Source organism: Cryptomeria japonica, chromosome 6 (genome assembly GCF_030272615.1).
Source record: "Cryptomeria japonica chromosome 6, Sugi_1.0, whole genome shotgun sequence".
Lineage (NCBI taxonomy): Eukaryota > Viridiplantae > Streptophyta > Pinopsida > Cupressales > Cupressaceae > Cryptomeria > Cryptomeria japonica.
In genome coordinates this window covers 417,089,873-417,161,961 of record NC_081410.1, presented here as the reverse complement: position 1 = coordinate 417,161,961, position 72,089 = coordinate 417,089,873, and the positions used below count along the sequence as shown (strand labels likewise).

The window sequence follows — 72,089 nt, the reverse complement described above, 5'->3', positions numbered from 1 at the left end:
TTAAACCCTTTTCCAAGATTCAAGCTCTGATACCAATTGTTAGGCCCAATATGGAAAGCTAATGTACTGAGAGGGGAGGGGTGAATTAGTACTTCAAATCCTTTTATCAACAATATCTTTACTATTATGCATAAACCAAAAACTGTTGTAACATAACATAAAGCTAAAATAAATGAGTAACAATCATACATGATTCACTCCATAACACATATTTTGGTTACGCAAAAACTCTTGGTTAGAGAGGAAAACTGCGGTGGGGATGGCACCCACAACTTCACTACTACAATAATAAAGAGTTCTCGGTTAGAGCTACATATTTAGCTATTTCTGATAGCTTACCCTGTTAGGAGTAACAAGATCTGTAAGATCTACCTTGCTAAAGGATTTTACAACACTATATAAATGCTGCACTTGGTTAGAGGCTTTACAATTTATAGACTTAATTATAGTCTTTTACCCTGTTAAAGGTTTCTCTTACAACTTCAAAATATTACAATAAGATTTTACAAATATCTGCAACTTTACATCTGAAATATTGTAGCAGATTCTATGTGCTCAAAATAAGATTACCTTGCCTATAGCATACCTCAGTAACTCATAAAGTAACTCGGTAAACCCTTCTGTTTACTCTGTTCTTTGACTATTCTCTGATAACCTTCTCGGTGACCTCTGTGTCTCTGTAACAGTCATAATACTCTGTGATTTCTCATGTATCACATAAGTCTTGCTTCATACACATATGCACACACATTTCTCTCATTCACATATGTATCTAACCCTAAATTCATGTCGTATAAATAGATTTCTTATGTGGGTGATCTGATTCATTGCTTCAATCTTACAAACATGATTTCTCGAATAAATAACCATGCAAAATATTTCATTGGTTAGATGACCTCAAAATTATACAAAATCTATATGTGCAATTTCCAATGTGATAACGGCTCTATGTGCCTCGATCTTGTAACACGTTTTCATATGTGTGTCCAGGTTCAATGAATCTGGTAACACGTTTCACTCAGTGTATATCAACTCGGTGTATTATCTTTACTGCTCGGTAGACATGAAATAACACTCGATAGACAGCGCGGTGAATACTGGGCTTTGTGACTATTTTCCTTCTGTAACCGACTAGACTGTTCATACCGACTAAATATTTCGATAGTGGTAACCGACTAGAGTATATAGAATGACTTTGTATATAAAACTAATGGCAATTTGATAAGTAGTAACAGGAGAACCATTGGCAAGGAATTGGGGTTCTATCGATCAAAGAGTTTTCCTCTATTAACTTTGTAAACTTGTGTAACACTTACCATGAATTTGGAAAAAGATTTCTTCTCGATGGGTACAATTCATTGCACTTTGTAGGTTAATTTACGTGTGTTCTTGTTTTCATTTTCAATCTCATTACGTTCTTTGCCTCTTCCATGTTTGTATTGCCTCTCTTTTTGTGTTGCAACCTTCATGTGTAAACTTGTCCACGTGTTACGCAGACTAATCATGAACATTCTTCTCACTGTAAGATACCAATTTTCAAAAAACTTTTATTCTAATCAACTTGGTTTAATTCAATACACTACTCCTATAATTTAGGCTTGCTTAATTGTCTATTTTTATCCTTGCAGATAAGGATCAGTATCAATCACAAGATGATACTACTAATAGCTTTCACTGATAGCTTCCAATCAATACTTGCTCATTCCAATATAAATAAAAACAAACCAGACTATTTCAGGTTAAAAATATTATCTTCTACCATCTTTATATTCTAAGCTTTTGTTACGAGAAATTCCTTTATATACTTGTACTTCTTAACTATTTTCTATTTCCCTTCTTCTTGTGCAAAACTAACAATTGCAATATTTTTATTTTGGTATGCTAGGTTCCAACGTCATTGCAACTATTTCACATACATGCTCATTGGCCGCAAGAAGCAACACAAACAATTTATTTTGCATGTTATCATTGCCTACTATGGTCAATATGGAATGCTTATTATTTTATAGTTATTATAACTTTCAGATATATCATTGTGATATGTAAAAAAATAATACTTATTGTCTTTTAGTATCACTATGATACGTAAAAAAGGAATGCTTATTATTTTAAACTAATTGTAACTTAAAAATATATCATTATGATATGCAAATTTGTACTTCACCCTTTATCTATTTACTCTCTCCAAATAACAATACTATGCTACATTCATATTCAATTGTTCACTTTCATTACGTACTTTAAATATGTCAAAACTTTCAACTTGCTGACATTTTTTTTGTCATTCTCTCTACTAGCCAGTTTTAAAAGGAATTTACAAAGTTTACATATAATGTTCATTCTCCTTCATACTTATAATCCTTCGTGCTTTTATAGCTTCTTTTCACTTATGTTTTTAAACTTTTCACAAAAAAAATTATAACCAATCTTTCAAAACAATATTTAAATTCCTCCTATTACAATTTTATTAAAAAAACCTTGTTAATTAACAAACTTAAAAGTTTAGGTTTTCAAATTAATTATACTTGACCATGATACATATCAATTGAACATAGTTCCCTAAATAAAACTCGCAACTTAATCTCCGCATGCAAGTCAATTAAGCAAAAAACTTTCCTTGGTCTTCTAGAACTCCGTTTCCAATTATATGCATACACAAACCCCTACACTTATCTATAACTATATAAGGAAGGGGTGGGAGTGCAAGCAAACTAATGGGCTTTGGGTTGAAAGATACGTTTCAAGGCACAACTATATTTTACTCGGCACTGTTCGATGAGAACTATAGTTGTTGTTCATGTTCAAACCAAAACAACCCGCTAATGCATGCATTAGATGAAGAGAAAAGCATTCCTACATTCAACCTTCCAAAAAAAAAAAGGTTATTTAAATATAAAAATTAAACCAAAATATATTATATTTCCACTTGTACCAATAAAACAAACAACATCTATCACAAAAAATAATTTAAAAAACAAACAACAAACAATAGCCTTTTGCATTCACCTACATTTTCTAGCATTCCTTTGCAAAAAAATGTAACCTTTCATTACTAAACATAAGCATAGAATATTAATACCACAATTTTTTTTTTTTACTTTCTCTTGAATAACATTACACATCGATTTATGCCATTACCTTTACTTAATACAACAAACCCAATATCAAGTCCATGTTTAAAACAAATATACAAAAAAAAAACCCGCAAATATTAGAATAATCAAATCCACAATACCATCCCCACAAATACCCTACATATAAAAAAAACAAAATACTTCACTCTATGGCTTCTGTTAGTATTTTAATAAATTTTATAATAATTATACAAGGGTAAATGAGAATGGAATTTGTAGGTGAAAAAGAAGAAAGTTTCTTGTAAAAATTTGTCCTAAAAAAATGCATGATAAATAGGCTATACTTACATGTTATACAAGAGTGGAAAATGATGTCAGCACTAAGAACTTTTTTTAATGTCATTTGTGATTTATTTTTTTTGGAAAATTTGAATTTTTCACCGGCACAAACCAATAAGAATACAAATAAATGATATTTTTATAATCATATAAAATAAAAATTGAATTTAAACTATAAAGATTTGATGAGATTTGTTAATTCTTTACATTCATTAGTTAACTAATTGAATTTTTTTTTCATTTTTTCAATAAATGCAATAGTATCATGCCTTGGTGAAACTAATAAATGAAGTCAATATATTTAAATATTTGTATAAATATCACTTAATGAATTTGTTGATGCCCACACCATTGCAGATCTCAAATATAAGGGCATGTCCCCATGTGGCTGCTTTGCTTATTTTGGCTAGCAGCTGCTCAATATTTTAAGGAGCAATTTGTGGAGCCAGTGGTTCAACTTAAATTCTTCTGCCACATAAATAATAAATTGTTTAAATAGTATTAATATGATTATATGTGATATATTTTAGAAAGAAAAATTGTTAAAAATGAAGGCAAACAAATTTGTGCTACCATGTGGCATTTTGTTTAATATATTTCCAGCCCCCCTCTTTTTTCCACATCTTAGGCAAGTCCCCATGCAGCTGCTAAGCTTATTTTTGCTAGCAATGCTCAATATTTTTAGGAGCAATTTATATAGCTGGTGGCCCCATGGATATTTAATTTAATTGCTTATCTTTGAAGCAATTACCTTAAATTTTAGTTTTAGATGAAAAAATGCATGTAATAATTCTGGAGTAAATTTAGGAGAAAATATCGGAGGCAAATAAAAAAGAGGGAAAGAAATTTGTGGAGCCACATATGATTTTTCTCAATAAGCAGCTGCTGCTTATTTTCGCCCCCCTTTTTTTCAAAGCTTATTTTTAATTTCTAAGCAGTAGCTACTCCACTAAAATAGGGAGAGATTCCAATTTATCCAATTCCCTTAAATAAAAATTTGCATGGGGACACATCAACTTAAGCAGATAATACACTTAAGCAGCTACATGGAGACAGGGGGTTATTTTCATTTTTTAAACCATGTTTGCTCCACAAAAATAGGAAAAGATTCCAAATTATACTACTTTTTATTATTATTATTACTTATCTTAGACAATAGTACTATTGTAATGATTTTTTTTTATTAAAAAAATAGAATTTAACCAATTACAATAAAAAAATTCTTGCACCTTCCTATTTGTGTACTCTTGACAGCGGATCATACGGATAATCTTTTCCACCTGACATTTTCCCATTCACAAGCAACCTGATTTTGGATTTCGAGAATAAATAAATAAATAAAGTGGGTGGCGAACACTTTCTTTCTCTTCCAATGACTCTCTATAGTTGAGAAAAACACACAAAAACATGAATAGTGATCAAATAAAATTATTGTGCTACAATCTATATTAATTGCCCACCATACATGATTTTCGCACAATCCATGTAATTATCTCATTAATACTAAGAAACTACGTAACTATCTCATTAAGACTAAGAAACTATCTTGTATAGGAAATAAGGAATAAAATCAAGTACGTATCAGACTGTAGTGAAATTTATTAAATTTTTAATGCAAAATGTCAAAGTCATTAGGGGAAAGGACCCAGTAGTTGTGCACCCTAACTTCGCAGCTTACTTGGCAAGTCCCCTTCTTATAACTAAGGTTTTAGGGCCATGTCATCAAATATGATGCCACATCAGCATGCTTTTTGCCAAGGTGTCCAAAACAGCCCAAAAAAAGTGAGACCAATAGGTGTGCAAAAGGGCCCCAATACTTGTGCAGCTGATGTGGCATCACATAATTGGTTACTTTTCACAACAAATGGTATATTTCATACAACTATTGGTGCAATGTTATACAAAGTTTGGATATTAAATCAGCAAGTATTGGGGTATTAAATCAACAACTTCTATCACAAGAACTCAACTACCGGGTCCTTTCCTCTATGTTAGAAAATGTAAAATGTCAAAGTCACTCTCTCACGTAGGGCTTAGAATTGTGAAAAGTAAAATACCAATCCATCAAATTAGTGATCATTTTTTTATGTTTTTACGGCAATGTCTATCCAGCATCCAAAATTTACCATTGACTATATGCAACCAAGGATGCAACTCATTATAAGATACAATTCAATGTAATTTCACAATCTTTTAAATTTAATATTTTATTTAGGACATTTGAAGTATTTGACTTCTTTAAAAATGTAAAATCTTGAGTTTTTATTTTCATTTGGTAGCTTCTAGGGTTTCCTATGTCATACATTTGTTCAAAATGTCAAAAATTTGTCTATTGCAAATTATTACTACAAGATTTTGGGTATATGAGAGTGTTATTTAAGTAAATGTTGACAAAGTTATCAAAGTAAACCTATTTTAAGTCATTTTTATCAAATGTAAGAATATGTATATGCAATTTTGATCCCAAACAACATAAGCAACTAGAGAAACAAACCTATTTTTGTCATGCAAACATGAAAGACATTGTTAAACATAATGGTGATTTTCTTAAGAGCCCTAAGGCAACACAAAGACAAATTAAAAATAAAATAAAATAATATAGAATTTTATTATAATATTTTTATGGTAAAGACTCTAGAGCTTCCAATTAAGTTATCTTCCATCACGACAAAAATGAACAAATTACAAATAAATGAAAAAGTAATAGTAATTTGTTAAAATTAAGCATGTTTACATATATGTTAAGGGTAAAAATTTGGTGGGAACCTATAGTTATTTGATCATATGTATGAATGAAAGAAGAATGAGATGACATCTCATGGAATACAATTATTGCAATGCATATTGCTACATACTGGCAATGAGAAAGCAGGGTGACAAAGACTAAATGCTTATTACAAGTCATCAAGTAAAATTATTTGTTCTAGATCAGAGCCCAACTAATACAACTATATATTTTTAAATCTACATTTAATCATTTGAGCCCAACATTAAAATTATGCAAGTTTTTTTACTCAAGTCATGCATCCTTAACATACCTAAGATAATTTAATTTTATTAACATAATTGTATTTTATAGAATGAATATAAGATTTGAGAATTGATAAATTCTTCTCCCACACTAATGGACAACACATGACACCTCTTCCAAAGAATAACTCAAATATGCTTTAATGAACATTGCTTGCTTAAGATTTTATTTGGTATCATTAATTTCTAATCAATACAAATCACACATATCATAAATAGATCAAATTAATCCTAACAGTTGGAAGGTCTTCAATGATTGAATAACATATCAATGCTACCGCAATCCACTAGTACACTACATAGAACACAAAATATATGAAAGACATGAGAAGGTCATATGTCATGAAGCACACCAAAAAAGGTAGGGTAGGTTTCATAGTAAATCATGTTTGACAATTTGTAACATACACATCAAATATATAGTAGCACATATCCCAAATGTAATTATCACCCTATGAGTTTGATATCTTGTAGCATACTATTTGCACATGTGACATGGCTATACACATTTGACACATGTTGAAGCATAATAGTGGCTCTCAAACATTGGTTAAACATTATTTAAATTATAACATCTAAAAAGGAGAAAGCTGAGAATAAATTATGCCTCCAAAAGGTTCCTTTTAGAAGGATTCCTATGTTTAATGATCAAAATAATATAGATTGGGTTTATATGTTTGAACAAAGTAATTCATTTTTTCTTCCTACTAAAGGTTTTTAAACACATATTTTACCTTGACTCTACACTATTTTGCATCCAATTTTTTGATTTTCAATAATGAGTATATAAGTATATTCTGCATTTCAATGTAAACCCTGCATGGATCATTTTTTCCCCTATGTTAGTTATCTCTTTCCATAACAGTCACAACCTTGATAATGCATAAACTAAAACTCCACATACCATATTATAGTGTTAAAATATAGTCAATTGCGAGTGGGATTCGCTCCATTTGTTGACATCATCACTCGCTAGGGAAATTAAATCATCAAAACATCAACAATTTAAGAATGTTCTATTTATAATAAATAGGGGTGTTAAATGGTCAATGAAAAATACATTCTTTATCAAGTATACATGATTTTGGTGTCAAAGAATTTAGCCTTTTCTTATAGTGTTTTAAAATAAATTTAATTATTTATTCAATACGTTATTACTTATATTTTAAAGAACAAGGAAAAACATATTGAGAAGAACAAATATTATCATATTTTGACCTTTAAATCAACATGATAGTTTGTAGGAAAGAAGGATTAATCATCTAATTATATTATTTTGTATTGTTAATGATGGGTATTTTTTTAATTAATTAATTTATATGATTATTTTAAATAAATTTATTATATCTAAGGTATTTATGATCTACTCAATTGATAAGCATTTTTATTCATGCAAGACAGTTAAAGCTATCTTAACCCTCTATGTCTAAAAAGTGCATTTAGTTGTAATTGGCCAATGTGTTTGTGTGATAGTAATAATAATGTTCCATGAGACACTCTTACCCACCAAGATTAAAAAATAATTGCATCTTCCTACAACCAACAATCTAATGCAAACTATTGTCACCTAGATATATTTCTCCTTCATCATAAGAATGGTAAGAAGATAGTTGCTCCATTTGAAGAGTCATATGATATGAGAAACATGAGATAATTAAATAATCTCTCTCTCTCTCTCTCTCTCTCTCTCTCTCTCTCTCTCTCTCTCTCTCTCTCTCTCTCTCTCTCTCTCTCTCTCTCTCTCTCTCTCTCTCTCTCTCTCTCTCTCTCTCTCTCTCTCTCTCTCTCTCTCTCTCTCTCTCCTCTTACCTCTCCTTGCATCTCTCTCCATCGCTCCATATTTCTATATGTCTCTAACTATCCTCTACACTCTCTCTATTTTTGTCCTTCTCTAGATGTCTATATTCTATATAAATCCCTCTCTAGCTCTATCTCAATATGTCTCACTCACACACTCTCTATTTCTTCCTCCCTATCTATATCTCTTTATCTCCCCCTACTCCATCTATCCTCTTTATATCCCTCTCTCCACTCTCTATAAACAACTTAAACTATATATATATATATATCAATTTACTCCTTTCTCATTATCTCTCTCTTTATATCTCTATTTCTTCCTCTCCTTCATCTCTTGTTCTATCTCTCTCACCCACTCTATCTTTCCAAATTTATATCAATCTCTCTATCTTTCTATCTATCTTTTCTATTTTTGTGTCTCTCTATCTCTCTATTAATCCTTTCTATATTTCTCTACTTCTTTCTCCTCTCTCCTCTTTATTTATCTCCCTCCCCACTCTCTCTATATATCCCTCTCCATCTTTCTCTCCATCTCCCTCTTAGTAATACGTACACACACTCCCTATTTCTCTCTGTCCATCTCTACATCTATATCTTTTTCTTTCTCCCTCTTTCTTTATAACTTATTAATGCATTTCTTCTCTCTCTCTCTCTCTCTCTCTCTCTCTCTCTCTCTCTCTCTCTCTCTCTCTCTCTCTCTCTCTCTCTCTCTCTCTCTCTCTCTCTCTCTCTCTCTCTAGCTCTATCTCAATATGTCTCACTCACACACTCTCTATTTCTATCTATATCTCTTTATCTCCCCCTACTCCATCTATCCTCTTTATATCCCTCTCTCCACTCTCTATAAACAACTTAAACTATATATATATATATATATATATCTCAATTTACCCCTTTCTCATTATCTCTCTCTTTATATCTCTATTTCTTCCTCTCCTTCATCTCTTGTTCTATCTCTCTCGCCCACTCTATCTTTCCAAATTTATATCAATCTCTCTATCTTTCTATCTATCTTTTCTATTTTTGTGTCTCTCTATCTCTCTATCAATCCTTTCTATATTTCTCTACTTCTTTCTCCTCTCTCCTCTTTATTTCTCTCCCTCCCCACTCTCTCTATATATCCCTCTCCATCTTTCTCTCCATCTCCCTCTTAGTAATACATACACACACTCCTTATTTCTCCCTGTCCATCTCTATATCTATATCTTTATCTTTCTCCCTCTTTCTTTATAACTTATTAATGTTTTTCTTCTCCCTCTCTATCTATATCTCATTATCTCCAAATCTCTCTCTCTCTCTCTCTCTCTCTCTCTCTCTCTCTCTCTCTCTCTCTCTCTCTCTCTCTCTCTCTCTCTCTCTCTCTCTCTCTCTCTCTCTCTCTCTCTCACACACACACACACACACACACACTCCATATCTTTCTCTCTACATAATTCTTCCTTCTCTCCCTCTATCTCATTATGTCTCCATATCTCTCTATCACTCTATCACTATATATCTCCCCCTCTCTACCTCTCTACGCATCATTTTGTATCTCTAACTTTATCTGTCTATCTCTTTCTCTCTTTATGTATTTAATCCTCCAATTCTATCTATCCATCTCTTTCCTTTCTCGCTTTCCATCTCCATCTCTATCTCCTATCTCTCTCACTCTTCCCCATCTCTCTCTCTCTCTCTCTCTCTCTCTCTCTCTCTCTCTCTCTCTCTCTCTCTCTCTCTCTCTCTCTCTCTCTCTCTCTCTCTCTCTCTCTCTCTCTCTCTCTCTCTCTCTCTCTCTCTCTCTCTCTCTCTCTCTCGCTCTCTCTCTCTCTCTCTCTTCTTATTGTAGGCATAACATGATCTTTTTGTTAATGGAGGTTGATTATCTTCCTAATCCAATGGATATCCCAACTCCAGACCTTTATTGCACAAAAAACATCATTTGCAAAATTGCCTACCAATTGACCATGAGTACTACACAATTGTATACAAAAATAGATCAATTTATCTCATAATTGATCTTCCAAACCTCTTTGACGTACCCATTGTACACCAAGGTGCAATTGCTAGTTAAATATATGTAAACTGCATCTTCAGTGTGCTGGTTCTATAGTGGTTTATAAAACTTTTTTATTCAATCTTGGATCATGGAAAAAGGCTAGGTGAGTATGACTGTGACTACGCAGTCAATTGTCATGCGAACGTGTAGATCTATGACCATGATGAAAGTAACATGGATGCATCAAGCATACTAACCTCCATCTTAGATTTGGCTCTGGGTGTGACGCCATTTCTGTTAGTCCAAGGTATAGTGGATTAAATGGAACACAATATATATTTAACTAGCAATTGCACCTTGGTGTACAATGGGTACGTCAAAGAGGTTTGGAAGATCAATTATTAGATAAATCGATCTATTTTTGTATACAATTGTGTAGTACTCGTGGTCAATTGGTAGGCAATTTTGCAAATGATGTTTTTTGTGCAATAAAGGTCTGGAGTTGGGATATCCAAAAATAGATCGATTTATCTCATAATTGATCTTCCAAACCTCTTTGACGTACCCATTGTACACCAAGGTGCAATTGCTAGTTAAATATATTATAATATATTTTTAAAAAAATTTAATTATATGCTATTTAATGTATATTAAAATTATTTTAAATATATTTTTTATTTTAATATTTTTTATTTTATAAATTAATTTAAATAATATTATATACAAAATAAAAAATGCAAGTTATTAAAAAATATAAATAATGAATATATAATACTCATGAAAATATTAAATCTATTATATGTTTATTATTTATCTATATATGAGTCTCTGAAAGCTGGCGAGTGAAGCGAGATTAGGGTTTCAGAGCGCGCCATGTAGGAGAATGTGTTGAAGTTTGGTTGGGGTGATGAAGCTATAGCGGATCCGCTTCCACCCAAGGATCCATTTGGCCTTAACACAGACCATGTGCCTTAATGGGTTTTTCAAGGCGAGCAATGGGTAGATATGGTCGTCCGGCAAATGGATTCCTCTGGTCTTCCTCACCATGCTTCTTGTGATGGTAATGAGGGTTTAACTTGGGTAAAAAATTCTAGGCGAGATTTTCATTCTTTCCCATCCTCAAGTTATTTTTGAGGGTTTTTTTGTCAGATTGGGGATCGGGGCCAAAAGACGGGAACCAAGGCTCTTGGTGTTCGATGATATGGCACACGGGCTGCAAATGTTAGGACTTCCCAAGCTGAAAATAAGGCACGAAAGGGAATGGTAAATAAGGAAACTAGGGCAAAACAGATGTCGGGTGTTCCTTCACCGAAGGAAATTTCAGGGGATGCTATTCACCCTCTGTCGAATCCTGAGATGTCCTTGAAGTCAAAATCTGCATGGCTCTTGGTACCCTTGATTGATGTATCTGATATGGCTTTGGGAAAGAAGGCTCATGATCTTCAGGCTCTGGCGGTCATTATTCAGGTTTGGGGTGACACCATTCCTCTTTCAAAGCTACAGTGTAAGATCCATTCGCACTAGTATGGTACCTTGTACTTTCAAGTTTTATCTGCAAGTTCTTTCATTATTGTGTTTGATTATGTTGAAGCTAGGGATAAGGATCTAGAAGTTCCATTTTTTTGGCTAGGTAAAAATTTGATTTTTATAGAAACTTGGAAGCCCTTCTTTGAGCCCTCTTGGGTTACCACTAAAAAGGTCCCTTCTTGGTTTAAACTCCCTATGTTGCCCTCTGAATTTGTTGAATCTAATATCTTAAGGAAAATTGGGGATTCCTTTGGCAAGTTTCTATTGTCGCATTCTGTTTTTGAGGATGGCTATTTTGTGGTCAAAATTTGTGTATTAGTTGCTGCGAATGTTTCTCCTCCTAGAACTTTCAATATTTAGTCCTCTTCTGGTATATGGCGTCAAGGCCTTGTTAGGGATTCAGTGGAGTTGTTTCTTACTTCAGTTGTTATGGATTCACCTTTGTTTTTTGATATGAAGAAGATTAAATTTGCTTCAAGAACCCTTGATTCTTCAGTTGATAGAAATCTTGAATTTTTCTCTTGGAATAAGGTGCAAACTGCTATTAAGGATTCATGTATTGCTTCTGTTATTCCTCCTTTGGATAAAAATATTTCAACTGGGATTAATCCAGATTTAGCTAACTGCTATGTTCCTTCTCCTTTCTTGGGCTTTGATAAGGTTACCTATGTGAATAATGTTAATTGCTTGTCTAATGCTAGTAATTTACCTTCGAAACTTGGGGGTTTCGAGAAAAATAAGTCGGTTGCTAAGGGTCCTCCTTTTTCTGTTAGTCCTGCTAGTTTGGATAAGAAGAACAGTGAGCCCCCTCAGGAGGTTGATAATCCTCTTATTGCTCCAGATGACCAGCTTATTGCTTAGGTGCAAAATATCGTTAGCATTAATAACATTTCTCTAAATTCTGAATTAGCTGACAAAATAATAACCTCGATTTTAGGTGACTTAGACAAGTTGGATAATGACTTATCTGCTTTCCCTATAAATAACCCTTTTGAATTGCTTAATCCGGAAAGGGCAATGGTTCCTTTGGTCTTGGCGTTCCTTCAGATTTCACTGGGATTGAGGGCTTGGATCAAGGCAAGGATAAGGCCCTTATTGAACCCGCACCTCTTGGATTCAATGGCTTACCCTTGATTCAGTCCCCACTCTCTCTCGCTTCTCTTTTTAGTACTCTTGTAAAGAGGGGTTGGAAGCCTAAACATGTTAAGACACAGTTGGAAATGGATGCTGGTATCCAATCAACTCTTCTTTCTTCTTTGGAATCTTCCAAAAAGAAGCGGTCCAAAAAGCCTTTCAGTCCGCCGGTTACAAGAGCCTTGGTTTCTAAAAGGAGCCTTCAAAAGGAATTTGTTGAGGGAAAGGTCTCTCAGAATTCTTATTGTGAAAAGAGGGGAGTCGATGCCTCCCCTCTGAGCCAATGAAGATTATATTTTGGAATGTTAGGGGCATTAAATGCCCCTAACAAAAGACACTTGATTAAGTCCCAATTGGACTTAATGAAGTGTGATATTGTGATGGTGCAAGAAACTAAGTTAAATTTATCTTTTGTAGATTTGTTATTCTCCTCTTGGAAATCTTGGAAATTTTGTGCGTCTTCCTCTTTAGGGGCTTCAGGAGGACTTGCTTTTCTTTGGAAAGACTCTAGTGTGGATTTCTCTTTGGTTGCCTCCTCATTGAATTGAATGCTTGGACTAGTTAAGAGTAGGTTATCAGATACTAAATTCTGGCTTTTTAATGTATATGGTCATGTTGGAGTGATGGAAAAAAGGAAACTTTGGGAGAGTTTAGCCTTGATTGCTACTCCTTTATTCGATGCCTTCTTGGTTTTTGGGGATGACTTTAATGCTATTTCTTGTTTGGAAGAGAAGGCTAGGGGGATCATTCCTAATAAGCATATTATTACAGATTTTTGCCACTTTATCAGTAAATTGAATTTAGTTGATTGTAAAGCTCACAATGGTCCTTTCACATGGACCAATATGCGAAAAGATTTTTGTCAAATTGTTGAAAGATTGGACCAGTTTTTGGTATCTGAAAAATTGGCATAATTCTGGTTAGGATTTTGTTTCCTCAGTCCTCCCTTTCACTAGATCGGATCACTTTCCTATAATGTTTTATATACTTGAGGATAGGGCTCCTAGGAAGCTTCCTTTCAAATTTGAACCGATGTGGTTTAGGGACCAATCTTTTTTGCCTTTGTTAAAACAATGGTGGCTGTCTGCTCCACATGTTTATGGATCAAAGATGTGTCAGATAGTTAAGAAATTGGTTTATTTAAAAAATAAGGTTAGAGTTTAAAATTTTTTACATTTTAAGAATTTTTTTGGGGAAAAAGCTAGGATTCAGAAAGAAATAGAACAAGTTAACAAGACTATTCTCAGCTCAGGTATGACTCCTTTGGCCTTTGATAGGCTTAAATTATTGAAAGCCCAATTGGAAGAAGTTTTGGCAAGGGAAGAATCTTATTGGAGGTAGAAATCTAGGGATCTTTGGTTATCAAAGGGTGATAGGAATACCAAATCCTTTCATTCTTCAACTAAGCTTAGGAGGAAACATAATAGAATATCTTGTATTATTGATTCTAATGGGAGGAGTTTGTCAGATGAGGATGCTATTGCTTCTGAAGCAGTTAGCTTTTTTAAGTCTCTACTCTTGGCTGAGCCTGTTTCCTTAGATAATACTTTTGTTAATTCCGTCCCTACTCTTGTTATTCAGGAGGATAATAGGATGCTTATGGATCCCTTTTCTTTGGATGAGCTAAGAGATGTGGTCTTTTCCATGCATTCAGAAAAGGCTCCAGGTCCGAATGGATTCACGACTTTATTTTTTCAAAGTATTGGGACTTTGTGGGGAATGATGTCCTGCTAGCCTTGAAAGAATCTAGGAGGAATAGAATGATCTTGAAAGAACTCAACACTACTCTTATTGCCATTATTCTGAAAGTGGATAACCCTAGCTCCTTTTCTGATTTTCGCCCTATTTCCCTTTGTAATACTTTATATATGATTATTACCAAGGCAATCTTGATTAGGCTGGCCAGGCTCCTTCCCAAGATAGTTTCCATTGATCAAGGTGGCTTTGTGCCTGGTATAGAAACCTCAAAGGGTGTGATTGTAGCTCATGAGATTCTGCACTCCATTTTGCGACAGAGGACTCTGACTATGATTCTTAAACTTGATATGCTTAAAGCTTATGATTGAGTTAACTGGCAGTCCCTTGTTGTTATTTTGAATCGCTTTGGGTTTGCACATAGTTGGGTTTAAATGGATTTTTTCTTGCATATCTTCTAATCATTTCTTAGTTTTGATTAATGGCTCCCATTCGAGGTTTTTTTCTTCCTCTCGGGGGGTTAGGCAAGGGGATCCTCTTTCTCCTTTTTTGTTTGTACTTTTGGCAAAGGCTTTAAGTAGGGCCATTTATGGTGCTAGAGCATCTAGTAAGTGGAGTGGCATTAAAATAGATAGTATCCTTCTTCACAATCCCATTATCTTTTTGCGAATGATACCCTTCTATTTGGTTTTGCCTCCTTGACAGAGGCCAGAGTTATCAAGACAATTATTACTGATTACTCTTCTTTTTCTGGTCAGAAAGTTAATGAGTTTAAATCTAAGGTTTTCTTTTTGAATGTGTCCCCCCTGGTTAAGGATAGACTCACTCAATTTTGGGGCTTCCAAGTGGGGGCCTTCCCTTGTAAGTACTTAGGCATTCCTTTTTTTGTTGGCTTGGACAAGGCTTCCTTTTGGGATAAAGTGGTTCATGCGATATCTTCTAGAATTTCTTCCTGGAATCATAAATGGCTCACATTGGATGGTAAGATTCTTTTAATTAAATCAATTCTTAATGCTATTCCTACATACTTGATGTCTATTTTGAAGACTCCCCCCAAAGTTGTATAGGACCTTAAGGTATCCTTAAGGTCCTTTCTTTGGAATGATAACATTGGGGGCAAGAAGAAGCTCCCCCTTCTAGCATGGGATAATTTTTTCCATCCTAAAGAGATGGGAGGAGCGGGTATTCGATATTTAGTATCCTAGGACAAAGCATTGGGGGCTAAACTTGTTTGGAAATTATACTCGGACCCATTAAGTAAATGGGCTTCCATTATGTTTGCTAAGTACTTAAGGGGGGGCCCTAGAGAAAGGATTTTCACAGCCTCATCTCTTCCAAAAGGATCAACTTTTTGGAACTTTCTAGTTAGTTGTAGATCGGTTATGCTTCCGCATCTTTCTTGGGTTTTCCATAATGGGAAGAAGGCCCAGTTTTGGGATGAGTTTGGAATGGTCACCCTGCATTATCTTCCATTCGGGACTGGTCTCCTTTGTTTGATATTCTTTCGGGTCTTTGGAGAGTTTTTGTTGCAGATTATTTTGACATTGATTCTTCAGGTCCTTACCTAGTAGCTATATGGAAGGCTATTGCTTTTCTGCCCATTGATAATGATCTCAGAGTAGCTTTTGAGGTAGAGCTCCATAAAATATCTCTTGTGTTTCAAGATAAAGAGGATATCTTGGTGTGGACTAGGAGTGCCTCAGGCTCTTACTCAGTAAAGGAGGGGTATAAATCTTTGTCTTAGTCCTCTTCTTCCTCCTCTTGGCCTGCTAAGCTTTTCTGGCATTCGACTTGTCTTCCTAAAGTTAGGTCTTTTACTTGGTTGGCAGTTCAGGATAGAGTTCTCACCGGGATAAGATTGGATAAGCTTGGGATTACTACGGTTTTCCCTTGTGTATATTGTGGATATTGTATGGAAACCATGGATCATGTGTTCTTGCTTTGTCTGTTTGCTTTGGATTGTTGGTACTGGCTATTTGGAATGCTTGGTTGGTCTTCTGCTATTAGTCCTAATTTATTGTCGCATTTCATGGCTTGGCCTTTGTTGTATTCATCCTCTTTTTATTCCTCTCTTTGGATAGTGGCACCTTCTATTGTTGTTTGGAACATCTGGTTGGAGAGGAACTCTAGGATTTTTAAGCATAAATCAGCTTTATTAGAAGAAGTTCTTGACAAAATCCTATCCTCCATTTCTGAGGTGGTGCTTTCTTACATCTTCAAAAATTTGGAACATTTGAGGTCCTTTTCTCATTGGGATAATTGGGTAACATGGAAATGGTGTTCACTTCGTGTTATTCCTTCCCATGGGGCTTTAATAGCTGGATTGTCTTCACTTGTCAAACGTAGGATGGCTAAATGGATGCCTCCCCCCCAATTCTCCTTAAAGTTAAATTTTGATGGGGATTCTAAGGGTAATCCAGGGAAATCAAGAATTGGGGGGGTCATCTTTGATCATAATTCTAATATTGTTAAAGATGTGGGGAAATGTATTGGCATTGGCTCTAATAATGTTGCAGAATTTCAGGCGTTATCTTTTGGTCTTGATCTTTCCATCTCTTTAGACATTAAAGATATTGTTATTTAATGGGACTCAATGTTGGTCTTCCAGTCGGTCTCTGCTAAGAAATGTGTTTCCTGGCGTCTACAGTACTTTTTAGAGCATATTCTTGCACAGTTGAAGTGTTTTTCTACCTTTACTATCTCACACTGTTATAGGGAGATAAATGTTATTGCGGATTACTTGGCCAATAGGGCAAGGAGGATGTTGAGGCTATTTTTGCTTGACTTGTATCCTTCTTGTTTTAATTGGTTTTGTGTTTGATCTATCATTATTTGATAGGGCGAGAGGAAATTGGCCTTGTGCGGGATTGATGTCTTTGTGAGTATGGTGGTTGCATGAGTATTTGGGCTCGAATCACTCATTGTTTGGGGCTTTTAATTTGTGCTCACTTTTGTGTGACTGTTTCTTTGACTGGGCATATTTTTATCATTATAAGTTCTTGCAGGTTGGTGGTTTGATTATGGGCATATTTTTATCATTATATTGATTGCAGGTTGGCAATTTGATTGGTAATCATGTTAAAGAGTTTGGAAGGCTTGGGTATCATTGCTCGGTTTACCTTTTAGGTTTTTGTTCACTTGCACATTGTGTAATGATGAGATGGCAAAGTCCTCATCTGATTGTTTTCGATTTGGCGATTAGTGAGGGATGAATTTCTGCATACTGGCTTTTTCTCATCATTGCTTGGTTATATTCCTTTTGCCATCTTTCTTTCTTCCTGTCATGTTTAAGCGTATGTTCATCATGGTTTACTCACTCCTCTTGCACGTTGCTTTCTTATCATGGTTTAGTAGTGGCTACTGCCCATTCGATGAGGCTTTGTGTTTGGTTTTGGTTGTCTCCATAATGATCTCTCTGCTGGTTTGGTTTATATATGGGTTTGGCTGATGGTTTTATTATATCTATTCCTTCTTTGGTGTCGTTATTCATTGGGTAAGATGCTCTGTTTTATTTGGAAAGTTTTTGTTAGATTTGGAGGATGGTGGTTGTCTTGGAGAAATAGGAACATGCAAATTGTTTGGTATATGAGACGGTTTCTCATCTTGCTACTCTTTTTTTGGTTGTTGTTGAGGGCTATTATGTGGCTTGGTCTTATCCTGGTTCCTTGGGGTCTTCAGTATCCTCCCCTTCTCCTTATTTGGATTCTATTATGTTTTCTCTCGATATTTGTCTTGGCAGGATCTCTTATAATAATTTCTCTTATGATTATTAGTATCATACTAATCAGTGGTTTGGAGAGTTGTGCTTCTTAGACAGGGGTGGCCCAGCTTTGATGCTTATTCTAGTTTTTGCACGGGTGCACTTCTGCCTGGTGTTTCACTTTCATATTTTTCTCTTGTATGCCTCTTCTGGCAGCTTCCTTTATATTTAATAAGGCTTGTTATGTAATTGGGAAAGGTTTTTTGGGTGGATTGGGCCCATGGGATTCTTGTAATGGGTAGATAGGCTTGTGTTGTTTGAGCAATACTGAAGGGTTTTCTTACCGGTTCTTTCCCTTCAGTGCTCTTTGAACCAAACACCATGTAAGACACAATTTTATTAATATAATTCAGTGGTTTTATCCACTTTTATAAAAAAAAATTAATTAATTATATTATTTTATTTTAAACAAAATATAAATAATAAAATAAAACTATAATTATATTTAATATCTTAATATATTAATTATAGTTTACTATATACTACGAAAAAACTTATTTTTATTTATCTACCTATCTTATTACATGTATTATTTGCAGTACAATATTAAGACAACAAGTACTCGCCACTACGTGACACTTGTTAAATAGTAGAATTACACTAAACGCTCAATGGATTCATTGCATTCCACTATTCCCATATATGGGTACATGTTTTTTATTTTTGATATTAAAAGCAACCAAAACTAGGGGGCTGACCCAGGTACAGTCAAGATAACAAGAGATAAACAACTGTTAGTAGAGAAACATCAAATTCACAGCCTCCTAAACTTTCCTCTATCAAAAACTTTAAACATACTACGCATATTAACATAGTATATAAAATTCTAAGTTAAAATATGTCACGTAGGGCATAAGACAGTTAAGTCCAGGATTAACCAGTAACCATAACTATAAGCCGAAAGACCATTAGGGCTATTCAAAAACCAAAAAACCAATCCATAGCAAACAAAGCTACTTCTTTTTGCCATGGATCCTCTTGGGGAGGAGCTTCCTTGCCCATTCTTTGGTGAGGAATTTGAAGAGGTCTTTATAGTCCTCATCCTCCTTTCCTTTACCTTTGAGGGTGCTCTCCTGTAAGAGACATAGAGTGGTCGCAAAGCTGTGCATGACATTCAACGCAAACCTGGAGACATCATGCAGCTTGTTCTCAATGGCATCTGTTCTACTGGCAATTTCCTGCAAGTTCTCGATCATACTGTTGGCATTCTACACTCTAATGAGAATAATTGATGTTGTCATTGATGACAACCAACTGGCAACTGACCAGCAATAGGTTTCTACATGCCCGACATCACATATATCATACACCGACAGACACTGGCACCGACATTTGAATTACATCGACAACAAAGCATACTGGCACTCAGGCTGACATGGGATGAACTTTTGTTTATTGTGATATAATTATCTTTTGTAAGCCGACATAGTATATTATAAAGACTCATATATGTATGAGATCTTATAGATCATTTTGTAATGAGAGAGTGAGAGATGATAGAAGATAGTGGTTTAGTGGCAGCGAAGGTTTTTGGTTAAGGTATCTATCTGAGCTTAAACTGGTACTGAACCTGACATTGGAGATGTTGTTTTGAGTAGTACATTATATTGGATTTAATTATCCATTTTGTAGTCAGTGAGACTCTTGATTGAGCAGTGAGCTCTAGGCTGTTGGCCTCCCTGCATGTGCAGGCCCCTTTATTGTAAGTAGTATTTATTCATTGGCCAATGAGTCAATATTGTGGGTCACAAATCCCACCAAGTTTTTTCCCACACCGGGTTTCCTCATTAAAATATCTTGTTTTATGGTGTGTTCCTATGTTGTCTCTATTATTTTTGTTTACTGCATTTATTCTTATCTACCGGTACATTGTTTTGGGTTGCAAAGTTATAAATAAATTTAAATATTCAATTCACTGGTTAGACACTGATTCACCCCCCCTCTTAGTGTCTATGGGACTTTCATTGAATCTAACAATTGGTATCAAAGCATGGTCCTCTATTTGAAAAAGTCTAACAGCTTGAGGAAGATTCTGAAACCGACACAGATGGAGAACTTAAGAAAATAGTTGGAAGGAGTTCTTGAAGATTTTGATGCAGAAAAGTTGAAGAATATCAAACTTGAAGATGATCTAAGGACTGCTAAGGAATTCATTAAAGGACTTCAAAAATTTCTGGTTATAGCACAAAATAAGAGAAAGAAACTTCATGAGAAGATGCAGAATGATGATGATGAAAAGGAAACTCTTAGAGACATTGCAAATAAGTCAAGGCAAGAGAACACTAATATGAATAATGAGATGCAAGATATGACTATGAGGTTATGTAAGGATATTGAAGATAGGAAGAAGAATGAAGAAGACTTAATGATGCAGGAAATGAAAATCTGAGACTTGGTCATGAAAATGATATGCTAAAGTTAGATCCCATTCACATGCAACTTGATAAGGAGGAACTTACAAGACAAGTTGGAATTCTGGAAAATGAGTTGGTTACTGCAAATGAACACAAAGACAAATTCAAGAAAAGTTCAAAAAGGCTTGATGACATGTTGAAAAGACAAAAACTTGATGGAGATACAAATGGACTTGGATTTGAACATGGAGAATGTTCTGGTACTGCAAATAATCAAGATCAGAACAAACTAGTAAGACAACCCAATGCTTATAAATTTAATGGGACATGTTTCAATTGCAACAAATATGGTCATAGAGGAAATAAGTGTAGATTTAGAAATAATCAGTATACAATGTTTGTGGTAGATTTGGGCATTTATCTAATCAATGCAGATCACAAGCTGGTCAAGGATATGGAAAGGTTGTTTAGAGGAATAATGTAACTTGCTATGCATGTAAAAAGATCGAACATATTGCAAAATTTTGTAGAAGCAAGACTATACCGGCAAACAAGAAAGGATCTAGTTTGAAGGGCAAAGAAAAGGTAGATGAAGTAAAGCAAGAATTTTCAAAACAATGGATTAAGAAGACTGATCAGAAAGTTGATGAATCTATCTCTGCACCGGTAGAATAGAGTAACCCTCCACTGGTAGGAGATTGTTCATCCAATTGAGGAATAATCCTTAAGGGGTATTGCAACAAGTTGAAAATCATGCATTCTACCCTCGGTTGATGGTGAGAAGATACATTTCTTCTTTATCGATAGATGTGTTAATTTTTCACTTAACCGACGAGAATTTAATGTGATTTTAAAGAACCTTTTTGGCTATAAAGCACCGAAAATCCCTCATTTCGACTCACCAAGCATTCAAACATTCAAAGAGCGCGAAACCGAGCAAGGGAATCCTAAGGCAAAGTTGCGAAGTGATTTTTTAGACATTTAGAGAACTTCAGTTAAGAGGTATTTTTCAAAATGGCAACCTCATCTTCTGTTCCTGAGTTTATTGCAAAACCTATCATTGTTGAAAACGCCAAACTCCCTAGACCCATGTTTAAGATTATCCCCGAGATTGAAAAGCAAAATGATTCTATCAAAGCTTTTTCAAAAATTCCGAAGGGTGTAGCATTTGCTGAAGACCCTAGAATCTACATACATTGCAAAATAGAAAACCTAGAGACTGAGGATTTGAAGAAAATATTTAATGAGATTATTACCGATGAACGAGGTGCAATTAAACTTGAACATAAGATTGTGGAAGACTTAGGTTTTGTAGAAATTTTGAACATTCTCGAATTTCCAAAGGAAGTTGTAAGACTTGTATTAAGCATAGCCCATGGAGATTCATATGGTTAGGATCTGTTTGCAAGATAGCCAAGGAAGTAATTAAGGAAGTCACTGGTTTACCTTCAACCGGTAGTAGGCTTGATAAAACAAAGAAAATACCTAACAAGGGAGTTATGGAGTTATCCAGAGCCACATCTAATAGCAGGTCACTTAGAGTCAATGATGTCAAGGATACAAATGTGAGATATATTAGTATGGTACTTGGATATAAAGCAACACATGCCAATAGATTGAATTCGATTTCTAGCCTTTGTATTCACAATGCATATGAGATGGTGAACAATAATACTAAGATAGATTTTTGTGAATGGCTTAAGGATTAACTGATTGACAATTTGAAGAAGATTAAGGGAGATAAGAAAGGTACTTTCTGTTTTGGGAACCTTCTAGTATGCTTGATGCTATAGTTTACCAAAGAAATACCCAACATAGGTCACACAGATTTTGGTTATGACATCTTGGTAGGAAAACAAATATAGGAAGATTTCACCGGTATGGGCACTGACTATGACAAGAATATTGCAGATTACTTCAAATCATTTCAAACTAAGATGAGAGGAAGAGAGAGAGATTACCGCAGAGCATAGTTGATAAGCATGACAAGCAAATCTATTTTGTCATTAAGCGAGATGAGACTTGGTTGGAAGCAGTAAGCCCTAGAACTATTTGGGTTACTAAGATGGGTTATGAGGTAGACCTACCTGTTTTGAAAACATATGCAAAAGCTCTACTTGATGCACCTAGGGAGCCATCCGAAGGAATATTTGGTAATGCAGAAACCATTGCAAGTAATGTATCTATGCAAAAAGAAAGGAAGAAAAGAGATAAATTTATCAGAGATGCCTCTAAGAAGGCCAGTGAAATAAAGGAAAATGTCATGAACATCAGTGGTATATCAGCTAGTGAGCTTAAAGGACTGCAACTAGAGGCACGTGTTTCACCAGTTGTAACATCTTCTTATACTGACAGTGGCAAGGCTGTTGAGTTTAAGAGAGTGGAAAGGAAAAGGAAAACCCCACCGGTACCATCTCCTTCACCTAAGAAAACAAGGACACTAAGGGAAAAGCAACAGACAATTAGGGAACCGCAGAAGAAGATTATGCCAAAGAAGAATCAGACACCGGTTACCCCTAGACTAGATGATATACTGAATGAGATTACACAGGACGATAATCTAGTAAATGTAAACAAATGGTATAATTCTTTTAAGGATTATGACAAACAACCCATTGAAGAAAGCATTATCCTACATTTGGATATATACAAGAAAGCTTTGATAGAAGTGATTGATGATTTACCCAATGATTTATACTTGAGATTAGAAGCTAAAAGGATATCTGTGATGGAACTAGACAAGAAGTTGAAAGTTGAAGCACTCTTGGTTGTACATCCGGTAAATTCTAGAGAAGAGATAGACGAGCTTATATCTAAAGCTAACTGGTCAGTATTTGTTAGTGGACACCGGCAAGTAAGCCTGATGGCTGGAAGGGTTAAGGAAATTGTAGATGATATTGCAGATAAATGGGACATATTTTTTGTTGAGAAGGAAAAGCAAGAGGAAAGAAACAGATTGAAAGTGGAAAAGACATTCAAGGTATATCAGAAAGATAAGGGAAAAGGTAAAATAGGTGGTTTACCTTCTATAAAAGTAACAGATAACATCCCTACACTAGCTCAGGACACCCTCCTTTAACCTTAACATCACCGGTTCATACAGCTAATCCACCGGATATGACTATTGAAGGTATAACTCATGATGATACTAACCCGGAGTCAGAAATACTCTTTACCATGAATGTGTATACATAGAATATAAATATTGTGGTGGACAAAGAGACTGCATAAGTTAAGGCAGATGATCTCATAGACAACAAGATCCTAGAGAATCCGACACAAATTGTTGACTCTTAAGAAACTGAGATACCAGTTCAAGCAGAGCAACCAGAATCTGAGAAACCAACAGTTGCAGAGGAGCTTAATCAAACTAAGAAACCATTAAAGGTAGAGGTACAGACACAGACAGATCCACCAGAAGAAAATATAAGTAAAGTGGATGCATATGATGGAAATAAAGAGGATTTAGTGAAGGCAATTGGTCAAACATCTGTTGAGAAGAAACCCACAGCAGAACCGAGCACTTCTACAGGTGAATTCAGGCCCACTAACATCACAGAGGTTCTATTGGATTCCATTAAAAGGATAACTGATTGCAATGCCTTAACATTTAAGGCAATTGATAACACCTTACCTATCCTGAAGATGATTGCCCCTAATTGTAAGATAGATCACATTAATTACTCTTTAGGTAAATTGGACACATTGTCCAAATTCATTGCTAATAATGTAATAACCATAGATAAGGTGAATGAGGATACCATTAAGGAGAGAGTTGACAAAGAGAAAAATACATTCTTTGAGAACACCATAAAGAAATGTACCAATCACTTGAACACACTTTTACTGGTACTTAATTCTACAATTTTGGAGTATAAGGAGTTATATAGAGAAGCATGTAAACCACACTATTTAACAGAGAACATTGATGAGGAGATTAAAAAGACAAAAGAAAATTGATGACATTGCGGATAATATAATAGGTTCATCTGGACTTATATCAGTTTTTGAGCAGGAAATGGCAGTTTTTGAGGAGAAGTTCGAGAAACTTGAGAAAGAGAAGGCGAGGATAAGGTCCAATACCTGGGAACTCAAAAGTAAACTTGGTCCAAAATTGGACAATCTTATTACTCAGAGAGTTGAATTATCTAAGGCAATAGTACAAGGAGAGCGATCACCAGAGTAACAAATGCACTATCTCACTAGTATGATCCACCAGATTGAGGCAACTCTAACTGACAACAAGAAGTTTACGCAAAGTTTGAATCTAATTTTGGCGGATATCTTTTAGATAGTAACCAACCGGTTACAAACCTTGAGGTAGCATTTTTGCACTCTTTTGATTATTTATGACATCCTTTGTCATTGATGTCAAAGGGGGAGTAGTGGAGAGAAAAATGCATGTACAGGGGAAATCACTTGCTCAGGGGGAGCACATCTTTTTGGATTTCAGTTTTGGGATAACAGTTTTGGATTTTTCTCATGAGTGTTGCCATCAATGCCAAAGGGGGAGATTGTTGGCATTCTACACTCTAATGAGAATAGTTGATGTTGTCATTGATGGTAACCAACTGGAAACCAACTGGAAATAGGTTTCTACATGCTCGACATCACATATATCATACACCGACATACACCGGCACCGATAAGCGCTTACACTAACATTTAGATTACATCGGCAACAAAGCATACCGGCACTCAGGCCGACATGAGATGAACTTTTGTTTATTGTAATATAATTATCTTTTGTAAATCAACATGGTATATTGTAAAGACTCATATATGTATGAGATCTTATAGATCATTTTGTAATGAGAGAGTGAGATATGATAGAAGATAGTTGTTTAGTGGTAGCAAAGGTTTTTGGTTAAGGTATCTATCCGAGCTTAAACCGGTACTGAACCTGGCATTAGAGATGCTATTTTGAGCAGTACATTGTATTGGATTTAATTATCCATTTTATAGTTAGTGAGACTCTTGATTGAGCAGTGAGCTCTAGGCTATTGGCATCCCTGCATGTCCAGGCCCCTTTATTGTAAGTAGTATTTATTCATTGGTCAGTGAGTAAATATTGTGGGTCACAAATCCCACTGAGGTTTTTCCCACACCGGGTTTCCTCATTAAAATATCTTGTATTTGTAGCATCCTAAAATTGCGACACTTGCAATTTCGACTGCATTTGGGTCTTCACGATGGCGATGCAACACGGAACCTGAATGGAGACCCCGAAACTTGTTCATGACATCAAAAACTGCATTTTTCCAGCACCGTGCCTAATCCTCCTTGCACCCTGCTGTCCCGGGAGGTGGGACCAGAGCGCCCAGCGCCCTGGTCCCCCAGGACCATGGTGCCCAGCGTCCTAGTCCCTGGCCCTATTTTTGGGCCCGGTCTCCTATGGGACTTCGGGTCTTTTTGTTTGCAATTTGGAAAATAATACTTCCTGGTCGGCCCAATGTCGGAAAAATCAGTCTTTTAACCCTAATTGGCAAGTATATAAACTACATTTTCCTCTCTCATTGGGATAGAGGGAAAAAGGCGTGAAAACGATATTAAAACATTCAAGCATTCAAGCATTCAAGCATTCCTTCAAGCAATTGATCATTCTAAGTCTCCATTCAAGGCTAGGTGTTGCATTCAAGACAAGGATTCAACCATTGAAGAGGAGATCACATGCTACAACATACAACATACAACAAACAACAACATCTATACCTTCACATATAAGGATACAAACATCCTTACAACAAGGTACTAGTACTTGTTTTACATTACAGTCATTGACATTTACAACATTTCTCATTTCTTGGTTAATTCCAAAACCGGGGTTTGACCTAAGGGCAAACCCCTAATCCCTAACCCCCCAATCGTCTTCGCTTTTCTATGTGTAGGTTGCAGGTACGCGGCTGAAATTGAAGATCTGGAATCCTTGTGCAGAGACGAACAGATCCCCCTTCGTTTCGCGGATTTTTCGGAGGATCGTGTGCACGTCGGGCGCCATCGTCCCGTCAACTTTTGCTCAAATTTGCAGGATAGTGCCGTCTCGACATTTTACTGCTAATTCCAGCTCCGCAACTTCATATCATATCCCTATCTCTGTTTATAAGCGAATATTTCCCACTTTACATGCATTCCTAGCTTAATCTTTCTATCTACATTTCTTTACAAAAGAGGGTATCCTTGATGTCTTAACCCTTGAAACTCATTTAGAATCCAATCTCGCATTGTGTGGGATTGGATCTTATGGGTTTCAACCCCTCTTTTGAATGTAAAGTCCCTCCTAAGTGAAAACCATCAACCCTAGTGACTCTCCCTTCTCTCTCCTTGGAGTTGGGGAGGGGAGAATGACTAGGGTTCGATTTTTCCGCTTTACATTTTGGTGAACCTAACGTGAACATCCTTTCTGATTATTCATAGTGAGATCTGAAAATTGGATTCCTTGATTACAGTTCCATGTTTGATCTTTTGCAAAATTTTAGAGGTTAATTGCATAAAAACCCTAAATTTTCTTTTTAAGTAATTAAACTTGTGAAATGTTTAATTGTTGATGCTTGTTTCAGATCTGCCCTTCTATTACAAATTGTCAAATTATATTTGTGCTTTAATTCTGAAAATTAAGTGGTTAAGTGTCAAAACCCTAATTTTTAAGACCTTCTTGATTCAACCTTTGACTAATAATTTCACTGATCAAAACTCTTCCAAATCGGCTGTAACTTTGGATTCCGCAATAAAATCACAATATCTTTCATCCCTGAAAATTTGGAAAAAAGTTGCGAGGACCGTGTGCACCCCGAGCGCCATCGTCCCCGACATTTTTTCCGAAATTTCGGGAGCTAGATCTTACTATATTTTTTTGCTAAAATCCAGAATTTTGGCTGATTTTATCAATTTTAACACCTTCAAAATTACAGTCAAAGTTGGTCTAGCGATTGCTTGGATTGAGGCTTCTAATCATTCAAAAATTGTTGAAATTGAAATTGGTGTCAAAATTGTGTTTCTTACAGTCCTAAATCTGAAAAGTGTGTTATCATTCATTCGAAATTTCAGTAATTTATTCAAATTTTTGCAATTTGTGACTTTTGAAATTAAGTGCTTAATTACAACAACTTTGATTTCCGCTTTCAGAATTGAATTTTGCGTGAAATTGAGTCAATTTTCAAATTTCAAAACTTGCATTGCTGTTGGTATTCCCTCTAAAATCATAAAATTCAAAATTTCAGTTTCCCTCTCTTTTTCAAAATTCAAATTTTGCATTTTTCGACAATCTTGGTAGGGTTCAATTTTGAGATTGCAACTCTAATTTGGCCTATCTACAGATCGTAAAATCACTCAATTTTTTCAGGTTAGCTGTAAAATCATCATAACTTTCATCCTTGCAAATTTCGAAAAAAGTTGCAAGGACCGTGTGCACCCCGAGCGCCACGGTCCCGGACATTTTTTCCGAAATTTCGGGAAATTGTCCTGATTGTATTTAACAGCTTAAATCTGGAAGATTGGCTGGCTTTACTGAAATTTGCTACCTCTAAAATTCAAAATCTTCTCTCTTTCTTTAGTGCATGAGTTTTACAACAATAAGCCCTACCTACACTATTCCCGTTAGACGAAGCCTTAGAATTAAGTCTTTCCAAGGTTTAATTACTGAGGAGATGGAACCTAATTTGAATGGCCTTTTTAACAAGGACATGGGTAATTCCTCTAATCCTCTTAATGATGAAGAAGCTCTCCATGAGGTTTCTGTAGAACAACTTTCAAAATTGGATAACCAATTTGACGATTTTCGATAATGGATGTCTCAAGAATACCCTGATAGTCAAGCTCTTCCTTTAATTGAGGGTCTAAAACGTATGCTTCAAAGTGATAAGAATGGAATTGATATTTTGCGTGGTATTGCACACATTGTGGATTCAAATGTGATGCCTATGAAAAGTTGTGCCAAAACCTTAGGTTATACACAACCTCCTACTCAAGTCAATCATTCTATTCCTTTGACGACTCCTATCGCTAATATACCTACTTTTACATCAAACATAATGACTACTTCAACACAAGACATTCCTCCTATGATCACTAGTCATGGGGGCAATCCCTCTTCTTCAATCAACCCTCTTCCTTCATTCAATCCAACTTCTTCATTCATTCCTTCAGTAAGTGTTCCTCTTATATCTCCACAAATGAACATGACACAAGGGGGCAATTCATTTAACCCTTCCATTCCTCCTTGTAGTGTTCCTCCTTTCCAATCATCTCCTATGACTAACTATCATAGTGTCCCACCACCTAACTCTCTACCTTCTTTCAATAACATAACACCTCCATCACAATCTAACACGTCTAATATGAACTCTTCGACTGAAGCGACCATTAACAATCTTGCACAAACTGTCTCTTCTTTACAGCAACAAATTGCCTCTATGAATCAATCTAAGTTTAGTGTGCCCACATTTGATGTTGCGAGCCCACTTTCTCTTGACATTGTTCGAGCTATTCCCCCTAAACATGTTGAAATTCCGCACTTGGAACTTTATAATGGTAAGGGTGATCCTCTAACACATGTTAAGACCTTTCAAACAATATGTACTGATTTTGCTTATGACCAAAGGTTGCTTGCAAAACTGTTTACTAGAACATTAAGAGACAAAACCTTACAATGGTATTGCTCGTTTCCTTCCTATTCTATTACTTCTTTCGAACAACTTGCAAATGCTTTCATTCAACAATTTCAAAACAATATAAGTCCTAAAGTTACTTTGATTGATTTAATGCATTGTAAACAAGGTGTTAAAGAAAAAGTGATTGATTTCATTGGTAGATATAAGCATTTGTATGCTCAAATTTCTTTTCCAGTGCCTGACAATGATATTCAAAGAATCTTTATTTCTAATTTACAAAAAGATATTCGAGACAAACTCCTGTTTTCTGAGTTTACTTCTTTCCAACAGTTGTGCGCAACTCTTCACAATTATCAACTGACTGTGAGCCAAATGGAACAATCACATCCTATGGCTCCGAGTGATAAGGGTGATAGTAGTCAACAACCATTTGGGAAGTTTAAACCGAACAGAGAGTCCATTAAATTCAATGAAAACATCATCAACAACAATGTGAATGCAGCATCAGGTGTGTCTCCTATTTCTAAGTTTTTCAAGAAAGAAAGAAAGTTTACTCCTTTGAATGAATCATTGCATAGTATTATGAATAAGTTATTGGAACAAAATGTGCTTACTCTTCCTCCTATAAGGCAAATTGATCCTGCAAAGATTAATTCACCCTATTTTGATAACAAATCTTTTTGTCAATTTCATCGTCAACCTGGGCATGATACTGAAAAATGTTTTGCTTTAAAGGGGAAAATTCAAGATTTGATTGATAATAATACTATCTCTGTTTCTGGAGTGAATGATAAAGGCAACACATCTGTAGCTCCTCCTAACCAAAATCTTCAGATTTTCACTGATCCATTGCCTTCTCATACCTCTAATGTGATTGATACTACTGATTCCTCTGTCTCACCTGATGATCTCGTGTCTATGACTCCGAATGTGATTAACTTTGTAGAACAACAGAAAATCCCTAAAGAACTTTCCATCACCTTTGATTCTAGTGAAACTATCAGGGCACCTGATGGTCCTTTATATATAGTTGCAAAAGTCAAGAACACACCTTGCCGTGGAGTGCTTATTGATCCTTCTTGTATGGTTAATGTCATTACTGAAGAATTTCTTTTTACTTTGCAATTGAATCAAGTGATCTATGACGAAACAAATGTGGTTGTGAAACTATTTGATGCATTTTCTTCTCCTGCAATTGGTTCTATTACATTACCTATTGAGGTCCATAACAAATCCCTTGATGTGGACTTTGCTATTATTCCATCATCCGAACAATTTCGTGTGAAGCTAGGCTATCCTTGGCTATCTTCCATGAAAGCTATTGCTTCTCCTATTCACAAGTGTTTGAAATTTCCCCATAATGGTGAAGTTGTTACTATCAATCATAGTCTCTTTAAACCAGCTGAAAGAATTCCTAGTGTTCCTATTGATTACTTTTGGCCTAAACAATTCCAGTCTCTTCCTCCGCGAAGTGATCATCTTTTCAAATCTTATCAAAAGTGGAAAAAAGATATGATCCTATCTCTAAGCGAACCTAGAACACCCAAACTTGATATTCCTATCGTTCTTGAGAAGGAAGTTCTTCCTTTGAAAGATAAAACCAATGTCTTTCCTCAAGAAGATTCCCAACCCATCCCTATGGATGTGACTATGCCTATATCTAATAAACTTCCCAAGAGTAGACCTATACCTCCTCGTCATGATGGACTTGGTCTCCTTCCTAAACCAAATATTCCTCCCTTATATGGAGCAGTTCCTCCTCCTTCCTCTTATGGAGAGAAGAGACCTTCCTCTTCTCCTATTGTTCAGCCTAAGAGACCACAACCTAAACACCCAAGTGATAAGGATGAGAACATTCCTCCTCCTCAATCTTTGCAACTTCCTACTAAGACTAGACGAAATCGTTCTGCACGTGAACGCCGATGAAAGCGTCGTCTTAGAGCTCAGGCAGCTGCCTCTCAAACTTTGCAATCCCCAAAAACACCTTCAACAAGCATTATTCCATTTTCTCCTCAGCCGACGATTGAGCCGAAATCTCCTAAACATAAGATGCATGATGGTCTTGATCCTGTGCGAGTTAAAGATCCTATTTTCATAAATCTTGATGATGATATAGATGAAAATGTTATTCATGATGAAAATGTTACTTCTTTACATTCTGATAGTGAATATGAACATGTTGATGTTGATAATTATCTATCTAATGAATTTTCTAAAGCACTTATCCTAGCTCCTAGACAAGAACACCGCGGCTTGGGATATGAACATAGCCCTTGTTTGGATCTTGTGATAGCTCCATCTGTTGTGTTAGATGTTCCTACTCTAGTGTGTTTCCTACCTTCCCGAAACATTGATCAGCAAGATCGGGGGGTAGATGACATGCTAGACTAGTTTCATTAGCATAGCAGATTCTCTCCTCCTCTATTTCTTTTGTTACTTCTTCTATATGTTACTCTCATTCTTCTATTTGTTGTCCTTAGTGTTGTCTACTTGAGGACGATGCAAAACATTGAGATCTCTTTTGATCTCTCTCATGTTGACTCAAAAGACACATGTGTTCCCTTCTTCTAGGTGACCTTCCTTGATTGGGGAATGAAGAACAATTATGCATACATACATATGATATACATGAATTATCATGCAACATACTGACCCCGAGGAAAGCGAAGTCACCTTGTGCTTTGTGTTTTGTGTCTATTATCCTTGGGCTTATCTCACACTTGGGGGCTAAATCCTTGTGATAACGTGCTCCTTTCTCATTTCTTATATGTATCACTACCTTAAAGCAATCACCCCCGGTGAGGCGTGTGCGATCGCTTTAACGTAGGGGGGCATACATCCCGTTCATATCTTTTCAAGATACTTGAAAATTTCTTGGCAAATTTAGCCTTGCCTTGAAAATTTTTGATATCTTTCTTGCATGACTCATAGTGAGGGAACCTTACTACTGACAGTCATGGTTCTCCCTCGTGATCTTCCCTTTTACTTTGTCAATCGAAGTCGTAAGATCCTTAGTCCACTGGGGGCTTGGTGTATCTTGCCTCCTTGACGTGGTGAAAGTTTTTCAATGTTGTTTCCTTGTACTTTACCGGAAGTATGAGCGTACGCTTATACTCCCGCTAAAGTGGGGGCTAAATGTAGCATCCTAAAACTGCGACACTTGCAATTTCGACTGGATTTGGGTCTTCACGATGGCGATGCAACATGGAACCTGAATGGAGACCCCGAAACTTGTTCATGACATCAAAAACTGCATTTTTCCAGCACCCTACCTGATCCTCCTTGCACCCTGTTGTCCCGGGAGGTGGGACCAGAGCGCCCAGCGCCCTGGTCCTTCAGGACCAGGGTGCCCAGTGCCCTGGTCCCCCAGGACCATGGTGCCCAGCGCCCTGGTCACTGGCCCTATTTTTGGGCCCGGTCTCCTATGGGACTTCGGGTCTTTTTGTTTGCAATTTGGAAAATAATACTTCCTGGTCGGCCCAAGGTCGGAAAAATCAGTCTTTTAACCCTAATTGGCAAGTATATAAACTACATTTTCCTCTCTCATTGGGATAGAGGGAAAAAGGCATGAAAACGATATTAAAACATTCAAGCATTCAAGCATTCAAGCATTCCTTCAAGCAATTGATCATTCTAAGTCTCCATTCAAGGCTAGGTGTTGCATTCAAGACAAGGATTCAACCATTGAAGAGGAGATCACATGCTACAACATACAACATACAACAAACAACAACATCTATACCTTCGCATATAAGGATACAAACATCCTTACAACAAGGTACTAGTACTTGTTTTACATTACAGTCATTGACATTTACAACATTTCTCATTTCTTGGTTAATTCCAAAACTGGGGTTTGACCTAAGGGCAAACCCCTAATCCCTAACCCCCCAATCGTCTTTGCTTTTCTGTGTGTAGGTTGCAGGTACGCGGCTGAAATTGAAGATCTGGAATCCTTGTGCAGAGACGAACAGATCCCCCTTCGTTTCGCGGATTTTTCGGAGGACCGTGTGCACGCCGGGCGCCATCGTCCCGTCAACTTTTGCTCAAATTTGCAGGACAGCGCCGTCTCGACATTTTACTGCTAATTCCAGGTCCGCAGCTTCATATCATATCCCTATCTCTATTTATAAGCGAATATTTCCCACTTTACATGCATTCCTAGCTTAATCTTTCTATCTACATTTCTTTACAAAAGAGGGTATCCTTGATGTCTTAACCCTTGAAACTCATTTAGAATCAAATCTCGCATTGTGTGGGATTGGATCTTGTGGGTTTCAACCCCTCTTTTGAATGTAAAGTCCCTCCTAAGTGAAAACCATCAACCCTAGTGACTCTCCCTTCTCTCTCCTCGGAGTTGGGGAGGGGAGAATGACTAGGGTTCGATTTTTCCGCTTTACAGTATTATGGCGTGTTTCTATGTTGTCTCTGTTATTTCTTTTTATTGCATTTATTCTTATCTATTGGTACACTGTTTTGGGTTGCAAAGTTATAAATAAGTTTAAATATTCAATTCACCGGTTAGATACTGATTCACCCCCCCTCTCAGTGTCTGTGGGATTGTCATTGAATCTAACACATGTCGTCGACTTTCTTCTCCAAATCCGTCAGTTTGCCTTCCACTTCCTCCTTGATGTTGCTCACTTCCTTCATCACCACCATATTTTCAAACCTGAGAGTAGGGGACCAACATCTGAGCTCATGGAATTTTTAGGGCTCTCAGACACTTGGGTGGAGCTTGCAGAATGAGGGGCCGAGGTGGAATGAAACGAGGCCGCATTACCAGAGGGGATGGAATTCCCAGTATCATGGGATGAGGAGGAGTCCTTTAAGGGTTTCTCTGGGGGTTTGGACACCAACCTCACAGAGTGACGGGGAGTGTTAGCTTCATCCATAATCTCCACATCGGAGTTGATTTCCTGGATTCTCACTTTCTTGGGGGGTTTTAAATCCTCCTAGTGGCAGACACACTTTTTATTTTTCTTACTAGAGGAGCCAAGTTCCGGCAACCGAGGAGGGCTTATGTCAGGGTTGGCAGTGGCTATGGCCGGAGAGTGGCTTTTAGTCATATTTTGGACCGAAATCATGCGAGGAGGACAGAGGGCCAAGTGGAAATTGTAAAGGTAGAGGATACGACCTTGGTGGAGAATAGTAAAGTCCTTGCCTTTCTTCTTGGCTTCAACAATATATCTCACATTAGAATCCATAGAATGCAACAAAAAAAAGGGATGGAAATAAGATCCTTATTCCTAAGATGGTTAAGGAAAGGGAGCTGATAGTAGTAGAAAACCCCATACCGTCCTTCGAGAGTGAAATACTTCATGATGTAGCAGACGTCATCCCAAGGTGGAGGAATCTCTTCGCAGTTGAAACCATCGGCCTGCTTCACAGGATTCTCCCCATCACGGAAAAACTGGTTTAGGCTGGTGGTGTCTGATACATGGCTCTGTTTCTTCCATTCTGTACCCTCCATGGATAGGCTCGTCGACTGAGCAATCATATCTTCATTAACTTCGAACGAGATTCCACCCATAGTGACCCTTCTGTCCTCCCAAGAAGCCACAAACTGCTTCAACAATATCTCATCATTTCCTTTCATGCTCTCCATGAATTTATCGATGTCTCCTTCCGTGTACACAAACCAAATCGTCGGCTTGGCTTTAAATTCATCTGTTTTATCAAGTTCAAGTCTCATTTTGTCACCTCTCATGATCGTTTCCTCCAGCTTCAAAGTGAAAATGAAAAACAGGGCATCGAGGATACAAAGTTGTTCAAGAGAAGAAGCAAAGTTGAGAAGCAAGCTCAACAAATTATGGAATAAAATCATGCAATAATCATCACGATTATTGCAAGCCATGTTTAAATAGATTTCCCCATCACAAAATTTGTTACTCTCGTGTGAGCCATCAATCCGCCCAATGTGACTTAGCTGAGACCAACTATATATAGTTAAATTACTAGGGATCCTTGAAAAATATGATATATATAGGCAAGGACCTAAATAAAGAATCCTTAAAAGCATCATAAAAAATTAATGGGTTCTTGGATTCAAATTTGCTAGTATCTCAAGTGAACGGTGGTATTTTTCTAAAGCTTGTATTTTCATTTGAGATATCAAATTGGAGTCATGAATCATGAGCCCTTTATATTTGATCAACTTAAATATGAAAAATTAAATTTGATATATTTTTAAAAGTTTGTAGATTTTTTTATTATGGTTTGTACATATTATTGTTAAAGAGTGATACAAAGATTGTATGAAAAACTTAAATATAAAAATTTAAATTTGATATATTTTTTAAAAGTTTGTATATTTCTTATAATGATCTATACATTAATGTTGAAAAGTGATCTCTTTATAATTAAATTAGAGGAATCAATCAATTGTTGATATCTCCTTCTAGTAGGTTGTTTGCTATTAATTGTTTGTGTGTGTGTGTGATCTCGCGTTGTGTGACATCTCTATTTCGACATGATAATGTCCAAAGTTAAAATTGAGCATTATAAATGGAAAACCATTTTTATATGTAAAACACAACTCTCATATACAGACAATCTCTAGTCTTTTAAGTGTTTAAAATGTAGATGCAAACATGATTTATGTCTTCTTTATCACTATCCTTTTACAAGCAAAGAACCGATTATGAATGTTATTAAATCATATACAACATATCTTCAAGTTTTCATAGAACTCCGAGACTAAAGCTTTGAGGTTCAACATATCTTCGAATTTTCATAAACTCCAAGACTAAAGCTTTGAGGTTCAACATATGAAATAATCCCTAAAAATAAAATAAAATAAAATTAAAATGATGGTAAAGTCAATACGATTCCTAGAAATTATGACTGCAATGGATGGCACAATGATGGGATATTCCACAACACTAGTTGTGATGATGAAGGACTCTTTTTAAATAGTCGCTGCGATCTCTCCAGAAGCCATGGATGGATTTCCTTTATATTTCACAAATTCAGACTCTTTGGTTGATTTGAAAGACGATTCAGGAGTAAAAGAGAAGTTGGGTATGGCTCATTTGCTCTCTTCTTCCTCCTCTTCTCTTATTCACCCTGTCTGCAAAACACCCCTTTCATCTACATCTCTGCATTCTCATCTTCATAACTGCAAGGCACCATCACCATTACTTAATCAGCGTTTGCATAGCCAGAGAAATAAGTATGGATCGATCCATGGATGCCCACTTGAGCTCAAGGGTGATAATTCATGCATGAAGCCTTTGAGTTCTATTCATTATTATAAGTATGGAAATAGATCATGGTTTCAGAACCAGTCTACTGCTGGGTGTTCTGGTTTGGGAGAAGGTGTGGTAAATGAAGGGGAGAAGGTTTCATGGATTGATACATTCCTTCCAAGATGGTCGAGGCCATACGCCCATTTGGCTCGCCTGGACTGGCCTACCTTGCTGTTTGTTTGGCCTTTCATGTGGTAAAGTTTTTCAAATTAATCTAGTTTTTAGATTGAATGATTTCATTTGAAGATTAATAAATGGAGTCGTTTATTTTCATGTAAAATAGCATTGATAAAATCTGCAAATTACAATAGATTTTTATGCAGTTTTTATTGATTCAATCCTCTTGATTTGTCTTCTCAATGTTGTTTTACAGCAAAAAAAATCTATTGAAAAACAATTGTGTTATACGAATTTGTGTTTTTATAATTGTATCAATTTACATGGAGAATAGCCATTGTCTTAAAAAATATTATAAACTGATAAAAATAATTAATTGTTTTGGTTTTAGTTATTGACATTTTGGTTCCTTGTATATTATGTGACATGTTGCTGCAAATTTTGTTTTCTCTTGAATGACACAGTATAGAGTCCTCTAACTATGGGGGTTTTAGTCTCACATTTTTGTGTTGTTGGTGGCATGTTTTGAAGATTGTTTTGTACATACAATTTTTTTGAATTTGATTAGCTCAATTTTGTTAAATATTAGGACCTTTTTGTTTGTTGTTGACAAGATTATGCATAACCTTGATGATTAGTAGATCTAAAATTTCTTAAATTTATCAGGTCCATTACTTTGAGTGCACCATCTGGGAATCTACCTGATTTTAGAATAATGTTATTTATTGGAGTGGGAACTATATTTTGGAGAGGGGCTGCTTGCACAATCAATGATCTGCTTGACCAAGATATTGATGCAAAGGTATGTATTAGTGTTTTAAGAATTTGTCGATAACAAAGAAAATAGGATTGATAATGACTCACATCATAATTTATGGTGTGACACACATGTACTAGTGATTGTTTAATGATATGATACTTGTTACAAATCATTTTATGACAACTGCTAGAACAATTTTAAGACAACATAAGATGTTCCTATCAATGGATCTATTTGTAGTCCAATAAATAATCATATTTGCATCCCCTTTCAAAATGAAACTTTGATTAACATCTTGAGAACCCAAGTTCCTTCGTGTCATCACACAAACATTTTGAGTTTCAATTTTCTTTATATGTAATGGAGATTCATGGATAATATATATGATGGTGTGCTGATAAATTGTTAGCATCAAGTCCTCTTTCATTTGATTGTTTTCCCCCATGGGATATGCAAATCCAACAAAGAGCATGCATGTAGAATTGTGTTTTTAGGTCTCCAAACTTTGTAGATATATGTTTCCATAGACACTCTTGTAGAATGATGTTACTTATGGGTTGTTTATAACCCTTGGTCTTTAATGGATATTGTAATTAGTCATGATAGAGAGGTTATAATTTCGTATCAATAAGAAGTATCGTACAATACTTCTAATTGTTAGGTTCTCTTATTAGATGAAAGCTACATTTAGACGAACCACTCTTTAAGTGCATTCTCTTATTCAATATGCATATCTCTTTATTGATATACAAATTATTCTAATTCTTTATACCCTCTTATTTCATATCATGAATGTATATGATTATGTTAAGTTTTTAGAGAACGAATGTTGAAATGCTTCACCTTTAGATAAAGCAAATTGGAATTCTTTGTAGAGTAAAAAATTCCTACTTAATAATTTTCTCTCTAAAACAAGCACCCAATTTAATTACCATTCTCAAAAAATATCTTGGAAGAGTCACCCATATTATTTCTTGAAATCATTAATATCACCAAGATGCCAAAATGTACCTTCTACCTAACTCAAATAGTTTTAGACTTTAATTTTAGTCTCTTCCTATCAAGACATTAAGACATTAGTAGAAGACATTAATAGAATCATGGTAGAGTCCCCAACACTTCAATATAGAATAAACAACCAAATCCTAACTCTTATAGATTTGAATAAACACAATCTAATTTCTATGGATTTTCTATATTCCCCCAACACATTATTCAAATCTTTTATAAAAATAATTCCCTTAGCTATTTAAATGGTTTTCTATCATTTTTTTGGATCTTTTATTGAACTTTTTTCAACATTTTTCGCGAATATCCCTTGTGACAGATTCTTCAATTATTATATGTATTTATTCTTTTTTTTAAAGGGGTAAACACTTTTGACTTGGAGCTTGAACTAGTGAGGTCACAAACTGGGGATCTCATCCCCAATATAAATATTCAATAATGACAGACCAACAGAGTTTGAATCTTGATAAAAAGAACACCATAACTTAACCATCACACCATGCCAATATTGACATATGCAGTTATTCTCAACTCTTCTTTTAAAATCCTAAAATATTTATTGTACATTATTTCCTCAAATCTTCTACACACAAAACAACACAAACTCTAAAAATCTTATAAATTGTTTATAATTTATGAAACTATTTACATTTATTTTTCTAACCAAAAAAACTTAAATAAAGTGCACGCTTCTAAATTATCTCAAATTATAGTAGATTAAAACAAGCCAAACATAAGCTTGACTCCAGGAGGGTCCCAAATAATTACAACATTTTTTGTATCCTAGATCAACACTCACAAAAGTATTAAAACATAGATCTACAATTACAACATGCATTTACATACCATTATATAACTTCTCCTAGCATATGATAGATATTAGGTTTAGAGCGTAAACAAAAGAAAAATAAAGCTTTGAAAGTCTCATTAAGTTTTATAAACTAAACTATTTTATTGTTTATAGGGAGGAATATAGATGAAGGAACTTGTTTATTCCATTTAGTATATGAGTTAATAAGAACATTTTTCGTCTTTGAGTTTATAATTGAGGTTGTTATTTTAAAATCCAATGATAGTTGAAGTATGGTGCAACATATTTTTTCTCTTTTATGTAGGGATATATTTTTATGGGATTTGATTTCATTGCTATCATTTATGAAAAATAAACTATCTTATAATTAAGTTTGAATTACATTACCTTTTTGTAGGTAGAAAGGACTATGTCACGACCACTTGTAAGTGGTGTGTTAACACCCTTTCAAGGACTATGTTTTCTGGGCTTTCAAATAATTTTGGGGCTTGAATTATTGCTACAATTAAATAATTATAGGTGAGTTTCTTGAATAAGTTTCTATAAAACAAAATCTAACATCTGATCTTTCCAAATAATTTTTTGAAATATATTTTTAAAATAAAAAATCATTATATTAATTTATATTGAAAATTTAACATGCAAGAAATTTTTTAAAATAACACTTCACTCCCCTTAATGCTCTCTTTTTACAAAACATAGACCCCTTTAAAAGAAAATGACTTCTAAATTATTCCTTGTATTTTTTTGGTATAGTAGTAAAGCTATTTAGGATATTTTATGATGAAAATTTAGTAGAATCTACAATAATTTCTAATCTAGCTTGCTTCCATTCATATTACTGAATAAAATAGTATATAAACATTTATTAAAATTAGTATATATTTTTAGATAGATTTATTTAATAAATTAATAGCACATATATTTATTAAATTAATAGCATAGCATAATATAGAGATTTCTAGCATAAATTAACAACAATAATTTGGATTTTTGATTTCATTGTTCACAAAGGTCTCAAACTTCAAACATCAAAATTCTTGATATGTAGGGGTTTGCTTGCTTCTATCTACTGTCTATTTTTTTTGAGTAGGTTTGTCATCATACCGCATTTATTGCAAGATTTTTGTAGGATTATTATGGCCTCGACCCAACATTTTATGCTAGTGTTGGAGCTTTGGTGTTTGGCGATCATGGCATCACTAAACAAACAACCCAAGAAAATTGTTCCCAAAGTATTTCATGAGGTATGTCTATTGGGTCCTCGAATGTTGTTTTGCCTATTCAAAATTTTAATAGTGCATGCAAGTGGCTTGGGCAATTTATTTTGATTGGGTATTTTGTGGGGAGGGTTCCACCCAAAAGCATGCGTCGTGATTGGGTTGCCAAGACCTGAGCCCTTCATGGGGTTCATCTTGATGGCATCCAAAACCTTACCAAAGGTTTTTTTTTCATTTTGTTGAGTCAAACCATGTTTAGGCCATTCTTCAACACGGGCCTTGGTATATTCGGTAGTCCTTGCTCATGTTTTAGCCTTCGTCAAGATACTTTTTTGTCTTTGATGACAAGAAGCTCGAGGTCTCAATCTGGATTGAGTTTCCTGGTCTCCCTTTGCCTTGTTGGTGTTTTTTGCAAACCATTGCCCAAGCTATTAGCAAGGTGGTTCATGTCGAGCCTGACCATTTTTACTGTGCTCTCCCTCTGAAGAGGGTCTGTAGTGAGATAGATTTGTCTCATGATCTCAAAGAGAATATTAATATTTAGATAGGAGGTCTTTGTCACTCACAATGAGTGCTCTATTTGAATTTGTCCAATACTTGTTTTTGTTGTCAGTCTTCTAAGCACAAGATCAAGGACCGCCCTTTGGTTTCTCTATGGGTGAAGTCTCCTCCCAAGGAGTTTGAGCCTTCATGCTCTTCAGAGGGTCCTAACACCGAGGAAGGGTGGACAACAGTTACTCATAGAGGGAAGAATTCTTCGTCGGCCTTGGCTTCTCAGAAGCAACAAAGCTCTATTGCCTTGTAGGTGTAGCCTGTAGCCTCAATCTCTACCTCTGTTGCAAGTGCAACCTACTAGTTCAAACCCTTCTTCTAAGGGGAAGGAGTCTCTTGCTCCTGTGATTGGTGATAATTTTGTTTGTGTTGCTTGGGCTTGAAGTCCTCAACCTGCCTCAAGGTTATCCGATAAGCCTAACTCTCTTTGCCGCTCTCACAACCCTTCTGAGCGTGTAGAGGTGGGAGATGGAGCTCCAAAAAAACATAGGGTTGCCTATCCTGGTTTCCAGGCGACATCAATTTTATTGAAGAATAGATTCTCCTCTCTCGGGGATGAGGATACCATGCATGAATTTGAATCATGAACTGTTTGTCATGGACTGTCTGAGATCTCACTGATCTTGCTAGCAAGTATTCCATGTGGGATACTTGACATAAATATCCTAGTTTAGATGTCTTTTGTCTTTAAGAAATCAACATTGCTTCCTTCATGCTCACTACTGCATGCAGAGTTATTTGGCCGACTGGCTTGGTCTTTGCTTCCAATCACGAGGTAGGATGGGGAGGTGTTGTCACTCTCCTTGAGCCACGTTGGCAGTCTTATATAGTGGCTCATGGGTCATATCTCACTCAACAGCTGGTTTGATCCTTATGTCTGTGAATAATCATACCTTTGGGGTCATTAATGTTTATTCTCCCAATGATGTTGTTGAAAGATCTTTGTTGTGGTGGTGGATTTTTTATTCATTGCCACCTGCTACTTGGGTGTTGTGCGGTGAGACTTCAATATGGTTTAGGTTGCCTCTTACAAGGAAGGTTTAATTCCCTTTCGATGGATAGCTCGTGAAAAGGAGGCATGGTTTTACATGTACAATAAATTGGGTCTTTTTGATCCCAATATAGTCTGTTGTCGTCCTCAAGGCATTTGGCATACGTGGAGTAATTTTCATGTCAGTACTGACAAAGTTTTTAAATGACTTGATCGTGCCATGTTGATGACACAATCTTTTTTCTTTGTTGGGGACTGTCAAGCTCTCCCAATTTTATCTCTCTCAAAGGCTACCTTGTCAAATCACTATTCCATCAAGTTCAACATTCAATGGAAAATGGGTTGTGTAAGTCCATCCAAGACTCAATTTTTTTTTAATACTTCCTTGTTGAGTCACTAGTTCATGATGGCCCACATTCAGTGGGTTTAAAATTTAGAATGTCATCCTACTCAATAGGTGAGTTAGATTGCTTGGTGGAATGATGCTATTTAGAGAACAACTCATTTTCTTTGAATTTATGGTAGACAATTGGCTATGTATTGTTGACGGTCATATGAGGTTAGCACCTTGGATCTCCACCATACAAAAAACGCTCTTGCGGCCAATTCCTTTTCCCCCACCTTGCAAGTTAGGGTTGCACATCTCTACCATTAGAAGTAGATTGTTGATAGCCATGTCGCTCATGGTGCCCAAATCAAGGCTTGACTTCACTAGCTTAAGGTTGGGGATCGAGATTCCAAAGAATTTTTCTTGGCTCTTCATGCTCATCATTCCTCCCCGGGCATCAAGAGAATTATGGAAGGGTAAACGGTGCTTTCTGAGATATCGGACATTCTCCTGGCATTTGTGTGCCATTATGAGAAGGTCTTCACTACTCAAGATGCTTCACTTGAGCATGATAGGGCTCTACGAGATTGTCTCAATGTTGTTCCCTCTTGGCTTGTTGAAGCCCAAAGATCTTTTTGTGATCAATAACTCACCATTGAGGACCTCAAGGAAGCCACCTTCTCTATGGCTGATGATAAGGCTCCCTTGTGCAATGGATTTCCTTGCGAATTCTACAAAGCTCTTTGGCCTTGTGTGGGACCTGATTTCCACGAGGTCTATTTGGAAGCCTTTCATTCTTAATCCCTTGGCCAGTTGATCAATAAATGAAACATTAAGTTCATACCTAAAGATGGCGACCTTGAAGACATTTGCAACTGGAGGCATATTACCTTGTTGAGTGTCTATAATAAGATCATTGCCAAGGCTTCAACGTTGAAAATTTGTCATCTTCTTTTGCAAATTGTCTGTCTTGAACAGAATAGTTTCATTAAATCTAGATTTATTCTAAACAACATCACTGCGGTGTGAGAAGGCATGGAGTGGGCTAATCGGTCTAAGAAGAGTGCCCTCTTTATTAAGATCAACTTTGCCAAAGCCTAATATGATAGAATTGAATGGCCCTTCATTCTTGCCATGTTGGAAGCTCTTGGTTTTGGTCCCCGGTTTATCCATTCCATGAAAATTCTTTTTGGGGATGCTTCCACTTGCATCACCATTCATGATCGATAATCCTCAGCTTTTGGGATTTTCAAATCTATTCGACAAGGTTGTCCTCTGGCTCCTATGTATGTTTTGGGTGTCGAGGGATTTGGGTATTTGTTGGCTGTTGAGGGATTTGGGTATTTGCTCGCCAATGCTATTTTTGCATGGCAGGTTAGGGACATTTTGCTCCTTGAATCTTCTTCTCATCTTGTCAATGGCCATTTTGCAAATGATTCTTTTCTCACCCTCATTGAAGATGAACAAAATGTCACAAAGGCCTTGCAATGCCTTGACACATTTTGTTTAGCCTTTGGGTTTGTTATTCAATGGTACAGAACTCAGTGCTACAGGCAATCCTTCCTTATGCCCCCTACTTGGATGCTTCAATTGTTAGAAATATGGTTGTCGTTGCACAAAAAGATTGACTTGTTAATGCCCGATGCAACCGCGAGATTTAATGAATCCATGGGAGGCGGTTAAGCCATGTTGCAAGCTCGAGCACTGTGTTGCACAACACAAGGAGACCAAGGGCACACCTTGCAACAACCCCCTCTCTCCCCCGAGTGCAAGTGAGGGGTTTGAACCTATGACTTAGGCTTTGATACCACTTGTTAGAAACACGGTTGTCGTTGCACCAAAAGATCGACTTGTTAATGCCTGATAAAATCACAAGATTTAATGAATTCACTAAAGGCGGTTAAGCCATGTCACAAACCTGAGCACTACGTTGCATAGCACAAGGAGACCAAGGGCGCACACCTTGTAACGCCAATATGGATGGAAGTGGATTGGTCATGGTGAAATTTTTTGTTTCCTGGGAATCCCTTTTGCTTTCTAGGGATCTCCTATGGATCTTTGGAATGCAATTCTCACCATAATTGAGAAGAAGTTGGCCTATTGGATCACCAAGTCGCTTTCTCTTGTAGGGAACTTTCAAATTTGCTCAAAGATTTTGGCAGCCACTCATGTTTACTATTCTTCTTGTTGGCTCCTTCTAAAGCCTCTTATAGTAATCTTGAAAAACAAGCACCATGGCTCTCACAAAGTTGCTTGGGAGTTTTGTTGCCTCCCTCGGGAGCTTGGTGGCCTTGGGCTTCTTTCTACTCATCGAAAGGGCCTTGATTTGTGTGTCAAATGGATTATATGGACCATTTTGGGTAATGAAGCTTGGAAGATTCTTCTCTACCATTGCATTTCTTCAGGTTTACTTGCTAAGAGACCTTCTTGGAAAGGGATTGGCTTTCAAAACCTTCTCACTATGAAGGGCGTTGTGCAAATATCAGGTACTTTTGTGGCCAAAAGCATTTGGCGGGCTTGGGAAGCTATCAAACTCTAGCTTTGGTGGGATAGATCTGGTTCTAGAGATGGTCTCTCATTCAACAAGCATAACATTTGGTGGTTTTTGCTCATTCAGATTTAGGGGTTCCCCCTGGCGCGGGTGCCTGGAGTTCGTTCTTTGCACTTCCATTAGCGTGGAATTTATACTCCTTGAGACTTCTTTTCTAGAGTTACCATGAGTCTTTGTTCATGGGAGGATATGAGAGCTCAATTCTAGCTTAGTTGGCCAGATCGACAAACATTTAATGTTGTCGTTTTTGCTCAGCCTTTGAACATGCTACACAAGCTGGGTACTTATTTAGTGAAACCTTGGTGGAAAGACCGGCGTTGGTTTCCCAACACAACCTTTTACAGTTACAAATCCCAAATGGGTTATCGTTGGCTCTCTCCACACCTACCTATGGTGCCATCTCTGAACCTTCAATGGCATTTGTAGTCTTCCCAGGCGACCTGGAATCACAGATTCAGTATTATTTGGTCTACTATCCTTGAACCCAAGCTTACTCATTTTGCTTGGTGTATTCATTTCCAAGGCGTGCCTCTAGGTGCTCGTTTGAGATATATGGGCATTCGAAAGCCACTGTCCTTTCCATGGTTATCTTGAGACTTTCATCCACCTCTTCTAGTTTTGTTGTCGTGCTTAGAACTTGTGGAATTGGATTTATGACTTTTTTGCCCTTTTAGGCCAGAGTGCTTTTCTTGGCATTGGGCCCTTTTCGGGTATTCCCCTCATATCCCTTTCAAGTTTGCTCAGATTTGGCATGCTTTCAATGTGAAAATCCTCTTCACAATTTGGAAAGATAGGAATGTTGTTTTATTTTCTCGTAGCTCTTTTGATATTCATGTATCACTTTTTACTAAAGTTTGTATTTGTAATAATGTCATGCTTCAAATTGCAGTGCAAGCTAACAAAGTTGCTATGGAGGTGGCTCACCTTCACGCCCTTCTAGATCACTGGGGAAATGCCCCTTGTATGGTTGCCAGAGTGCCTCCATATTGTTCTGCTAGTACATCTAATGGACCCTCAACCTCTCGAGATCGGTCTCCACCCCATGGTCACGATGTGGATGTAGTTCCTTTGTTAGTCGCTCTCAAACCTCGCTATCCCAGGCTCCTTGCTGCCAATTTGGTGGCGGAAGTGCTTTTAACAAGCAACTCTTTGCCTCGCGAGGTTATTGCCTTTGGGTGGGGCTCGGGTGGGAGGGGAGGGGGGGCAAATCCTACCGATGGTGGTGCCAGTGGGTGGCTGGCTTCAGGTGCTGGTAGTGGTTGGCTAACTCTTGGTGGTAATAGTGGATGATCTAGCTCCTCTAAAGGATTTCCATGATTGGCTTTGGTTGTTTATCGGCTTCCGGTAGGCTCCGATAGAGTGTTTGGTTTATGATATTGATCTGGTATGCTTTGATTTGTGGATTTGGTTTAGATTTGTCATTCATGCTATTCAGATGGGTATCACGATTAGTTGGTTCGGGATTTGATGACTCAAGAGCTAACACGTGTTCTAGTAAGCCTTTTGGTCACCGGTAAGGGTTCTACTGATAGAGCTTTGTTGAAGATCTTTTGATGCACGTGATAAGTGGTGTTGGCGCGACTTCTAGATGGCTTTCGAGATGTTGTTGGTTATCTTGTTCTTGTTCTTGTTCTTGTTGATCGGTGGTGTTGGATTTGGGTCTGGACCTAATGCTATCTTATTCGGCTAGGTTATGGACCGGTTTATGTAACGTGTTGGTGGATGATTCTGATGCGTTACCGGTTGGGTTTATTGATTGGATTATGTTGTTTCGGTCTTAGGACGACTTGGTTGATCATTGGATTGCAGGTTTATGTTATAAGTTTATTGTATTATCTTTTAGGTGGCCGACCTAATTGTTTAGGTCCCAGGTTGGTATAAATATGATGTAAGATCTCTTTGTAGATCATGGGATTATGGCTATGGGATTATCTATGTGTGAATAAAGTTTTAATTATATGCAGAGGTTTTGGTCGATCATAGGTGATCAAATTGGGTTGGTGAAAGAGATTTAAGACCTCTGGTACTGAGCTTAACCAAAACTATACTCAGACACAGGAGATGCTATTCTTGTAGTTCATTCTAATGAATACTAAGAGGGGGGGGGGGTGAATTAGTATGCCAAAAGTTTCTGTCCTTCAACACTTAAACAGTCTGAAGATAAACCAGTAAAACAGTTTAACAGATAGACCGGTTATCACACATGCAAACCAAAATGCAAATAAAGCATTCACCCACAAAAGTAATACAACCATAACACAAGATATTTGACGTGGAAACCCAAATAGGAAAAACCACGGTGAGATGGAACTCACAAGTCACTATCTACAGAATAGAAACCAGACCGGTTAAGGTCTTACAATGTTCTTCACCAGAACAGATCCTGTTAGGAATTTCAATCTCTGTTAGGAGATAAGTTCGATTAAAGACTACCTTGCTAGAGGATTTTAGATTCACAGAGGTGAACCACCTTGTTAGAGGATTTTACAAAAGGCTTTTGGGCCTACCCGATTAAGGGCTACAGACTTGTCAAAGATGTGAGTAATCAACAAGTGTTTGATCTATCTAATAGCACAAACTGCTTGGTTAGATCCAGTATAGCTCACTGCTAATGCATCCCAACATTACTTCAGTCTTCTCTATCTCTCACCCAGTTACAACTTGATCTTCTCAGATAAGATTGCTCTAACAACTCATCAACCACCTTAAACCCTAATCACAACATAAACCCTTTTTCAGCAACCACCTAAAACCCTAAACATGATGTCCTTTTAAAGGAATCTGATTTCATGTCGGTCCAATAGGATTACATTACAATTTCCTAGGTTCAATGAATCTAGACATACTCAGTAACACGACACAAGAAGCACCGTCAAACAATCGGTGGATTGGTAACTCATCACAAAATGCCGGTTGGTAACTCATCACAGAGTATTACCGGTTCATACAAAATACCGGTTGCCGGTTTGACAAATGAAGACTAGTAAGAATGTGTTATGTCGCTTTGCTCCCTCATACCACTTGAGATCTAAGAACCGCTTGGGGTCGACATGCCGCTTCAGACCGGGAAACACATTCTGCAAAATCACCAATAGTCTAAAGACTAGAATACAACATACCGGTTGGAACATATACCGATTGAGCTCTAGCTCATATCTCAATACAAGTGTGTGTCCATCAATGACAATCACAACATAAACATAAAAAATGGCAACAATCTCCCCCTTTGGCATTGATGGCAACACTTAGGAAAATAAAATTTTGACATCTAAGTGTTTTACAACAAAAACATGCCATTAACAAAATTGCTCCCCCTAAGCATATACACTATCCCTTAATCAATACAATGTATAGCAATTTTGCTTATAGAGCATAAACATTGAGATATCAGAGCATAAAGCATATATCAAAACAATATCAAAATTTTAAAGCCAGATACTTCTCCCTATTCTTCTCCAAAATAGATAGAGTACTTCTCCCCCTTTGCCAATAATGACAAAGTACCGCTGAACAACCCTGTTTCCATTTGATATAAAAATAATAAAAGTTTATGACAACAAGGAATAATACTTGTTAAAAACCGATTTATAGTCCTGCAAAAATTGTTTCATTGATAGAGACCAGGACTCAAGTAGGGAGGTGGCCACTTCTTTCTCTGTTTGCATCTGGGATACCTGTTCTTCCATGGCATCAATTGTGCTTATCTCCTACATAACTGTCAAGGCATCCAGGTTTAGATAACACTTCTGAAGAATTTGCATACGTGGAAGTAAGACCAGTTGTAGCTCCTGCAAATCTCTAGACCGTGTACTGATCTCTTGCTCCATTTTGGCTGACTGGATCTGAAACCGGTGAACGGTTTGCCCATAAGTTGCAAAGGAATCATAAGGTGGCTTAAATGTGCTCAAGTAAGACTGTAAGTCCGTTTGAAGATTTTGCTTCTGAGCTAACACATCATCGCAGAATAGATGGGGTTGACAGATTTTACTTAGCAACAGGTTTCCCTCATCCAAAGCATCCCTTATATCCTTTTGGTCTTTCAGCAGTTCAGACCGGAGTTCATTCAACTTCTTCACTAGAGCAATGTTAAGAGCGTTTTGATGCCCTTTCTTGACATTTGCCTCAGCTGCTTCTTCCAGGCTCTACACCTGATCATCCACTACAGTACATAGTAGCTTAAGCTGTGCTAGTGATGATTCAGTGCTGGGAAGATTGGTACCGGGGATCAAACCGGTAAGGGTGTCTACAGCCGCTTGAATTATATCTTGCTCCTTTTTCTTTCGAATGATTTCAAGGTGTTCTTGAGCGACCTTGATGCTCTGCATAAGCTCCAACTCACTTGCAGACCGGAGATCGATAGGACTGGAGATATCAGCCGGTTTGGCTCGACTCCCGGTTGCCTTCGGAGTCTCCATCTATGTGCTCTTCATCACCTCCACTGCCTTGTCCACTTTACGTTTCTCCGCTGCCTTGTCCACTTTGCGTTTCTCCGCTGCCTTGTCTTCTTCTTCCTTCTTCTTTTTCTCTGCTTCCTTCTTCTTTTCTTGTTCCTTCCACTTTTCCTTTTCTTTATCCTCTTCTTCTTTTTTCTTTTCCTCTTCCTTCTTCTTCTTTTCTTCCTTATCCTCTTCTTTTTTCTTTTTCCTCTCATCTTCTTGCTTCTTTTTCTCTCCATTTTTTCTTTTCTCCTCTTCCTCTTTTCTCTTCTCTTCCTCTTTTCTCTTTTTCTCATCTTCATCCCTCTTCTTCTTCTCTTCTTGTTCCTTAGCCGCTTCCTGTCTGTCCTCGGCTTGCTCACTGCCCTGTTCGGCTTGTTGCACCTGTTCTGTTCCCTTAGAAGGTATGTCCTGAGTGACATCTTCTATATCCAAGGCATCGACATCAATAGTGTTGATTGGTTCTTCAACCGGGTTTCCTTCTTCATCAAAAACTTAATCCGGTTTGGATATAACCGGTTCTTTTTCCGCTTGTAGGTTGGCCATACGTGCTTTGTGAGAATTGATAGCATAATCCATATGCTGATGAGTGTCTTTTTCAACATCATCAATTCTCCCCTCTAACAGCCAGAGTCTTCTTCTCCTTGTGAAGAAGAGTCCTTTATTTTGGTCCAAAACATCAAATAATTCTGAGTTTGAGAGGTCGGGGAAGTATTGTGCAAAGACTTTCTCCCTAATCTCCTATTCTTTTTCTATGGCAATGCGCCATTTATTATCTCATGCCTTATATAATGAATCCGGTGTCTGAGATTTAATCTCTGATGGTGACTGGTCATTTTTACACAAATAAATAATATTCTCCTGTAGTACTTCATCTTTCTCCTCACTATTAAAATCATCATAATAATCTACTAAATCATGCAGTAATTTTCTCCTAATATTCTTTATTGTCCTTTGATAATGTGTCAAAGGTTTATATGAGATATCAATATTTACCGGTGCAGATGCTGCTGGTTCATTCTTCTTCATCTTCTTTGTTTGTTTGGCCTTCTTTGGCATTTCCTCAGACTCAGTCTCTTCAGAGTTCGGTTCATTTGACTTAGTCTTCCTTTTTCTTTCAAAGACTTTTGCCGGTGCCACTTCCGGTTTCTTCTTTGTAGGTGACTGCTTCGTCACTCTTGGAGTTGCAGTAGTTGCCGGTGCCGATGCTGCAGGCACTGCCTTTGCTTTCTTTGCTGCCATTTCTTTTCCTTTCTTAACAGAGAGTTCCTCGGCCAGTGCAATCCTCTCCAGATAGGTTCCTGTCCTCTTTGCCTTGGGATCAAAAGGTGAGGCAATAAGGGTTGAGGCATACCCTTCCAGCATATCATACATCACCTCATAGCCCATTGGCTCCACTTCTTCCATTCTAGTCTCAACAGCCTCCATTAAGCATTTGTCCACCTGGATGGTGAAACAGATGTCATCTTCATATTTCTTAACAATATCACCTGAGATCCTCACCCTTTGACTCATCTTCCTTCTGAACTCATCAAAATACTTGTTCAGTACATCAAGGTAACCAGTTCCGATAGCTTGAATGCTTTCCCTGATCTGTTTGGTTACCGGTTGGTCAGGGGACCATTGGGCATCTCCTACTCCAAGAAAGTAGCCTTGGAAATAGAAGAACAACCCAACCAATAGTTGTCCGAACTTGAATCTCAGTGCATTATCCTGTTTAATTGACTTCAGATTAGACAGGAGTTGCCTCTGCATACCGGTGCATAGGTCAAATGATGCATCCTCTTTAATCATCCGGTAAGCGACATTTACCGCTGCAGCAAATACAGAGTTAATCTTGCTGGCTGAGAATGTTTTGTAGCCTATCACCATGCAGGCATACTTCACCAGATCATCCTTGATAGGATTAACTGTCATACCTCATGAGTCGCTTGTTGAACCAGTGAGCTTGGCCATTTCCGTTTTGCTTACCGTTCTTAGGGCTGGCACTTCCCCTGTGTTGCAGAAACCGATGACTGCATGAATTGCCTGCGGCGTGATATCATGCGTCCTCTCCAGGTACATCTTGTCACCATGGACTCTGCTCAAAATGATCCTAATATGATCCTCTGTAAAGTCTTCCAGAAAGTATACTGCATTATGGAGTTTCTTCTTCTCTAGGATACTAAATTCCGGTTTGATTTTCTTGTCCTTGCCGCAAAATAAACCTAATTGGGTGTGAATAGCTAAAGACCCTAGGTCTTCAATTTTGCAATCAATATAGTCAGAGATTCCCTATTCTACTATTACTCCAGCCGGAACTTGTGATAGGGAATTATACTTGGACTTCCTTTGAATGAAACTTTCCGACTCAATGGATGTGCTAGAACTGGTATGAGATGCGGAAGCCATTGTAGAGTATTTTAAGAACACGAAAAATACCTTTAAAATGCGAATTTAGGGCTTCTTGATTCTCCTTCACTCCACACTTCGTCGGTTGTTGAATGACCGCTTTGTGTTCACCTGACCATTTGCAAATTGAATTTGAATCTCCTTCACGATTTGTCAATCTCTTGAAATCTTAGCTCAAATCGCCTTTTCTTCACTCTGCACTTTGAAAAACTTTTCTTCGCTAAAAAACAGATAGTGAGAAATGAATTGAAATATGCTTTTATACATGTCTCTCACCTACCGCCATTAATGCTCCTTTATAGGGCGTAAACCCTAATTTGCCTTTTTACCATTTTCGGTCTTCTGCCAAGCGACAGGTATCATATACCGGTTAAGGTCTTTTACTGGTGTAAACCGGGGGTTCGAAAAAATTTCGCCATTTGCTCCCCCTATGCCTTTTTGGAGCTTAGTTTGCCAGTTCTGATATTTCCACACTAGGTGTAGAGACCGGTTCCTCTTCCAACATTATTGGTTTCTTCCTCTAGGTTTTGTTCATGTCTGCTTGAACTGTTTCAACATCAATTTCTCCTTCCTGAGTGACCGGTATATCATCAGATATATTCTTTCTGCTTCTGCAGAATCTTGCAATGTGACCCGGTTTGTTGCAGTGATAGCAAACCAATCCAGGTGCTCTCCAAGGTCCATTGTTCATGTTTCCATTCTTCCTTCTGCATGTAGCAGCAGTGTGACCGTGTCCATGACAAATCCAACAGTTTGCTTTCCATCTGGTTGCCGCTTGATGGCCACCGCTTCTTGACTCATGATTGAAGACATTAAACCGGTTGTAGTTCCGGTTTACAAAAGGTTCAGGACCAACTCCTTGGGTCCTCTGAGGATATCTTCCGGTGTTGTTCATCACAGACCTGCATTCAAATGCTCTATGCCCAAACTTGTTGCATGCATAACAATGACCATTGAACTTATTGGATCTAGGTACATTGTTGATAAAGTAAGGAAAATTATTATAGGCTTTGCTCCTACATACATTGGCAGTGTGTCCTTCTTTAAGACAGTTAAAGCAAATAGGTTTGAATTTTTGCTTACCTTTTCCTTTGAGTGCCGGTTGCTTCTTTGATGCTTCAGCATTTGTTCCTGAGGATTCTCCTTCCTCATGTCCAGAGAAACCAAGTCCACTGGTATTCTTTATCGGTCTAGATGACTCAAGCTTTTGCTCTAGCTTGACAGTACTTTTGCTGAACTTCGCAAGTATTTCCTTTGACTTAGAGAGTTGTTTGGAAATAGCAGTATTTGTCTCCACTAGGCTTGCATTTTCAGTTCATCTTGTACTCCTTCTTTCTCCATTCTTTTCTCATGAAGGCGAGCAGTCAGTGCACTAATCTCTTGTTTCAACTTGGAGATCTCATGATCTCTGTCCTTTACCAGATCTTCAGCTTTCCTTCGGTTCTCAAGCTCTTGACTAAACCGGATAGTCAGTCCTTCTAACTCCTTTCTCAGATTGGAGTTTGAATCATTCAGCTTATTTACTTCTGCAATCATGGCTTCCATATTTGCTTCATCTTTAGAACTATTTTCAGATAGATCCATCAGCTTCTCTGCATGTTCTCTCCTTTTTGCTTGAGATGCCTTGTATTTGACCATAAGATCATCATAGGCTTGCTCAGACTGAGTGAGCCGTTGAGTAAGTTCCCTCAAGGTGTATTCCCCCATATCTCTTTCCAAGTGGTTAAACTTATATAAAGGTAGGCTTTGATACCAATTGATGAATACTAAGAGGGGGGGGGTGAATTAGTATGCGAAAAGTTTCTGTCCTTCAACACTTAAACAGTTTGAAGATAAACCGGTAAAACAGTTTAACAGATAGACCGGTTATCACACATGCAAACCAAAATGCAAATAAAGCATTCACCCACAAAAGCAATACAACCATAACACAAGATATTTGACGTGGAAACCCAAATAGGAAAAACCACGGTGAGATGGAACTCACAAGTCACTATCTGCAGAATAGAAACCAGACCGGTTAAGGTCTTACAATGTTCTTCACCAGAACAGATCCTGTTAGGAATCTCAATCTCTGTTAGGAGATAAGTCCGATTAAAGACTACCTTGCTAGAGGATTTTAGATTCACAGAGGTGAACCACCTTGTTAGAGGATTTTACAAAAGGCTTTTGGGCCTACCCGGTTAAGGGCTACAGACTTGTCAAAGATGTGAGTGATCAACAAGTGTTTGATCTATCTAATAGCACAAACTGCTTGGTTAGATCCAGTATAGCTCATTGCTAATGCATCCCAACATTACTTCAGTCTTCTCTATCTCTCACCCTGTTACAACTTGATCTTCTCAGATAAGATCGCTCTAACAACTCATCAACCACCTTAAACCCTAATCACAACATAAACCCTTTTTCAACAACCACCTAAAACCCTAGACATGATGTCCTTTTAAAGGAATTTGATTTCATGTCGGTCCAATAGGATTACATTACAATTTCCTAGGTTCAATGAATCTAGACATACTTAGTAACACGACACAAGAAGCACCGTCAAACAATCGGTGGATTTGTAACTCATCACAAAATGCCGGTTGGTAACTCATCACAGAGTATTATCGGTTCATACAAAATACTGGTTGCCGGTTTGACAAATGAAGACTGGTAAGAATGTGTTATGTCACTTTGCTCCCTCGTACCGCTTGAGATTTACGAACCGTTTGGGGTCGACATGCCGCTTCAGACTGGGAAACACATTCTGCAAAATCACCAATAGTCTAAAGACTAGAATACAACATACCGGTTGGAACAGATACCGGTTAAGCTCTAGCTCATACATATAAAGTGGATCTCAATACAAGTGTGTGTCCATCAATGACAATCACAACATAAACATCAAAAATGCCAACACATTCTTCTTCCGGATTGTAGTCTGGATTTATTTTATAGTCAGTGAGGCTCCTTTTGTGATGAGTAGTGCGCTCTAGGCTGTTGGCCTTCTTGCATGTGCATGCCCCTCTTATTGTAATCACATACTTGACATAGAAGTATTATTTGAGTGTGGGTAGGCTTCCCATCGTGGTTTTTCCCTTTATCGGGTTTTCTACGTACAAATCTTGGTGTTATCTTTTGTGGATGGTTGGTAAATGTTCCGTGGTTTATATTTGTGCTTAACTGTTATATATGTATTCCGGTAATAAGGTTTTAATGCTTAAAGTGTTCTATAATCTGTTGACAACTGATTCACCCCCCTCCCCTCCCCTCTCAGTTGTCTTCTGGTTATCTGAGCTATCTAACACTTAGGACGAGGAGATAGAGGAGGTTGCTATAGAAGAAGGGTGGTCCCTTTCAGACGATAACTCTGGCCCCACTGATGTATGGGGCCCTAAGGATGATAAAGATCCACCTCCTTCGACCACTTATTGTAATCACATACTTGACGTAGAAGTATTATTTGAGTGTGGGTAGGCTTCCCATCGTGGTTTTTCCCTTTACCGGGTTTTCCATGTACAAATCTTGGTGTTATCTTTTGTGGATGGTTGGTAAATATTCCGTGGTTTATATTTGTGCTTAACTGTTATATATGTATTCCGGTAATAAGGTTTTAATGCTTAAAGTGTTCTATAATCTGTCGACAACTGATTCACCCCCCCCCCCTCCCCTCTCAGTTGTCTTCTGGTTATCTGAGCTATCTAACACTTAGGACAAGGAGATAGAGGAGGTTGCTATAGAAGAAGGGTGGTCCCTTTCAGACGATAACTCTGGCCCCACTGATGTATGGGGCCCTAAGGATGATAAAGATCCACCTCCTTCGACCACTGCTCTAGCCGCTTAAGCGGCTGTTTTATATTTTCTTCTCCCTGGGTTCAACCCGTGTTGTTGTGTTTTTTGCTTATCTGGGCACTACTCGTTTGATTCTTAAGGGCTGATCTTGTATCCCCCTACTTTTTTTTGTGAATAGTGTACTTTATCTCTATAAATAGAATTGGCTACTATTCATCAAAAAAATTCTTGATATGGTATTAGATTCAGTTATTATTGTCAGTTACAAAAGAGATTAAAGATGCATGTTAGCTTTGTTATAGTGGTATTATGTGAGAAGAGTAAACAAACAATTTCTTTTTAGAGTCATCCAATATCATATAATAGATAGTATCATGTTATATTGTTGTTCATTAACTTAAGAAATTTGAGTTTCTTTATATTTTTAAAATTTCATATATATTGCCACCCTCCACTGCCCCTCCAAAATGGCCATTGGACTGTTGTCCCCAAAATGTGCCATTGTCATCCTGTCATCTCTGTCCCAAAAACGGTGTGGAACATAAGATATTACTTTAGAGGTAAACCCTAAATCTACTTTTAAAGTCTCAAAAATACCAAAATCAACACAAAGCCTAACTATCATAGCATACATATGATAATAATAGCATAGAGGCACTAACTCCAAATTTTGGTTTTCCACAAAGTAATTAGTAATTAACATGAAATTAACTCTCGATAACACAAAGCAAGATAAATCATCTTTGTGCTAGATTAGCTAACTCAAGAAATGTCATTATGCTCTAGCAATATCATTAGTAATAGGGTTGGGACAATGCCTTATATTTGTTTCAAAGGAACTGTTTTATACCATCCCTTCTTAGTGATCCCATTAAGCCATGGGGTTTTGTATGCAATTTTGTAATTTGTAAATGGATTCCCGTCCAACGACTTTCTAAAGTTGAAGGTAGTATGTTGTGGATCACTACTAGTGTTCCGCTGAGACATGTCCCCTCCAAAAAAACCTATGTTTCCTGTAGGGGGACATTTTCAAGACTTGGGGACTTGGGGAAACATCCCCCCACAACACCATCACTTCCATCACCTCCGCCACCTCTCGCAGGGACGCCGCTGCGTTGCTTTCTATATGTCACATGCCGTTACATATTGATTGCAACCTTTAACTTCATGAAAACTAGTTGGCCTTTAATGAGACACTCGCATAGATGTTATATTGCATATTTTGCTATGTTACCCCAAGAATGGGTATGCGTTTCCGGGATGGTGATTTTTTTGTCAATTTTGGGGACGGCTAGGGGATGGCTATATAAAAATAGGGAAAATTAAAATATATAGAGAAATTTAAAATATTCATATGAAAACATGGATAAAACATGCACATAAATATTATAGAACCTTAACATATAAGAACCAGCAGAGTTCTTATGACAAATTTGTGTTAAATTGAGAATCAAAGGCAAATTGCTTATAGAATTCATTGTCAAAATTCATTGTCTATATGCAGAATTCATGGGACGTCCCCTAGGAGTCCCCTATCCCCGGGACGTCTCCGGAATGGGGATGGCTAAAAAAAATACCGAGGACGCGTCCACGGGTAATATAGATATTTTGCCTGGAAGATTTCAATTCACCTCTATTTTTTATATCAGCACCACCCCCCAGCACCACTCCACTGTTGTCTCTCCACCATCCCCTCGTTGCCCCCAAATTTAGGCCCTTGGTCCCCACGCACCCGAAACTTGTTCTCGCGCCCCCCCGTCTTCCAGTCAGCAAACTCCATGGAACATTGATCACTACCACCTCTCATCATAGCCAAACAACAGAAAGTCTGAATAAGTGAGACAGGCACCTTATTTCTAAAACCTCCTCTTGTTCTGAATCAGTTTGCCCCATAGCTCGTCATGCTTTTCAGATAAAGGATACAATGGTCTTGATTATTGACCAGTATCCAAATGTTGTTAACTTTGTAAGTTTTTATTATTATTCCTGATTTAAATTGTGTGTAATTTTTTACATCAACATTTTCGATCACAGCCTGTGACCCATCTTTAGAATCACACATCCATATGCCACTCCCTCACAACTTTCCCTCCGTTCATATTACTACTTTCCTCTGCTTTTTGAGTTGTTTTGCAACAGTCATGTCTGCATCAATTGCCACCATGGCGAAGGAACTCTAACCGGTCACTGATACAGTTCATATTATAATAGCTAAGGTCACAAAATTCTACAACTACTCTTCTATAATATCCACCGTTTCATGCATTTACTTGTTAAAATATTTTGCATTTCCTTTCTTTAACATTTCCTTTCTTCAGATGGGGTGTTGGTGATGTGTGAAAGATGACAATCATGTTTTCATTCTTGTAAACTTGATTCTTCTTCTTCGTTTGAACTACACAATGCACATTGAAGATACAAATATGGATAAACAATACATTTAAGAGAACTCAAGCCACAAGACTTTTTTTTGATTTTGTATTAATTTTCTTTTCTTTGCATTGACAGTCGCATCTTGGGAGCACTGTGGCCATTACTAGCTTTCACATATCCTCTCATGAAAAGATTCACATATTGGGTAAGAATTATTCAGATGGGATTGTATGACTAAAAAGGAAAATGTGCTATGATACAGTTTTTAATTTAAGGTAAAACAGGTTTTATATGCCATGATACAGTAAAGAGGATACTTTTATGGTTTTGTTTGTAGCCTGCTGCATATCTGGGGTTATCATGGAATTGGGGTGCTTTACTAGGATGGGCAGCAATAAAAGGTAGTCTAGACCTGGATGTTGTCTTGCCTCTATATGCATCTGGAATATGCTGGACCCTTGTGTATGAAACTATCTATGCTCATCAGGTTTGTTGCATACTCTCATGGCATGTATTCATAGAGCTGGAAAATGAATATTTCAAGTTGCATTTGTTATAAAAGATCTTATTGTTTTGTTTGTGCATACATTTGTATTGTCTGTAACTTTTTTAAAGGATAAAGAAGATGATTTGAAGGTTGGAGTCAAATCAACTGCATTGCTATTTGGAGACCAAACAAAAACTTGGATTACTGGCTTCAGCATTGCATGCATAAGTGGTCTTACACTTAGTGGGTTCAATGCTGGTCTTGGTAAGAAATTGACTGAGAAGAGTTGAACGTTTGTTTTTGAAAAAGAGAAAATACATTTTTATTGGTTGGTTATATTGTGTACAGGATGGCCATTTTATTTCTTTATGCCAATAGCAGCTGGACATTTTGGATGGCAAATTATGACACTTGATATCTTGTCCCCTGTTGACTGTAGGAGAAAGTAAGTTTTGCTGAATTGTCTTGTTTTTAATTCATGATATGAGTAATTAAAAACAAAACCCCCTCATCAAACAAGTTGTATTTAAGGACAACCTGCACATTAGCATTAGGAGCTTTAATTTTCATCTATATTTCAATTACTGTTCATTATTCTGTTTACCCAATCTTTCAATTGTTAACTTTAAAGAAACAAAAAAAATAACGAAAAGATCATTAATGAAATTATTAATAGTCGTTCACTTTATCTCTAAAGTGAGTATTTTTGGATTGTAATTGGTCTATCCGCTTTTTGATCATTGTGCACGTAATGGATCCCAGAGTGTCGAAACCAGAACGATAGCTATAAATAGTTAAATCGCATACAAAGACAACAAAAAAAATCATCAAAATCCGATGTCTTGTTTAAAATCTATAAATACACAAAATTAACTATAGTAACTTCTAATATTCCTAACCTTTATTTCGAATAATTGCTTTAATACAACTGTCATTCACTTTCCCTAAAGAACTCTTGAAGTTGTGAAAATTGTCGAAGTGTGAAAGATACGGATTTAATCCAAAGAGCTTGGAGTATTTTCCATACAACTCAGAGTGCATGCACATCGTTTCAGATAAAAATTCTAACAAGGAAATCTGATAAAATTAACCCCTTCCTTTTCATAATTATAATATACCCTGTAACCCTTGTACTAATGGAACCCTAGAATTGCGTTCTTATGGTATAAATTTTGTACGTCTTCATCTTACCATCCCTGTTTGTTCTTTTTCATTCTAAAATCCCATTTGTTCTTCACATTGAAAATTCAGAACGTATAAAGATGATTCCTCATGCATGCCCATTTTCTGATTGGCTGTTCATATTTTGATCCAACTCCTATAATGTTAATTACACCATGATGATTTATAAGTTTTTTTTAATTGTTTATGGCTATTTATCTTCAACATTCATATTTTTGTCTTAATGGTTTGGTTTTTTTTGTTCTATTGAAATGAAAAAGTTAGTTCAAATAATGGGCTTTAGAGTATCATAATTGACAAATTAAAAGAATGAAAACATATAAAAGATGGTGGAAAGAGACTAGTGACATCAGAAGTCAACATATAGGCCAAAATTCTATGCTATTATGCTGATCAAGGCAATAAATTTAATTCAAAGGAATCAAATTGCCAATAAAAGATAGTTAAATACTGAAAATGCCATACAAAAGAGCCAACAAAAGATATATGAATTGAAATGGAATTAAAGTGCCTCTAAATGGTAGATCTCTAAGGTGCATAACCAAAAAAACGTAGAGACTAATGTCAATTGAAGTTCTAATTCATTCTTGTGTTGATGTATCCCCCACCACCAGCATGATCTAACTCGTACAAAAGAAGTGTCTCCTTTGCATACTTGAGCTTGAAATCCTTGATGGACAATCTACCACACTTACAAGAAGCCGATATAGCAAGATGACTAAGAGTCAAAGAGTGGATGAGAAAAATGGAGGTTGGACAAGGCAAAAACTTAGGTGTTTATTGAGGTGAACCTCACATGGTCATGAATACAATAAACAATTTACTATCTAATATTTTCTAGATTTTCTTTAGAAAGACTTTGAGCATTCAAAATACAATTGAATCTCTAGAAACCACATGCAACTAGAGAGCCTTACCTAACTATGATGTTTGGGCTTGTCATACATTAAGATCATTTAAATACATCAACTTTGAAATCCTTTAGCCATGCCAAAATTTCCCTTGCATGTCTTCAATATTAGTGATGCAAGGATACTCTCCCCTCACCAACATACTAACAAGAGAATAATAAAAACTCCTATGAAGGGCACTCCCTTTCTAAAGCACATTCATACAATCTACACTTTTTGCCACTACACAAGATGAAAGTAAAAAAAAAATACAACTTCATATTTTCATTAAATAAACATTTTCAAACATGAAATTACAGCCTAATATGGACCTCAAGACCTTATTTTACAAAAAATTGGACTATTATGAAACACTCGTATGGATTGGGACAACAAATTCTAAATTGCGCAACAATGTTAAAGTCTTCAAATTAGTTGATCTTCTTCATATAGAAACTTGTTCTCTTCAACATGCAAATTTTTAACCTCATGTAATTGCAACTTAGGCTAGTTCACAATATAAATACCAGACTTGCAATTTTTGGAATGTTGCAGTAATAAAGAACATCAAACTATATGTTGTAAACCTACAATTTGGAGCCTAATATGCACTATCAAGCTACATTTTTGCATTTTTTTTTCTTATTTTTTCTCCATGCATGTCCCAAACTTGTAAATGAACTCCAATATCTTTTATTTTTTTACTCAACACCCCTTTATTCATTCAAAAATGTTTTATTTTTTCTCCATCTTTTTTAATCAAAATTGTGAAAAATTCCCCCTGCCCCCGAATAATAGTTTCATGTGCCCACTTTGTAACTACCACCATTTAAATTTTTAAATCTTAAAAATATATTAATAATAGCCACAATTTGAGTGTTCAAGGTTCTCTTTAATTTTTTATTAATTTTTTTTATTTGATGCTCTATCATAACCATGTTGTCGTAGATTTTGTTTGCTGATAATAGTTGGTAACACCCTTTGGTATTTTCTTGCAAATTGATTGTTGATATGAAAATATTAATGGCATAATGTTCCATGTCATAAAATATAGTAAAATAATCCATCTTGAGATGATTACCTCCAAGTGTTTATTGCAACAATGACTCTTGATTCCTCTAAAGTTTATTCACAAACCTCAAAATCAAACAAAACTAACAAATAACATTAAAATATTTTTGGCGACATAGGATTCCGCTACACCCAAAGATGCTCCTCATTAGATAGGTAGGTCCATGTTGATTTACTTTATATTTGTTAGATGAACAAGTGTTCCAAGAAATTTCATTTTAGTTTATGCATGCCAAAGGGATACATTCAAACCAAATTACATCTTCAAGAATTTTTTTAAATAGGTGTATGGATATTTTGTCCTAGATCCAAGGTTGATATAGGTTTGAGAGGTCTTGAAGTTTAAGATCAATATTTTTCTAATTTAACAATATACTTTTCCACTCATGGTCATCAAAGTCTCTCTATAGAGTTGTTGGAGAATAACCTAGCTAACTTGAGGGTTCTTACCATCCTTGGTCTCATAAGTAAGGCGGTCATGATAAGAAGTATACACAGTTTTTTTTTTCAAATATTAGATTTGAAGTGGAGGGAGAACATTTGTAGTAAAGATTTTGTTTAGGGAGAGGTTACCTTAGTTTTCTACCCTTAGCATTCTAAATATAGGTTAAAAATATTTTATATAGATCCTCAAAATAATCTTAGTATAAAGAAATTGGTTTATAAGATTGATTTATGGGGGATAATTGTTGGTTAAGGTGTGTTGTATGCTCACATAATGCTAATACTGTAAAAAAAATTTAAATTATGGTGACATCCACACTTAGTTGTTAAGGTTGGCTTTTGTAACCTTTGACTTGTTGGCTAAGATTTAATCCTAAATATCTTGTAGATTGTAAATGTCAGTAGAGGGAGTATGGATTGAGATGTGTAGCTACATGGTTCTTATTTTCTTGTGCACACAGAGGAATGCAATTAGGGTGCTTGATGCTTCAGAAGCTTTGTATGGAGATTTCGCAAGTATATTGTAATCGTATTCTTGAGGTAGTGCGTTGAATATGTGGGTTCTTTTGGAGGTTGGATTTTTTCTTGAGAGGCTTTCCTAGGCTACATTTGGTGTTATTGATAGTATATTTTCTATTGTTTTTTTATTTTAGATTCTAAGCTCTTATTTTTTAATTTTCAGACTCTTCCCCAGTTATACTTTTTGTAACATCTCCTATATCAATTGCTTCCTCATTAACGATTGAATATCCAACCAAGGATGGTTGGTTGATTTTCCTATTATTCTGAGGCTATTCCTTTAGAGCAATACGCGCTTGTGATTGCTTTGGTTGGATAGGCTTTTAAATAATGGGCTCCTTGCACCTTTAAATAGAAATGTGAGGTGGAGAAAAAGTTGGAGGATTATATTTTGGTTGATAAGTAGGTCTTTCTTTAAATATTGGGGGCCTTACTACCAATGCCTCTACATCATTTAACATTGTGTGCATTTTGATGATATGATTTTTGATATTTACAATGACACTAAGGTAATTGGCATATTCCTTTCCTATTTTCTCTTCTCCCCTCTTCATGCTTACCTATTTGTATCTTTTGATAGCCACCTCCTTTATTGTTAAGCAATTTTTTATAACAATAAATGCATATACAATCTCACGAGGGAAGGCATAACTTTTGAAGCTCAATTGATTTGATTGATGAAACCTTTTAGATTACATATCCTTGTAGACTCCAACCCAATCCTACATAATTGTAGAATGGTGTACAAATCTAATCTAATCCTTCCTTGTTTGTGACAATGAAGTCATATAAGTTGGTGGAAATAGGAAAGAAAGGTCTTTTCTTTTGACTCCTCATATGAGTTTTGTCAGATTCATTTAATTGCCAAATTATTTCTAGGTATGCCAATCTTCTTGGAACATGTTTTGATAAAATGTATGGGCTTTCTCTACAATGATACATACCAATCTCCCCAATTATGCTATATGCCTTTGTTGGGTACTTTGTCCTTAGGACATAAGAGATCCGTCATCTATTTCTGTAGCCTAATTTCTTCAACTAAGAAATTCATGATTCTTCTCACAAAACACTTTTCAAAGATTACATAATTAACAATGTCACAATGCCTATGTTGAATGCATGTACACCATTAAATAAGGGAAGCACTTGAATTGTCTACATCTTTCACCTACAATGCCTTATCCAATACGTTGTTCCATACAAAAGCATGTGGTAGATAAAAAATTACCATTTAAATTTGACCTCTTTTATTTTCTTTGATTGTCACCAATTGTTTATGCATATTTCAGCTATAAATGTGGCATAATCATACTCACTATTAACCATTAGATCCTATATATTGCTGGCATAAACATAAGATGAGTTGGCATCTTAGTTTTAGTATCTTCTCCCAATGCTTAGAATAATATATGGTATGTATTAATGAAATAAACTTCAAATGGAGATCAATAATCAGGGGCTCAACATCATTTTGTCAAATCTTGATAGGTTTTTTTTTGGACCCTCTTAAGTGATGGCTTCGGACTAAAACGGTTCTGTAAGTGCTCTTGTTCTGTTGGTACTTCTCTGCGAGTAGTTCAAAATTAACTACCTTGTTTACAAGCAACTTTAGGCCAAATACGTAAAAATGCATTCCTTAGTAATGCTTATCATTTTACTACTTTTCTATGCTAAGACAACTAGGTGGTTTTCTCATCATAGTGCTTTGCCACTGCCTTGATAAAATCAACATTGATGAACATATTTGGCACCATTAACTTTACTAGGCCTAGAATTCAAACATTTGAGAGCGGAGCAGGAGACTACTTCTTCTTATACTAATGCTAAAATAATGGCAAACCTATGAATGTAATTTCAACATCCCTCCACTCTCTAAAGTTGCCTAATAATCCATTACTTGAACCTCTTTGGTTGTGAACATGTATAGTTTCTGATTAAAAAAGCAACGTTAACTAGGGCACCGACCCTTAACATAGTCAGAGACTATCAAAAAGACAAAACAAACCAAGGGAGCAATCCCCCTTACAACAAAGTTAGAACACAAAACAAACTAGACCCAACTCAAGGAGGGGAAGAGACACCCAAGCCTTGAGAGGGAGAGGTTAGGACAAGGTGGGGGGGACCTCCCCTTCCACTAAGCTTGCTAATTATGCTAATTATGCAAAGCGTGAACATGTATAGTTATTATAGCTACGCTTGGTAATTATGCTAAAAGGTCCTCATCTAAGGGTCTTTTCAAAGAATATGGTTGGGAGCTCTATGAACTCATTCTTCTTAAAACTTTGAAGGCTAGGGTTTCTAAAATACACTAGGATTTTGAAAATTTGAACCTTATAATACCTTTCTCCTTTTACAATCATCACTATAACAACCCTAGATATGGAAGGAAATAAAAACTATATTTATTTTTGCTAACTAGAGCTCATAATATGTACTTGTTTTCTTCTTGTAAACCCTAGTTTTCTTTAGAATGCATTAGACAACTCAAAAGTTGCCCAAATTTCTTTCTCAATGTAAATTAGACAATATGGCATTACCATTGCACTATTTATTATGCAAATGCATGCAGAAATTTGATTGGTATTAGTCAAGTCTACCATTACTTCTCTTTCAAGCGAGCAAAGCATCCACACTTGACCATTTTTTTAATTTGAATTATGACTATCAATTTGGCTTAGCATGAGTTAGATCTATAGAAGCCATATTCCTTGACCGTGTATGAAAAATCTTTTGTGATGTATTGGATTTCCTTGACCAATAAATAATTTTCATGCAATAATTCACTTTATAGGTCAGCATATGGTCTCACTCATTGGCTAACCTTTGCTTGAGAATGAATGAAACAAGTTATTACAATGCTTCATCACATTCCTTGTTGGGTCCCTCTTCATGCCCTCTGTGCTCAAGTGCTAGGCCACCACATGGATTGCACTAATTAAAACCAATGTTGAGATCATCAGTGGGCTTGAGACATGCATCTAGCTTTTTCCCCTTATATAATTTGCTAAATAGTTGGCTATATAACCGCTTCCCAACACACACTACATCACCACAAATCTAAAGTTCAAACTAATTTAGTTGGGTGGTGGGACAAACCTTAGAAGCTTGTGAAATATATGTAGAATACACTACAATGTGGGTGCTTGACATGGGACTTAGACAAATTAAAAATATAATTGAGGTGTTTGGGAATGAAAATTTATTAGGGCATCAGGGCTGGTAATAACAACACTGAAAACTCAAGGTATGACTAAGTAATGAAGCATGAGCTACAATAGATAAATTCAAATTAGAAGAAAAGGAACTAGAACTAGATAGGCTTGGGGATTTTTGGATTAAAGTAAAAGGTAATCCTATCAATCATATAAAAAACACTAAAATAAAGAGGTTACACCATGTTCATAAGAATATTGAGTTATTCAATCCATCTTTCTTGATTTACATCCAATTATGTTCTCCCTCTATAAACTATTAAAAATATATCTTATCTTCATCTCAAGACACTTTTTGAACCAAGAATGATTTTGCAACATGAATGTAGACTACTTCAAACTTGAAGTAGCTATCAATTTGGATACTATCCATTTAAGATAGTTGGTGTGCCTTTGCAATTTTTTTGGGATGGGATAATATATGAATTTATATGTCATTAATTAGATTAAAAAAATTATTAACATCCTTGTAACAAGTATACACAACCTCGAAGTTGTATCTTTTTAGTTATTGCAAAGATGAGATTTATTGAAATTAATTCCATAATGTAAACATTCCTTACATGCATTTTGCATGTTGAATCCATCATTGATGTACAAGTGTCTATTTTTTTGGAATATTAATGTATAAAATTGTAAATGATACAACTATATTCTACAAGATCCATTTTTTCTTGTTTGGACCATAAAGAGCTACTAAAAAGCTCTACCCATTTGGAGAGGTTGCACTAAGTTTTATTCTAAATTTATAATTTTTTTATAAGTTCAAATAGAATTAATTATAATTATCTTCTCTTTACATATCAAAAATCAATTGAGTGTGTTCTCATTGTTAGTTTTGATTGATTATTCTCAATTGAGTGTGTTCTCATCGTTAGTTTTGATTGATTATTCTCAAGGTCATACAAACCATGTTTTTGAATATGACTAATATGAGATAAGAAAGTATTGATTGTGTATTTTTATTTGATATTTAATTATCACCCTTATGATATTAGGATAATTTTTTTACGATTTTCATAAATAATTCTCTACTCCAATGGTTTGAAGACATATAATAAAATCACTCAAATGTCTTATTTCAAATTACTTTTGTTAGTTTTTTATATACACTAATCGAAATAGAGTTGCACTATGTAAGATGATTTAAAATTGTATTAAAATAAGATTTATTTTTTATGTGTTATCCAAATATAAAAGGGTGATTTATTCTAAGCTTCATTCTCTATGAACCATTCTAAGTTTCATTCTCTATGAATGAACTATTTATAATGGTATGTGTAGTACCTTTGAAAAATGATGTGTTGCATGGCATGAATGGATTTAAATTTTCCATAAATTATCAATTAAAGTTAATAATAGTACATTGTGAAAATATAATGTTAATCATGGAAGAAAAAATGAAACTTATTGAAATAATCTAATTTTATTATAATTTTTTTTTTGGATAGGTTTTTTTCCAACAGGTGGTTTGGAGCCATTGTGTTTATTGGAATTTTTCTTGGAAGATTAATTATATGAAGATACCAGGTCATTAGTTGAGACTTAATAAATAATATACCCACTCGACCTTTTCAATTATGTGATTTTTTTGTTGTGTTTATGCTTTATATACAATTTATACTTTATTTTCACACACTACCTTTGTAATCTCATATATTTATAGGTGATGTATTCTCATACAATTGTAAGACCCATAGACACCATGTATTTACCTTTAGTGAATAGTTATGTATTGACCTATGTGCGTATTTTTAGCTTCATTGTTTCCATTGTGATAATTTAATGACAATTACTTATATTTTCATGATCTACTGCTATTATTAATTGATGGTGAGTATATGTGATTTGATATACATGTCATATATCATTTTTACTATACATATTGGTAGGGAATCAATATTATGGTATTATTATTATGTTATGAGATTCGATAAGATAATTTCATCTTAAATGTGTATATTTATTTTCATAAGATTTATATAATATTTTAGTTATATGTGTTAGATAATGATGATAATTTCTTAAGTGTATAAGATTATAGATGCAAAAATTGGTGGTGATAACTGAAAGGTAGAAAGGATTTATTTGAGCGTATTTTTCTTACTACATGATTCAGAATGAGATCAGAGACGTGTTAGAGTCATGAAGCATGTCTTTTTAAATAATATGAAATTTTAAGAACCATTGTGTTGGATAAATAAATTGTATATGATCTAAAATGATTTATTTGACTTCTTTTATAGAGATTTTTTTTTTTTTAAATGTTCAAAATTATTGAATAAATAAGGGGTTAGATAAAATTAAAACTCTAATTTCAAAACTATTAAAAAATTTATTTTCATATTGTTATCTAAATATTACCAAAAAAGAGAATTTACGACATAAAGAAAGGGAAGGTGACTTTACTAAGTGTGGATGTAAAATTTTCAATATTGAAAGAGATGATAAAAGAGTTTCTTTATTCTTGAAAAAGAAGAAATCATTCTTATTATTCTTTTCTTTTTTGGTTTTGGAGAGTTTGTGAATTTTTTTTTTAAAAGATATTTTGTATGGATGAAAACTCTTTTGGTTTTCAAAATTTGGGATCTTTGAGGAATTCTTGTATATAGTATTCTACATTTTTCACATAGATTGAATTCAAAATCGAAAAGAAATTATTTTTATAAATATATATTTAAAATGATATTTTTATGGTGATGATACGAAGTATGTTGTCATTGCTTGTCTTAAATATTGAAGCATTTTTTTATTTTCAACAAAAATGTTGAGAATATTAAGAAACTCAACTAATAGAAGTTTGGGGTTAACTCATAAAATTTTAAAAATATAATTTCAGAATTAAAATTGTTTTGAATAGAACTATTATATATTTGTCATAAAATTGATTAAGAAAAATAAAACATTTTATAAATAGGTGATTGTTAAAAGCTTGTACGCATTTCTTAAATCTTTTAAGAAGAATTAAGATCCTTCCATTTGTATGATTTGATGAAAATAGAAGTCTTAAAATGTGTGGTACTCAACTTGAGATGGTACCAAAAAAAGATGGATACAATCTTATTTCTCACCTTAGACTCTAGAATGATACGCTGTATGAGCATTACCTATTTGTCTTGGATACTAAAATTGTAAGATATAATGATTAATAACTTTCTCAACTTGAATGGTAAAGTGCATGGGTAGAGTATTATTTCTTATCCATCCTTGATATCATATTATCAAAGATTTTATACTTATTGTAGAGAAAAACTTCAAGTTTCACCTTGTTGGATACTTTAACACCATGGTGGATAATTACTCCTATAATATTTAGACTACTATCATATCATCTTTCTTCTTGTAGTCATATGTGATTCTACATTATTTAAGAAAACCATGACGAAATGTCTAATTGATTTTTAAATAATAAATGTTGTATTTTCAAATGATATCTATGTTACCTACATCCTAAGTATGTTTGGAGTGGGCATGTCTAGGTTCTAGACAATTGGGTACTAGAATTGTCCACAATTATTTTTAAAATATAGATCTATAAATATCTTATTAGGGCTATGGAGATGTTACTTGGAACTTACTATTATTCTTATATTTTACTTTATCATTTATGTATTTTTCTATTTAAGAATAATTATAAATTGAGTGTATTGCAACATTTGAGTTTTAAGGGTTTCTTAAAACATATATATCAATGTATTCTATGCACATAGATATATAATTGTAAATTTTTTCATGTTTTGATTTTTGAAAAAAATAAAATTTGAATTTAAAAAAATTTCTTAAGCATACAAAATTAAAAGTAAATAGATTTTCAATATTTTATGTCTTGAATGTGTAGTTGGGGATATTTTGAATTGAATTGGATAATTCATTTTATTTAATATTAAAATCATTAAAAATCATAGGTCAAATGTTGTTTTCAATAATTTATCTTTGCAATATGCATTTGAGTTTATAGAAGTGTTTTAATTCATGAATCTTAGTGAAACAAATTTTAAAAAAGATGTAGTCAAGGATGGAGGGTCCATAATGGATTGCCCAACCTTGCAACAATATTCAACACAATATAAACAATTGAGAAAAACATGAAACTTTATTGATTGAAAATAGAAGCCACACATGCTCACATGCCTTCCCATGTGCAGATTACATTAGGCTCCCTTGGTCGCGTATGCAAGTGCACATAATGTCATAGGCTTATTACAACTATATGCAAAATTCAATTCTAGATCCTAATTCCCTAACTCCTAAAACCCTAACTACTAAACAACTTCATGGTGAATTTAGAGGATGGTTATATACTAGCTCCAAGAATTAGGAATGATTTGTGTTAGCCTCCGTTAGGTCCTAAACTCAATATCTAGTGAAATGTGTGTTGGACCAAAGAGGATGAAGGAACATCAAAATTGATGTGAAGGGGTGTAGATCCATCTTGGGGATACCTTGATCCATATCTACCATGCGATGTGTCGTGCAAAATCTGCAAGGTACAAAAGAGTTTTGCATGCTATCTATCATAGGTTTGGATTTTGGTTGTTTGTCAGGGAAATCTTCTAGTGAATAGAAATTCTAGACAATAAGTCCTCGACTATTATCACCTTAGTGTGTTGTAGTAGACTTCCTATACTATCCGCATTCAAATCTGTAGAGAGAAATTGTCTATTATGGTAGGATGTAGTAAGGTTCTCTAGGATGCTCCTACATTAGGCCCTCGAGGTTATTTGAAAATTTTGCCTCGCACATTGCAAGATTCGAAAATGATCCAAATCATTCCAGTTTAGCCTCTGGGATCCATGTTAGATCCTCTATTAAAAAATTTCCTTTCACTTGGCTAGATATTCCTTATTCTAGGTTTTGCACTTAGTTTGACTATCTATTATTCGCTCTATTTACTTTTGTTGTTGTTGCGGTAGCTAGCCTTGAACAGAGGTTTATGTGTTGTTCCTATCAAACTATACTACAGAAATTGGTAGAGATATACAATGTTGGAAATTGGTGAAATTCCAATGCCCTTTAATAACTCTACCTCATAAGCATTTTCATAATCAAATCTTTGGAGGATCTTAAAAGTTCCAAACTTCATCTTTAGCTTGTTGTATGTGCTTACCAAAAACCTTTCCAAGATACAACATGACTTCATCTCCAACAACAAACTCATTATAGAACCTTTTGGTATTTTCCCAGTCCTTGTACTTTCCATTCATAGTCTCTAGATGTTGCTTGGCTTGTTTGTGCATAGTCTCCACGTGGTCTACAAGCTCCTCTTCCTTTGCATTTTTCTTATCTTATGAGTTGATGTCTCTAAGTTATGCAACTCCCTTAGGATGTAATCCGATGACAATCTCAAATAGTGTCTTCCTTGTACTCTAGTTTATTGAGTTATTGTATGTGAATTATTCTTGCGGTAGAATTAAATCCTAGTTTATATCCTTGTCTCCTACCAAGCATCTAAGTAGGTTCCCCAAGATTCTGTTCACCATCTTTTTTTGTCCATGAATGTCGATATGGAATGTGAAACTATATTTCAGGTTTTTCTTCATATTCTTCCACAGTGTTCTCCAAAATTATTCGATAAAATTGTTATCCTTGTCTAAAACAATGCACTATGGTATTGTGTAGTCTCACCACTTCTTGGAATAAAAGGTCAGCAATGTGGATCACATCATGTGTTTTCTTACAAGAGATGGAATGTGTCATCTTGGAGAATTAGTATACTACCAAACATATGCAGTCATGTCCTCTTCGAGTCCTTGACAATCCCAACACAAAATCCATGTTGATGTCTTCCTGGGGCCCTTTCAAAACTGTAAGAGTCTGATACAAAATGGCATTTTGACTAGTTCCCTTGGATACTTGACAAGTACTGCACTTCTAAACATATTTCTAGACATTCTTATGTTAGGACTATTTTTTATTGGAATCTTATTTTTCTCTAGCTGTGGGTTTCTTCCTTTTTTGAATTCTCTTGGCTGGTGTTATTTTTGAGTGGTGACTTGTTCTCCTAGATGGCGTCTATTTAAGTTCATTCCTCAAAGGTCTGTTATCGTTTGAGAACCGGTCTCGTGTCCTTGAGTGCCTGTTCCTATCGATGATTTAAGGTTTTCGAGGTGGTTGTCTCCCTTTTGCTTCAAGAGAATCCTTAGGTTTGGCCCTTCCTGTATGATGTCTTAAGGACTTGACTTCAAGCATGTGTTTTAAGTTTGTTTTAAGGTGGGCCTTGCTTCTAAGGTGTCCTTTGTGTATGTTGAGTTGTTGTCCGATGTGGCGGCTAAGCAGTGTTCCAATGACAAACTCGAAACTCGATGAGAGTCCTTTTCTCTTTTTTTCGAGTCTCTAGTTGTGTCATGACAATTTTGAACTCAAAGTTCGGTGAGATCTCTATTTGTAGTTGGTGGGCGTCCGAGGAGTGGAAATAAATTAGAAGATAA

At 36.0% G+C, this 72,089-nt stretch overlaps 1 protein-coding gene across 1 annotated transcript; it reads left to right on the top strand.

The window, feature by feature from the left end:
- Nucleotides 1-36,169: 36,169 nt before the first annotated feature.
- On the top strand, nt 36,170-67,468 carry LOC131039034 (4-hydroxybenzoate polyprenyltransferase, mitochondrial). Its single transcript, XM_057971679.2, has 8 exons — nt 36,170-36,738; nt 37,328-37,463; nt 39,638-39,759; nt 57,992-58,061; nt 58,194-58,343; nt 58,472-58,607; nt 58,692-58,788; nt 67,113-67,468. The coding sequence occupies exons 1-8, from the start codon at nt 36,236-36,238 to the stop codon at nt 67,180-67,182; spliced, it is 1,284 nt and encodes a 427-aa protein (XP_057827662.2). The 5' UTR covers nt 36,170-36,235; the 3' UTR covers nt 67,183-67,468.
- Nucleotides 67,469-72,089: the final 4,621 nt, after the last annotated feature.

Coding starts and splice junctions, on each gene's coding strand:
- LOC131039034 (XM_057971679.2), top strand. CDS start 36,236: ATGGATGGATTTCCTTTATATTTCACAAATTCAGACTCTTTGGTTGAT. Junction 36,739..37,327: donor TTTGTTTGGCCTTTCATGTG/GTAAAGTTTTTC, acceptor TAAATTTATCAG/GTCCATTACTTTGAGTGCAC. Junction 58,608..58,691: donor TGGGTTCAATGCTGGTCTTG/GTAAGAAATTGA, acceptor TATTGTGTACAG/GATGGCCATTTTATTTCTTT.